Below are 54,468 nucleotides of genomic sequence, written 5' to 3'. Positions count from 1 at the left end.
TTGGTATGCTGCATGTGGAGAACATTTCTTATATTTTAAATTAATGTATTTATATTGCAACGTTTGATTTGTCTAAAATACATTGTAAAGTCTTTTCATTGTAATGTCATTACAATGGGCAAAGGTACGTGATTCCTTTAGTAACTTTCCCTTTGCCCAAATTCTCCCAATTCTCCTACCATAGCTCGACCGTTCTCTTCTTCTCGCCTTAACTGCTCACCTGTATCCTTTCTTTTCTTCTCCTTTTTGCGCTAGCCATTCACCTGTATCAAATTTGCTATTGTTTGTGGTTTAAGATGAAGGTGGTTAGTTGGTCTATGATTTATATTCCCAGATCTTGCAGATATCAGATTTGATTGTTTGAAATTGAGGTCTTACAGATTGCCTATCATATCTGATAGTTCATCACCGATTGAAGTTGAGCTCTTGAATTGTGTTTCCATGTCTTTGTTTTCCTTTTTGTCTTGGTTTGCTACCAATGAAGTTTTGATTGGGGATTGTTGTTATTTTGTCTGTGTTGGGTGTTTTGCTATTAGTGGACTTTGCATTACCTAGGAATGGATTGCTGAAGCTGACAATGGGTGCATGGAGCAAGGAGAGAAAAAAAAAGAAAGAAAAAAAGAAGAAAGAGAAAAAAGAACATGGAGTTCTACATGCCAAATAAGTTAATTTTATTTGTTGAATAAAACAAAAAATAATTAAATATATAATTATAAATCATGCATGAATTTTAAAATAAAGAGCATATGAATTAAATAAAAATGATAATTGATTATATAAATATGTCATTAAATTAATTGATTAATTACTTTAAATTAATTAAATTTATTAATTAACTAATTAATTAGTTTTTTTTTATATTTGAGGAAAGAATATTCGAATCTTATTTTTTAAGTAAAGAGATCATGTACCAATCACTGAGCCAAATACTGAAGTACTAATTAATTAATTAGTTATTTAAATTAACTAATTTATTTATAAAAAAATTAAATTAAATAATTTAATTCTTTTAAATTAACTTATTTACTAAAAATAAAAAATTTCTAATTTCACATATTTTAATATTTAAATAATTATTATTTAAGTATTATGTTATTTTATTATATTGTTATTTATTACTTTAAAAATAAAATTGAAAAGTTAAAAATTTATATTACAAATAATATAAATTTATTCAATTTTATATTTTTATAAATAAAAATAATTTTATAAATTTACGTTACATTTTCAATAAAGTATCTCTAAACCAAACGTTACAATATAGTTTTATCCACAATTACATTACTTACCATTATTACTTTCACATTTTATATCAAATGTTATAAAGTTATTTTTTCAATAATTACATTCCTAATAACCGTAATTACATTTCTAACAAATTATCAAACGCACCCATTATGTCAATTTTGATCCAAGTCAAAGTAATTTATCATGAGTTTTTTTTCCTTTTTATTACATCAAATAGGGAATGAAATGACCCTCAGCTCGGTTTGGTTCTCTCCAACCGAATTACATTTCTTTATTGCCCATCCAATTTTGACTAGTCTGAATTTGTCAAAGTAGCTGGATTTCCCATGAATCATTTATTGTATTGACTTGTCAAAATAAGCTAACCCAAAAAGTGAAAAGGGCAAGGGTTTAATAATGAGAATTACTTAAAAAATGATTTTAATAATTAAAACTAAGATTCCATCTTAAAATAGTCGAACTTGAATTTAATAATAGAAAAAACAGAATAAACGAGGTAAGGGTACCTTCTAAATTTGATTGTATCTGAAATCATATGGAAAAAAGGAAATTTTTTATTTTATTAAAAAATAATTTTTAACTTAACTTTTAACGTGTATAATAATTTCGATGATGCTTATAACTTTGGATTCAAGCTTGAGTGTCTCTGTGATTGTAAATCTAAAGTCAAGATTTTTCTCAACAAGTCTTTCTTGAAAAATGAGTTCAAAAGCATTGCAGCGAAAATAGCTTCACTGAAAAAACGTAAAGCTGAAGTACGATAACAATTAGATGTATTTGCCAATAATAACTCTTTTCTATGGAATATGTAATTGGCTAGTCTTTTGCTTTTCCTTGACTTTTTTTTTTTGAAAGCTCATTTGAGCTAGTACTTTGCTATTGATATATCATATTTTTTTTTCTTTTGCAATAATAATAATGCTATACGCTTGTTGCGTATTTATTCTCATTTCATATTATTGTATGTGGTTAAAAGGGAACTCTCAACTTCACATTAAGGAGATTAACTCTAACCTGATATGCAGAAGATTAATTCAACCTTTAAAATAAGTAAGCGTAATAGCTGCGTCTAATTTGTGAGTGATAAGCTAAGGTTAAGAAATGAGCGATAAAGCTTACGACCAATAGCATAACATCATTATAGCCAAATTATGAGCGATAAAGTTAGCGGTTGAAATATGAATAATAAATTATGGTTACAGAATAAGCGATAAAGCTTGCAACCAATAGCAAAATATCATTGCAACCAAAATATGAGCAGCAAAGCTTGCGACTGAAGTAAGAATGATGAGCTATGGTCAAAGAATAAGCGATAAAACTTGCGACTTACAGCAAAAATATAAGCGATAAAACTAGATGCTGAATATGAAATTTTTTTTTAATGTCACGTTGCAATTTATAAAACAATGAAGAGTTAAAGTCATAAAAATATCATATATGAGCAGGAAATGAGTTGTTCTAGACCCTGTTGTTCTCAATCAATAACTCTCCTGCTTGCATATTCTTGTGAAATATTCCCTTCTGAAAAAGATCTCTTATTTCTCTACCTTCTCCTTAAATTGCATTCACTGTTGGAGTAATCCTTTTATCGAAGCGAATAGCTCCCTCTTATCTGAGAACCGTATTATTGCTTTTTCGTGCCATTTCCACTAAGATAGCAAAAGTTGGAAGAGGTAAATTCTCCAAGTGTAGCCTACACTCGTCGAACATTTTTTTGAATGCAAATTGTTACCAACTCTTTCTCATCGTGAGACTCTTGTATATCCAACACCTTTACTCTAAAGTGTTGGATGTATTCCATGAGGTCTTATCTGGACTTTTGATATTCTCCTCCCAAATCAAGGAGATTAACCTTCTCTTGAGTAGAGAAGAAAAACTTCTCCTCGAACATCCATATCAATTGCGTTTTTTCCATTTCTTTCATTCTCTTTAGTGTTTGTAACTACAGGTGTACTCTCATTAAGGTGTACAGGTTAGGCTTGGAAAGTGGTGACAGTAGAGGATGCGAGTTGAGATATAGTATCCATCATTCGCCTATTATTGCCTTCCAATGTTTGCATCATCTCTTGAAAAGCTTGGATCATTCTCATCAGATCCTGAATGTAAGAAGGAACAGGTGCATCTTGGTTGCTAGTGGAACTCTCCATCTTTTTCGATAACAAGAAATTGTAGCAGTAAAAGTCTTACTTAATGCAATCACTCCTCCCCAGTGGAGTCGGCAAAATGTAAAAGGGGGTTCTTGTGATAGGGAGAGGAAGCGTTGCAAACAAGTAAAAAGATGCGCTAGAGGCGACAGAGAGGAAGATTGGAGCAGTTCTTGAAGTATTGAGTGTTGTGGCAGGTGGAAGACAATAAGAAGAGAATTAGAGAGATAATTTAGAGAGAAAAGCTCTCAAGTTGAAAATGTGTTAGCTCGGAGGGGGAAAGAAGAGCCACCTAAATGAATTGTGAGGCTTTATAGATAGTGCTAAAAGTGGTGGTTACTTAGAATAGACTTTAATGCGCCTAATGAATGGCATTATTATTAAGAACATTAATGTGAGTAACCGTTATTGTAATTGGGTGCAATAAGACTTGTTCTCAAATAAAAAGTAATAGAAAAGAGGTACACGTGAAAAGATATAAAAGAAGAAACTGTACGTGAACAAGTATAAGAGAAGAAGTTGTATGAGAATAGGTATACGAGAATAAAGTAGGAGGGTGAAACACTTGTACTTCAGGAAAAGTTTAAGAGAAAAACCTCTTAACTACCTCCATATTTGAGCCACCAAACCAAACTCTTAGGAACATCCTAAAATAAAAGTAACCCATGAACCCTGCCACTTATTCCGAGTTGTTTTCACTATCATCCAAGTGAAGTGGTTCTTCTATGCGAAGTAGCTGTTCTACTTGTATTAGTTATTCCATATGGAGTAGTGCTCTACTTATTCTAGTTGTTCTGCGTGAAGTAGCGCTTCACTTGTTTTAGTTATTCTGCGTGAAGTAGCTTTTCACTTGTTCAGGTTGTTCTCTGTACAATATTATGTTGTAACATAATTCTTTAGAGAATAAGTATTAACCAAAATCAAGTATTTACACTTTATCACCTGAAAGGGAACATTTAGAACTAGTAATCTTGATGGTTACTGGGTAAGAAGACAAAAGAAACAATTGAGGGAATGAATTATATTTTTCATTCATACATATGTCATATGTACCGTACCCCATTTTATATACACGGGTTGCTAGCTGAAGCATCCTAAAAGGGAAAGAAAACTGTTATCTACCGTTACACATTCTGTCAACAAGAATAAAGAAATCTAACACAGAATGTTAGCTATTTACATATTTATTTACAAATTATTAAGTTACTGTTAGTTTTAAGCTCCTAATGATGTAGAGCTGGTACTTATTTGTCTTTTTAATTACAGCCTCTTAATCTTTATGAGCATCACAGTAGTCTCAACTATAGATCAGCTTTGAAAAATCCCGCCGATGATTGAGATTAACTAGCTGTCTTGAATTAATCTGGATTTTTATGCAGAGACAAGTACTCTCAAATAAACTAGAGGTTCAATTGTTTTTTTCTTGAAAGGTTATTTATTAACATTAAACCAGAGGTTCAATTGAGAAATGCAAATGCTAATGGTAGTTGATTCATAGAGGAGATACTAATGAAGTAGCCTGGAGGCTTTTGGCAACAACATGAACAAAATCATTGTCAGATATACAGATTGCAGGACTGTTTGAAGTCCCGCAAAATCCACAGTTGCCCAATGTACTTCAATTGGCACGCGTACAAGACTTGGATCTTCTAATTTTGTTTGCAATCATGTAAATTAACCTCACAATTCAGATCTTGCCTCTCCGGATATATGTTCTAGAGCTGATAATGCAAACATGTCATCAGTAGTTCCTACAAAAAGCATAACTGCAAGGCATTGGATTTGGCATAATCTTCACTACTATTAAAATTGTGCACTCGATAAATTTTGTGGCATAATTTTCAACCAATCAATTTTAAATCGGTTTTCGCTCAAACAATGTCTTAATTAAGATTTAAGAGCCAAGAAATATTCTCCATTTAGAATAACAAATGGAAGTACCAGTAAATTTTATATATCTATAAAATTAGAACGTGAAAACATATATAGATAAAATTTCCAAGTCTTGAAACTGACAAGAAAATTATGTGCCTCCTTATGTGATTAGATTCATCCACAAATCTACGTGGAAGAGTCAGTTTTTTATGGAGTGCGGATTATCCGCCTGGCAAAAGCTAGGAAAAGGACCAAGTCCAGAGACTCCCAAGTCAAAGTCAAGGCAGGCTTCAATCTGGAGATGCCGACTCCCGTCACCGCTGATTGGCAATGATTTTCAATTGAATTTTGTGAACTAAATTCAATTTTCATCACTTGATCATTTCTCTGTCAAATTAATCAATTACTTTACTAAGTAAGATTAGAAATGATCTTTTCTTGTTTCAAAGTAAACGCAAACGGTATGCCATATTTTTTATCCTCGATTTTCTCCTAGCTAGCCATTGCAAACTCTGCATATGGTATACAGCAATGCAGTCACCAACCGGGCTGAAACAACCCCTGGACCTGGAGATATCCTTTTCAACACGCTAAACGGATAATGGCATCAGCCATGGATTAATTTCATCTGCAGGTGTTTTGAAAACAAATTAATTAAAACACCAACAAAGATAAAAAGAATGTGCCGACTGTGATCGCATATGTTACAACAACTAAGTTCATATAATGTTTAAGTAATAAATAAATCCAAACGTATCATTTTGCGAAAGACCAAGTTCATGGAACAGGAAAAAGTCAAGCTCCTTCAAAATTTATTGAAGGGATCGCATACACATATATATATATATATATATATTTCACGAATAAAATGATTAATGAAAATGTATTAAAGCTTAATTCTATTGTACCCAAAATCAAATAAATCGTTTTAATCCATCAAGATGCAAGGGCAGCTCGTTCATTGAGAAATTGAAGGAGCTTGTTTATTCATTCTACAAACCTTTATCAAAAGATAAAGTATATATGAGACTGAAAAGAATCTACAAAAAATTAATCTATAATTCCAAATTTTAAAACTCAATCTATCCAAAGGCAAGACAATTCTTAACAATGCTTAGCTCAATTAATTCTGATTATATATATAAAATATAGGAGCTATGGCTGTCGTCGTTAGCCATCTTCTTTCCTTTTTGTTTTGCCCAATTCAGAGACTCGGTTTTTGTTAAAAAAAAAAAAAAACCCAAATCCTTAATACCAACATTACAGAGAATATAATTTTATTAAGTTTGGCCAGCTGAGACTTCTTCTTTAGTCCCCTTTTAAAATATGATGGCGTTGGTGGTTTGTTTTTGGTTGTCTGAATTTACTTGGAAGGTTGCCATTTGTTTTCCTCTTATTCATTTTCTTCCTTGTAATGTATTATTTCTTCTTAGCGTACACCTACTCAAAATAAACATACAGCTCAATAAAATCGGGCCCCTTGATTTGCTCCAATGAGTTACTCTCTCTTGATTGTTGCTTTGTCCTTTTCCCAATTCAGTGGATTTGGTGAACTGCTATTTGTCTCCCCTTGTTATCCCCTTCTTGCTTAACTATTTTACTTTTCAAGTACTAAAATAAACACAGAGACCAATTGGTAAATGTTTTCTGCAAAATAAAATGGGCCTAACACAATAACTTGGGGAGGAAAGAATACCGACTCAAACTCAATCGTAACCATAAGCTAGACTAAGGGCAGAATCAGTCCATTTTTGTTAGAGAGTTAAAAGACAAAGAAAAATAAAGATTAATGATTTTTAAATGGGCTATTAAGATAAAAAGATATATACTTTTCAAAAATATATTTAATATATAAACAATTTTAAAAATTTTGAGGAGCCACAACCCCATCAATATACAAGACTCTGCCCTTGAGCTAGACTATTAGAGCCGGAACAAAAATCTTTCGCCTTTTTGATGATTTTTTATAATTTTACTTCACAAGTTTAATAAATTTTTTATATTAAAATTTAAAATTTAGAGATGAAGATTTTTTATAAAGAGCATAATATGGGACATATGGTATAAAATTATAAAAAAATATACCAAATAAGTAATTAAGAAAAGGTAAAAGATTTTTTGGATTTGTGGACATCAAAACGTATCTAATTATATATTACATCGATTTTGGACCAAGTCAATGTCAATATGGGATTTTGTTCTTGTTTCATCGAGCATAGATTTAAATGCCTGCCCTTGAGATAGCTTCAATCCATCTCTTCTCTTTTCTTTGTTGTCCCTCCAATTTTGACTAGTCTGCATTTTATAAATTATATTTCCCATCATCACAGTTGCTTAATTTTTCAACATGTATATAGAAAATGGAAAAAAGTGACCCAATTGTATTTGGCCGATAGATTTTTGTTTCTTCAATTACGGAATCTGAAATTGTCTAAATTTTTGGTTAACGTCTAAATGATTGCATTAAAACTTAGAAGTCCATGAAATAAGCTGATAGTTTATCACCCTTCCTTGGATAAAACAAGGTTGACGAACTATATATGTATTCTGTATTACTCCTACGTCATGGTTAATGCATTGACCAAAAATTTTAGAACAATACCAGTAATATAGAAAGCCAAGTACCACCTGGCAACTGCCATCCAACTCCTATATAAACCATGGATAACAAGACATTTCTCGCAAACAAAAACTCCACCCAAAAGCAAACAAAGAAGCAGCTTCTAATCTATTAAGCTACCATGGCTCACCACTCGTTTTTCTTCTCTCTGATAATATTATCTCTTGTAGCCACGCAAGGGACCCTTGCAGTTGAATACGCTGTCAATGACAACACTGGAAACAGCGGCGGCGGTATTCGTTTCAGAAACGAGATCGGTGTCGATTACAGCCTGCAAACTCTGAGTTCCGCTTCAGATTTTATTTGGAGAATCTTCCAACAAAACAACCCAGCTGAAAGAAAAAATGTGCAAAGAGTCACCTTGTTCATTGAAAATGGGGATGGCGTTGCTTTTGCTATCAATAATGAAATTCATGTGAACGCAAATTATCTAGGAAACTACTCAGGTGATGTGAAAAGGGAATTTACTGGGGTTCTTTATCATGAGATGACTCATATCTGGCAATGGAACGGGAACGGCCAGACTCCCGGAGGATTGATTGAAGGAATAGCTGATTTTGTGAGGCTAAAGGCTAATTATATTCCTAGCCACTGGGTGCAGCCAGGGCAGGGCGATAGGTGGGACCAAGGCTATGATGTTACAGCAAGGTTTTTGGACTATTGTAATAGTCTCAGAAATGGATTTGTTGCAAAGCTTAACAAGAAGATGAGAACTGGTTATAGTGCCAACTATTTCGTTGAGCTCCTGGGAAAGACTGTTGACCAGCTCTGGAGTGATTACAAGGCCAAGTATGGCAATTAAAAGGTCGAGTTGGCTAAGAAGTGAGAGCTGAATAAAATTAATTACAATTGTATTTTCATCCTCATATTATGTACTTATAATTTGTCTAAATAAAATTTGAATCATGATTGATTAGTAAGGAATCACTTAGATTGCTTCAAATGACTTGTTGGGCAGGAATGCACCGTTCTGGGCTTTCTGGCAAGCTTTTTTGCTCTCCCTTAATTCGCTATACTTTTAGATATTCATCATTCTGTTAACAGTAACAGATATAACCTGAAAACGTTAGGATGTTCAAAGTCACTTATTATTATTATAGTTTTTTTTTCCGAAATCAAAGTCAACTCTTTATCACCTGAAAGGGCCTGTTCTTGGGTCCAATATTGACTGGTATTAACTAGCTATCTCGAAATGCTGCTATGTACAGCTATTACGATGAACTCTCAGACAGAGCAGGGGTTCTAAGAAACGCAAATGCTGGAGGCTCATTTATGGAGGAGATGTGAATGAAATGCCAGTAGGCTTTAGCAACAAAGTATGGTAATTTGCCTTCAACAGTATCATTGTCAAAAATACAGATGCAGGGGCTCTTGTCCACTGGCCAACTGGCACAAGCACAAGACTTCGTTCTTTTTGTTTTGTTTGAAATCTTATACCATTCGCAAAAATATGTAAACCTCACAATCCACATCTTGTCTCCATATTATGTTTTAGACTATGGTCAAATTAATGAAGATGTGTACTTTAATAATTTTACCTTGAGTGTGAGTTACCAAATCTTTATTAACCTGAAACACCATTTGGTTCACAGATGAACCCATCAATATTAGAACTGATAGACCCGGTTCATACAAGAAAGCATGACTTTATTAAATTACAACAGCAAGTAATTTCTGGATCATGAAAAGCATTACATCTATTTAGCACAAGAACTGGCCAGATGCAGAACAACAGCGGTTTCACACGAACAAAATTAGAGTAATTGATGGGCTCTGCAGCAAGAGCGGCTTGGTCCAGAACAAAAATCTGAAGATGCTTAATGAGGGAACTAATACCAGGAGCAAACCATTATTTGCAGGTAATTTTACGTCATGATTGGACATGCCTGATGGCTGAAATAACTTCACTAATTGACAGGAATTCTCGCCTTCTCTTGAGAAGAGTCTTAGCTAATTCAAGAGCCCGCCGCTCACAGTCTGCTCGTATGCTAGCTTCTTTAATTGATTCAAAATCCTCGACATGAGCAACACCAACAATTCTCCTGTAAATTAAAAGATAAACTCATCACAGTTACAAATTTTTCAGAGTTTATCAATAAAGAATTAGCATTTGGATAAAGTTCATAATTATGTAAAAAGGTAGGATCCCTCATGTTAATGCAGGAAGGGTAGCTGCTTTTATAACTGGTATTCGACCTATATAGGAAGACTTCTCTTCTCTGATAAATTAAGAGTCAAACATGTACAGTTTGCCTGAATTTGCCAGAAAGAAAAGGCATCCTACAAATATTCCAAGCTCAAGGTTCTGTGCATAGAGATTTCAAAAGTTATATCTCATTAGTAATTCCTAGTAAACTTAAGAATCTGTTTCTTTTGAGCGTTAACAAAATTTTCTTGTCAAGGTTAAGAATCAATTACCTACACAGTAGCAGGATGATAAACAGAACAGAAGTACAATGTCCAAAATATACGGGGAAAATGTCTAGAAGATGGTTTACTCAAAGACTCATATTATAACTGCAATGGGCTGCAAGTGCAAGGTAACCGACCATAATAGACTAACTCCGGCTAAAGGCCAGGAATGAAGAAAATATTGAGGACATGTTATAAAACTTTTATCTCACCTTATCATCTTAGCAGCACCAAATCCAAGTGTGTCATGGAACAATTCTTTCATATATTTTTCTTGTATAAGCTTTTGAAGCTCAGGGTTGTTGTAAATTGCTGGAAGATAAGCCTCCCCGGGGCCATCCTTGTGTTGATCCCAAAGTGCAGTGAATTTTTGGCGGAAAAGATTCCAAGTATCCTCAATTGTCTTCAATATCCACTCTTTGTATATCTGTATGGCAATATGAAATTCAGTAATGCCTATAAAGTGCTTGAAAATTTTTAAAAACAAAAGCAAATTGAAACTTTTCAAATTAAAAAAAAAAAAAGAATAAGCCTATAAATGATAGTTCACAGCCTGTAACTAAAAAGGTTATATGTATGATGTACGCATATGTATATACCTACAATTACATATATTGGCAAGACCCTCAAAACTAGTTTGCGGGAAAATAATGCTAAGTAAAACTTCAAGTTACAAATCATGCTCCCCAATCACAATGAAAGTGCAAGCATACGCAGGTATGCAGATCTGTGTGTCTCTGTATACACATTCCTCTTCCTACATATTGGCAATCAGTTCATTATGAAATCATGATTGCACACGGAGGAAACCTAATGCTTTGAAGGCATAAAATGCCCTCTCTAACACTTCATTTTATTCACCTTCTTCACTTTGACCCACATCTAATTTCCCTAAATTCAGTACCAATATATTTGATGTAAAACATTTTGGTGACACTCCTAACATGCAGCTTGTGTAGACCACATTTCCTTTCAGATAATGAAATAAACAGACTTTATCTTGAGCTATAAATGGAGATACCATAGAGATATATGTAATCATAAAATCCCAAGAGAGATGATGAAGATTCATTGTATAAATTGACTTAAGTGTTTAAACAACAATCAATGTCTTCACCAAGCAGAAAATTTCTAGCAGAAGAAACTTAGCGCTTGTAGCACGTATTCGAACAGTATGTATCAAGGAGAGATTATAACTGATTAAAAAGACAGGTATACTGGAAAACTGTACAAAATAATACGAAAGACAACAAAGGGCATACTTTTCTGTCATTCCCTTGATCAGCATGTCCATCTTGTGCAAAGAAAGCCAGAATTAAGTTCCCAATGAAAGCGCCAATATCATACCCCATTGGTCCATAAAATGCAAACTCTGGATCTATGACCTGAGTTGAATCACGGGTAACCATGACAGAACCTGTATGGAAATCTCCATGAATAAGGGCCTGGGCTCTTTCACAAAACCTACATAAAAAAAGCAAGTCTGATAACTGAATAACTAAAGCATAGAATTGCTGCATATCTTATAATAGCCTTAGAAGGAAAGCAACCATACTTAGATTTCAACTCAGCTACTTCAAGCTTCAATATAACATCATCCCGGACAGCCTCGGCATCATGATCGAGATAAGGAGAAGTCCAACGGTTATATTCAGACACTTTATACGGGTCAGAAAAAACAACTTGCTCAGTGAGTCTGCATAGTTCCACATTCCCACAAAATTCAGCCACTGCACAAAACATTAAATGCAGGTAAATTCATATCTCCAGGCTTTTAAAAACCATCACTACTAGACACAAGCATTTTCTTTAAGGTTAAAAATATATAAAAATAGACAAGTTGAGCTAAAATGAAAAAGCTGAGAACTATCCATTTTTTCTTGTTTGGAGGAAAGCCCAATTCCTAATATCTACTGACATACAGAAGCATTTCTTTCGAGTGCCATGACATTTGGGATGACTACGTTGTCTGCAACAAATAAGGGTACAGGTTTTTATTAAAGGCAGATTCTTACTGCTGCTAAGATTGCATGCATTGATGGAAATTGAGGTCAGAAAGATCTAAAATAAAAATTCGATGACTAGTTGATTACGAAAGGCAAAAGCTACATAGAGATGATTAAAAATATAGTAACACACTTGAAAAGCCTGCCATTTCCGCATTGAATAAAAGTTTACTTAGTGCGCCACAAATATTTAAATAAGGCCTGACTTCCAACCCCCAAATCCACTTCCAAGTATGTAATTGGCATGGTATTAAAACTATGTTGGATATTTTTAATAATAATAAGTGTGACATAAAATTCATTTTGAAAAAAAAAAACAGAAAAGATTGTATTTTAAATAAAAAAAGAATCCAAAGCCTTAATGCTTGAACTAAAATGGATTAAAGTGCAAATTAAATTATGGTCAAGCTTTTCAAATTTGATTGGTCTTGTAATTTAATTAAATTAATAAAATGTAATTAATATATATTATTATTTAATATAATGAATTATATTAATTTAAATTAAATTTTTTTAACTATCAAAAGATTGTTTGTATAGACAAACAATTATGTGTGTACAAATAAACATATAATTCTCTTCAAAGGAGACTTCTCTAATTAAAAAAAATACAAACAATTTCATTCAACCTCTCTTTTCATTCTTAATATTTTTCAAATTATTTTTATACTGTTTTGTTGTTGAAAAAACTTTATACAAGTTAAATAATATTGTCATATGTCTGTTAATGCTCATTGAATTAATTTTGATAATACAAAATATAATCAATCACTAAATTTTATTATATTTTAAAATTTATCACCAATAACTTTTTTCATGTCAACAATGGAAACGAATAAAATTTTAAAGATCTTGTCGTTAATAAATACTTTGAAACAATTTTATAAGTTCTATGTTTTCAATCCTGTAATGCAACAAACCAAACTTATAAATAGAACAAGAAAATGCATTAAGAATCTATTACCAGCACGTTTGTGCTCTGTAGTTGACCGATATAAAAGAGATGTGCAGAAGAGAGTCTTGGCCATATATACTGACACATGTTCCGCCAGGAATGGATATTCGATTCCAGCAATCAACCCTTTTCTGAGAATTATATGGGGAGGCTCTAAATATCGCATTCCAATCAAAGACATGGTACGGTCAAAATGATAAACTTCAGGAACATGTCGAGGGCACAAACCACCATGCTCTTTTAACGCTACAGCTTCGAAATATGCTCTTTCCTTTGTCATTGGCCAAGATTCCGTAAGACTTCGTACGTAAGGTAGCGCCTGCATGTATTCCAACAAATTAAACAGAACAGTTTTCTAAAACTTAAGCATAAATTCGAAAACCCATTTCATATTTCAGTTGTTTAAAGGTAAAACAAGGAAGATAAAGATGGACAAGAGTGAAACCTGCTTAATGACAAAAGAACCAGAAGCGCCAACGACGATGTAGACGAAATTAAGATTGCCATCTCCAACTTCCTTAATTTTTATATCATCGTACTTGTCCCCGATCTTCGATGACAAAAACGGCGTCACTTTTATGTATTCGACGAGAGACTTCTCGTCTAGTGGCCTGAACTCAGGAAATGCCATTTTTTTTTTTATTTCACTTCTTTTTGCTTGTAGCATATCTGGCTGTGCTTCTGAGGGGTTTAAGAAGAAGAAGAAAGAAGAAAGCACAAGAAAGAGAGACGTCACTAACGTTGGACTATTCAAGAGAAAAGGCGGCGAAGGCTTTGTGGGAGCCAATGGGGGTTCGTTGGACGGAGACCCACGTCTGCTTAGCTGGTCTTAAAATGAAATATGAGCAGCCATGTGGTCTTTGTCTGTCTATCTAAACCTGAACTGTTCTGAAAGTCATAGACAAATGTTTCCAATGTTGCGCAAAATATATAACGTAATATAGCTCGGCTTCACTAATCGAGTAAAGTATTTTTATTTACTTTTTTTATTACAGTTGTTATGTTTAAAATTTCCGATTTTGTGGAGTTTAAAAGAATTTATCTTTTTTTTTTGGATCACATAAATACATTTAATTATTTAAATGAATTGGTGCGACGGCAATCGTGCTATAGTCATTCAAATGAGAGAAACGACAAAAAAAAAAGTTTATTCAAATTCCTTAATGGACTCCTCTCAGAGGCTCGATCATCCCTTCAAAGAAGAAAAATAATCTCCATGCAAGACAATGTGATGGCGCAAAAGGTTCAAACAAAAATTCTTCTTTTCTTCTTCTTCTTTTTCAAAACAGATCTTTAATTAAAAAAAAAAGAAAGAAAGAGGCCAACTCTTCTATGATCAAAAAGCAAATATTGATCTGTTTTAAGGTCAGCTATCTCGTAAGAAGTTGACTTATTTTGGATATGAACAAACATTGTTGGTCTTGGGGATCAAACTATTGTGTTTTCAAACTGGTTGCTGCAATATATACTGCTCCGTTACTTTATCCTTTTTTTTTTTTACAGTAATATTATTAGTACTACTTTATTTTTGTTTATAAATAAGAAAAAACATTATTAACTTTGTACCATTAAGGATAAATACATAAATAAATCTTTACTTACATGTGCTTTTATATTCATAACTTTAATGACAGTGTATCTTTCAATTCATTCATCCATTTTTTCTCCTTTTGAAAAATTATCTAAAATTGAATGAGGATTGATTGCAAATTATATTTATCGATTATATAACTAAAGATCACCGAAGAGAATTAATGCGACAGTCACATAGAGATTAAAGAAATTTTATATGTTAAGTATATATATATATTAAAGTGCTTTTAATTAAATATATATATATATATATTAAGTTAAATTTCATGTATAGTATGTTAAATGAAAATATTAAAAAAAGAAAAAGACTAAAGAGCGTTGAATTTTGGGAACCAGCATATATGGTTTTATATTATTATCCGGTAAAATTCATTAAAAAAGGTATGTTATTTGTGCACGACCTTGCCAATATATTCGTCGAGTTTGCCAGAAATTGCCCTTGCAAGGTGCCCTCGTCACTTTTAGTACTTGTTGGGAAATAATTAGGATGCTTAGAAAGAAATCTTTTGAAATCTCATAGGTTTTAAATGGTTCTATCTCTGGTCTAATGACCTTCACTTATTTGATGGTTTATGATTTTCCACTGATTTTCAATTGGAAACTATCCAGGCTGAATTAAAGGACAAAACCCAGTTTGATGTTTTTACTTTACTAATTAACTGATCAATGCAATTAACTGTGTAGATGGTTATTGAGGTCTTCTCATGTGTCTTGATCCTACCAATTAATTTACTTAAGAAAAGCAATGCTGATAAATTTTACCCGTTTAAATTTCCCACTTCTTTGATTCTAATGTTTTCGAGATATTCGGCTTGCCAATTTACCCGAGCCTGGGCTTCCGTCAAGCCCAGCCTGTTTTTCAGTTTAAAGCTTTAACAGATTTGGACACTTAAAAGTATCTCTTGTGGGCTTGAATTTATAGTAGGACCAGTTAAATTTGAAGGGAGGTAATGAAGAAAGTGCTAAAAGCCCGACTAAGGCCCATGTTACTTGAAGAAAATTCTTATTTGTTTTTTAGAATATAAGTTTGGAGGATAATGCGTTTGTGGTGATTTCTATATAAACCTTAAACCAACAATTCACTACCGCAACACCAACAAAAAATCCCATGGCTCACCAAATTTTCTTCCTTGTTTCTCTGTTGGCACTAGCAACCCTGCATGGCATGGATGCTGTCGATTACGCTGTTACCAACCAGGCTGCAACAACTGCCGGAGGCATCATATTCAACAACCAGCTCGGAGTTGAATACACGAGGCAACAAATGCAATCGGCCTCGGAATTCATCTGGAACCTCTTCCAACAAACTGATCCGCAGGATGGAAAGAGGAACAGTATTTCAACCGTAAGCCTTTTCGTCGTCGATACCCTGCCACCGCAAATTCCTGCACGTACAAGCAACGATAAGATTCAAGTAAGCGATAAGCATATCGAAGCTTTTAGCGGTGATAAACTAAAGCCAGAATTCAATGGGGTGCTTTACCACGAGATGACTCACGTATGGCAGTGGAACGGGAATGGGCAACAAGACGAAACTCTTGGGAAATTGATTGAAGGGATTGCAGATTTCGTAAGGCTGAAGGCTGGTTACGTTCCAGCTGGGTGGGCACAGCCAGGACAAGGCGATAAATGGTACGACGGCTACTCCGTTACGGCTAGATTTTTGGAATATTGTGAAGGTCTTAGACCAGGGTTTGTAGCAGAGCTTAACAGGAAGATGAGAGATGGTTACAGTACTGACTTCTTTTCTCAGCTGCTGGGCAAGACGGTTGACCAGTTGTGGGCTGACTACAAGAACCAGCCAAGGAATTAGACACCATATATAGCTACAGCTAGCAGCCTATTATTAACGTAAAATAAGATTGATATATATATATATATATATATATATATATATATATATATATATGTATATGTTAATTTATCATTATATGAATAACTGTTATCTCTCTCGTACTTAATTAGTCAATAACTAAAGTAGTTAGCCACTCTTACTCGCTGGTGCGGGTATCTTGCTGTCACGTTAATGAAAGTTCTTTATTATAAAAAAGTAGTTAGATATCTAAGATCTCATTAATTAATTTTCTCTCAGAAAATTTCTCAATTGATTTAATTAACACAATTATAAAATCTCCATTCTCCCTACCTGAGATTTATATAGAATATGGATATATCAACTTTCTTCTGCCAAATAAGATGGGCCTACTACATTAATTTAAGAGGAGAAGAAAAATCGATTCAAGTCCATATTTAGCTTCTTATTTTATTTATACACTTAATTTCATTAAAAGAAAAACCACGGTTGATCCAAATCAAAGTGATCAATCATGGGAATTTGTTTTTTCATTTTGTTACAGCAAATTGGGATTTAAATGACCCCTAGGCTTGGTTCTCTCCATCTCTCCTAGCTTTATTACTCCTCCAACTTTGACTAGTCTGCATTTGACAAAGAAGCTAGATTTCCTATGAATCGTACTTAATTGAATTAACTTTTAAACATAAGCTAAACCAAAAGATGGAAAAGAAAAGTGTAAACAAATTAGGTTCACACACAACAAAGTGTTTTACTTAAAATGTTTAAACTGACAACAAAAATATGTATTCCTTATGTGATCAGATTCAGCTACAAATCTACATAGAATAGTCTGGCAAAAGCAAGGAACAAGACAAAATCCAAAGACTCCCAAGTCTAAGTCAAGGAAGACTTCCAGATGGAGAAGCCGACGCCCCTTCGTCGCCGCTGATTGCGTTGGTTTTCAATTGAATTTTGTGAACGAGGTCGACTTTTCATCACTTGATCATTCCTCTAGATTGGTCAATTATTTTACTAATTAAAGATTAGAGATTATCTTTTCTTTTTTTGAATAAAAAATAGACATAATATTTAAAAAAATTCAGAAATTATTATAAAATTTAAAATAATTTTTTATTTTTTATTACTTAAAATAAAAAAATCTATAAAAATTAATCTATAATTCCAAAATTTAAAACTCAATCTTTTAAATTCTTAACAATACTTAGCTTAATTAATTATGATTATATAGGAGCTATGTGCGTTAGCCATCTTCTTTTCCTTTTAGTTTTCCTAATTCAAAAGTTTTTTTTTTTAATAATTAGAGGAGGAGATTAGAACTTTACTTTTTAATTAAGGAGATTATGCACCAAGCTAAATGCTCGAGGTAAAGCTAAAACGGTTTACTGTTTATATAAAAAACATGTTAATTCAAAGGCTTGATTTTACTAAAAAAATCAAAACATATTTCAAACAAATCCTTATACCAACATTAAAAGAGAATAATTTTATTAAATTTGGCCAGCTGAGCCTTCTCCCTCTAATACACGCTTTTGAATATGATAGCGCGGGTGGTTGATTTTTTTAGTCCGGATTTATTTGGCAGGTTGCCATTTGTCTTCCTCTTACTCATTTTCTTGCTCATATGATCCCTTCTTAATGTACATCTGCTTAAAATAGACATACAGGTCAATAAAATCGGCCCCTTATTTTCCTCCAATGAGGTACTCTGTCTAGAATGCTATGTTTTTGTCTTGGTCCTTAATTTTTCCCGTCTCCATGAATTTGGTGAGGTGTGCTCTGCCGAACACATTCATTTGGGGAGGAAGGAATGCTGATTCAAACTCAACGCTAAGCTTTGATTAGGAAATTAGGTAGACTGCATGACTATGTCGGTCATGGACCAAGTCAAAGTCCATAACGGATTTTGTTCTTCTTGTTCAGAGATGTAAATGCATGACCTCAGGGTCGGTTCTATTCATCGCTTCTCTTTTCTTTATTGTCCCTCCAATTTTGACCAGTCTGCATTTTGTAGAGTAGACGCAATTTTTGTTTCTTCATTGACTAAAGTTTTGGTTGCGTCTAAAGTGATTGCATTAAAACTTAAAAGTTCATAAGATCAGCCGTTATTTTATCACCATTCCTTGGATAAAACATGGTTGAGTAACTATATATATTCTGTATTACCCTTGCGTCTTACATCATGCTTAATGCATTGATAAAAATTTTAGAGTAAATATCTTAACCTTTTTAAGTTTTAGTTATAATTTTATACAAATTTATTAATTTTTTAAATAGATAATTTATCTTAAAAAAATATATTTTACTAGATACATAAATTTAATCATTAATATTTTTATCAATTTGATGACATGATAATATTTTTTAAATAATTTTACTTTTCATTAAGTTTAATAGTTATTAAATTAAATAAATTATAATTTTTTATTTTTAAAATTTTTTCTCTCTAAAAAAAAAAATAAACTTTACCCTACCTCCTGTCTATTGACCACCTCGTAGCTGACACTAGTTAGGGAGTGCTAGATCTGGCCAATTCAGCCAGATCGTGCTTCCGTGGGGAGCACGATCTGGTGCTCCCCTCCCCATGGGAAAGCCCATTGTGCTTAGGGGAGTGTTCCCCTCCCCAGGAGAGCATCGATCTGGTGCTCCACTCCCCTGGATCGGTGATCCCAAGGGAGCGCTCCCCTCCCCTGGGAGCTCCGATCTAGGGGAAGGAAGCATTAGGGGGAGTGCAATTTGATCAAATCTAGCACTCCTTTGCCATATCCAATTGCGGGGTAGTCGATTGTTGAGAGGTAAGATAGAAAATTTTTTTTTTTCAAAAAAATAGAGAAAAAAATAAAATATTTTAAATATTTTACATTTATTCGTTAATGCTGTTTAAACTTTTAAGGTGAACTGTGTATTTTGAAAATAAATATATTCAAGTGCAATTATGATTAGTTATTAAAAAAAAAAGTGCAATTATGATAAAATTTAAGATTGTGACGGTATTTTTTAAAAAAATTTAAATCAATAATATTAATATAGAAAGCCAGATAGCATATGGCAACTTCCATCCAACTCCTATATAAACCATAGAGAACAAGACATGTCTTGCAAACAAAAGCTCCACCGAAAAGCAAACGAAGAAGCAACTTCTAAGCTATTAAGCCATCATGGCTCACCACTTGTTTTTCTTCTCCCTGCTAATATTATCTCTTGCAGCCATACAAGGTACCCATGCAGTTGAATATGCTGTCAATGACAACACTGGAAACAGCGGCGGCGGTAATCGTTTCAGAAACGAGATCGGTGTCGACTACAGTCAGCAAACTCTGAGTTCCGCTACAGATTTTATCTGGAGAATCTTCCAACAAAACAACCCAGCTGACAGAAAAAATGTGGAAAAAGTCACCTTGTTCATTGAAAATGGGAATGGCGTTGCTTTTGCTGTCAATAATGAAATTCATGTTAATGCAAATTATCTAGGAGACTATTCAGGTGATGTGAAAAGGGAATTTACTGGGGTGCTTTATCATGAAATGACTCATATCTGGCAATGGAACGGGAACAGCCAGGCCCCTGGAGGATTAATTGAAGGAATAGCTGATTTCGTGAGGCTAAAGGCTAATTATATTCCTAGCCACTGGGTGCAGCCAGGGCAGGGCAATATGTGGGACCAAGGCTATGATGTTACAGCAAGGTTTTTGGACTATTGTAATAGTCTCAGAAATGGATTTGTTGCAGAGCTTAACACGAAGATGAGAACTGGCTATAGTGCTGATTATTTCGTTGAGCTGTTGGGGAAGACTGTTGACCAGCTCTGGAGTGATTACAAGGCCAAGTATGGTAATTAGAAGGTCGAGTTGGCTAAGAAGTAAGAGCTGAATAAAATTAATTACAGTTGTAGTTTCATCCTCATATTATGTACTTATAAGTTGTCTAAATAAAATCCGAATCGTGATTGATTACTAAGGCATCACTTGTTGGCCAGGAATGCACAATTCTGGCAAGCTTTCTTGCTCTCCCTTAATTCTCTTGCTTTCAGATCTCCGTCATCGTGTCAACAGAAACAATCCGGAAAAGTTAGGATCGGTGAAAGTCGCTTTTTATTATTATTAGTATTTTTCCCGTAATCAAAGTCAACTCTTTATTACCAGAAAAGGCATGTTCAGAGTTATTAGTCCGGTGTACATCTATCAAGAGGCACTCTCAGACAAACCAGGGGTTCTAAGAAATGCAAATGCTGGAGGCTGATTTATGGAGGAGATGTGAATGAATGAAGTAATTAACCAGCACGCTATCATCGGCTAAAATACAGATGCAGGGGCTCTTCAAGAACCAAATTATTTGCAACTTGTCCACTGACCAACTGGCTCAAGCACAGACTTCGTTCTTTTTGTTTTGTTTGAACTCTGATACCATTCACAAAAAACAAAAATATGTAAACCTCACATTTTTTTTGGGAAAGGTATATGGATTTCATAAAATCAGGAGGTGGTAATCGTCACCCCCAAAGGCCGAAACCTATACAAAAGCCATAATTTTCTGGTTTATCCGCCATATTAAGTGTGCATATTCCCAAAATTACGCTCATCAACAGTACCTAATTACAATAAATTGGACAGCATCTCCCCTATAAGTACATCATCCCGAAAAAAAACAAAACCTCAGCAAAACCTGTCCATGCACAAAATCAACAAAGCCTCACAATTTATATCTTGTCTCCATATAAGAATTCATTTTCATATACAGAGAGAAAAAGGTGTTTTAAGCAAGGAATGTTCAGCTAGCTCCTTAGTGCTAACATACACGTATTTTGATTTTCTTTCTTTTTGTCTTCTTTTTCTGGAATCAACAAAACGCCTATTTTGATTTTATTCTATCTAATTGAAATGCCTCATTAATTCCTTGGTCCTATCTAAGTGTTTCTCCATTTCAATCAACTAAGTAGGTCAAAAATAAATGTTAAAAAATAATTAAAATAATGACAAAAATAAATGAATCAATAATTTAAAAATGTATCGATGATGTCACATCTTGTTAGCAAAAATTGTGAAAAGTTGATAATTTTGATAATTACTAATCAATTTTCGTCGTCAATTCGTATGAAGAAAAAATTGAAAGGTGTTAACTTAATACTTTTTTGGATTATGGTCAAATTAATGAAGATGTGTACTTTAATATTCCTACCTCGAGTGTCAGTTACCAAATCTTTGTTAACCTGAAATACCATCTGTTTCGCAGATGAACCCATCAATATTGTGGTATCAACGTGGATTGGCATTACTCTTCTCGTAACAATCATCCAATGCCTAGACAGGAGTATCAGCACAATGAACCAACAGCCACTACTCACCTAGCTGAATTTCTTGTGTCTACTTACACAAATTTATAATCTTATATAAGAAGAAGTTTTTATGAGACTTTCAGACAGTGTAATGCGAACATACCAATAAAAAAGTACTACAAGTCATAAAAAGTGATAAAATTTTTCACGTAAAACCATAAAAAGAGAATTATTATAAGATTTGATATTAAACGAATTACATCATTGGTAATATATATAGATAGTGAATCGTAATTGACAAAATTTATCAAGTCAAATTTTAATAAAGTTAATACCATCCTTTAGTATTCCAAAACCAGTACCTAGTTCTTAAAATAAGTATATCTGCAGGATATTGAGTTAGCTGGCTCTATTTTTTGATATTATCTTGACCGTAAAAAGCATAGATGAAGAAGAAATGATCACTTGAGCTTGCATTATCATGGAATTTTGCCAATCCGCGGGTTGAAAAGCTTCAGTCAATTACTATTGTAATAAAGTGAATTCGATATCAGAGAATTCCAATCAGAAGAATCCTTTTCAAGCAATCAAGCCAGCAACTCAAACGCCGCCCTTCGTTGCACATGACGAAAGCCCATAAGCTAGCGCATATCTCACATTCCATTAACAATGTACTTACTCATAACCTTATTCGGCATGCCTCTAGTAGTCTCAAATTGAAACTGGTTTAAATGCGCACTTGAAACTCATCAAATATATTGCACAATTCTTCCACAAAAGGAGCCGCCATGATAATGCACTCGTTTCAATGTTGAAATCAATGCAAAGTTCATTCTGTCACCAAGCGCTTACAGAGCTTCAGTCAAGTTAGTTCTCATTACAAATTCAAGTGCGTAGATCATCACTACAGAAACATACTTAATTGGCTAGGTACGCTCCCAAATAAACTTGTTATGTCTCTATATAAACAACAGAGTTACTACCATTTAACCCAGGAAACAGAAGATTTAGAACCATTACCATGGCCACCCTTAAGTTCTTGTTGTTCTCCCTAGTAACCACGGCAATCCTACAAGGAACCTATGCAGTGCTGTTCAAAGTGACCAACAACGCAACGTCAACTCAAGGAGGAGTGCGCTTTACTGATGAAATTGGAGTTCAATATAGCACTCGATCTCTAAAATTTGCCACAGCAATCGTATGGATGCTCTTAGGGCAGCTAAGACCAGCAGAAAGAAAGAAGGTCGAACAAGTTAGTTTGTTCATTGATGTCATGGATGGAGTAGCATACGAAAGTGACGACGAGATCCATGTAAGCGCCAACTATATTGGAAACTACTCACGAGATGTAAAGAGAGAATTTACAGGAATACTAGTTCATGAGGCGGCACATGTTTGGCAGTGGAATGGGAATGGCCAGACTCCTGGAGGATTAATAGAAGGAATTGCAGACTTTATCAGGTTAAAAGCGGGATATGCACCTCCTCACTGGGTAAGAGCTGGACAGGGTGATAAGTGGGACCAAGGGTATGACATAACTGCCTGGTTCCTCAACTACTGTGACAGTCTCAGTCGTGGGTTTGTGGCAAAGCTCGACCGGAAAATGAGAAGCAGCTACAATTCCGACTATTTTGTTGAGCTGCTTGGTAAAAATGTTGATCAACTCTGGACCGACTACAAGGCTAAGTACAATACTTAATTCCCCGATTGATCTGCTCATACAAATAAACTGGAATAATAAAGTTACTATAGTTCACGAATTAAGAAAAGTAGAACCTCTTCCCTACATTTTATTGTATGAGATAACGAGGGTCTACCCGGTGCTCTTAGAAAAGCATGGCTGTGAATGTATCTGTCAAAATAAGTTTGACCTATTGGATCAGTTCATTTTTCATTTAATATAAGATAAATTGAGTTTAAAAATTTAAATTCATATTTAAACTGTATTTAAATAAACCAGCTCACCAAATCAGTGGACTAAGACAAGCCAACCCTATGAGTTAAAAAAATTAATAATTTTAATTAATTTAATTATTAATAATCTTACTTATTTTATATATTTTAATATATTTAATCTTTATTTATCAAATTAATNTAAAAAATTTTATTAATAAAAAATTATTAAGTAAAATTATAAAATAATTTTTTTATTTGAAAAAAAATAAACTGATCCAACTCAACCATGAGCTAACAAAAGTGGATTGAATTGAAGATTTCACAACCTATATAAAAAATAACTAACCCGACCCGACTCATTTTTTCAACTCATAAAAATTGAGAGCGGGCCGAACCGGACTGACCCGTATTGACAGGTTTAGCTATCACTTCAGAGCCCTTCTCACTTGATGTTTGAGCTTAATTGCGAACAATTTTTCTTCTGAATGCTTCGTCTAATTTGTCCTATACGATTTAGTTATGACATCGAGTTTTGCGAGGACTGCCAAAGTGAGAGGGCTACACAGCTAATTTCCATAGAAACATTTTGGAACTTACCAACCGATTGTAGCCTAAATGAAATGATCAATTACAAATTACAGAATATAGAAACAATTCAAACTTAACCTTTTGCTCAGCAAACTAGGATCTTAAACAGTTGAAGTTTTTCACTTGTTCAATTAGTGCCAAGGAACGGGTGAGAGCAAGATAACGTGTCAAAATATTTCTAATGAAGATAGCACAGATCCAGTGTACCACATTGCCAAAGGGTCTAATTCAGAATAACCTAAACACTCAAACAGTACTTGTGCTTTGCAACAATCCCAGTCGGCTCTGCTGTCAAAGAGACGGGAAACTTTAGCTCTATACTCACAATCCAGGAGAGCAAGACTGCAGGTGGTTTCATACGAGAAAGCATGATAACTTTAAATTATAAACAGTAAGTAATTTCTGGATCATGCAAAGCTGGCAGATGCAGAACAACAGCGGTTTTACACGAACAAAATTAGAGTAAATGATGGCCTACCACACACAAATTTGGAATAACTGCAGCAAAGAGCGGCCTGGTCTAAGCACAAAAATCTGAAGATGCTTAATGAGGGAACTAATACCAGGAGCAAACCACAATTTTCAGGTAATTTCCATCATAATTGGGCATGCGTGATGGCTGAGATAACTTCACCAATTGACAGGAATTCTTGCCTCTTCTTGAGAAGGGTCTTAGCTAATTCAAGAGCCTGCCGCTCACAATCTGCTCTTATGCTAGCTTCTCTAATTGATTCAAAATCCTCGACATGTGCAACACCAACAATTCTCCTGCATATTAAAAGATAAATTCATCAAAATTACAAATTTTCAGAGTTTTATCAATAAAGAATCAATATTTGGATAAAGTTCATAATTATTAAAAAAAGCAGGATCCTGCATGTTAATACAGGAAGAGTAGCTGCTTTTATAACTGGTATTCGACCTATGCAGGAACACTCCTCTTATCTGATAAATTAAGAGTCAAACATGTACAGTTGCCTGAATTTACTAGAAAAAAAAGTCATCCTACAAATATTCCAAGCTCAAGGTTCTGTGCATAGAGATTTCAAAAGTTATTTTCTCATTAGTAATTCCTCATAAACTTATGAATCTGTTTCTTTTGAGTGTTAAGAAAATTTTGTTGCCAAGGTTAAGAATCAATTGCCTACACAGTAGCAGGATAATAAAACAGAACAAGAGAACAATGTCCAAAATTTATGGGAAAAAGTCTAGAAGATGGTTCATTCAAAGACATATTAAAACTGCAATGGGCTGCAAGTGCAAGGTAACAGACCATAATAGACAAACTCTGGCAATTATAAAGGCCAAGAACAGGGGAAATATAGAGGACCTTGGTAGAAAACCTTTATCTCACCTTATCATCTTAGCAGCACCAAATCCAAGTGTGTCATGGAACAATTCTTTCATATATTTTTCTTGTATAAGCTTCTGGAGCTCAGGGTTGTTATAAATTGCTGGAAGATAAGCCTCCCCGGAGCCATCCTTGTGTTGATCCCAAAGAGCAGTGAATTTTTGGTGGAAAAGATTCCAAGTATCCTCAATTGTCTTCAATATCCACTCTTTGTATATCTGCATGGCAATATGAAATTCACTCATGCCCATATAGTGCTTGAAATTTTTTTAAAAGCAAAAGCAAATTAAACCTTTTCAAATAAAAAATAAAGAAAAAGCCCATAAATGATACTTTACAGCCTGTAACTAAAAAGGTGATAAGTATAATATGTATATACCTACAAATACATATATAGGCAAAACCCTCAAAACCAGTTTGAATAAAGTTAACACTATGGAAAACTTCAATTTACAAATCGTGCTCCCCAACCACAATGACAGTGCAAGCATAGGCACGTATGCAGATCTCTGTGTCTCTGTATCCACATTCCTCTTCCTACATATTTGCAATCAATTCATTAGGAAATCACGATTGCAAGTAATGGAGGAAACCCAATGCTTTGAAGGCCCAAATGCCCTCTCTAGCACTTACTTTATTCAGCTTCTTCACTTTGACCCACATCTAATTTTCCTAAACTCAGTACTAATATATTTGATGTCAAACGTTTTGGTGAAACTCCTAAAAGTTTGTGTAGACCACATATCCTTGCAGAAAAGGTAACAAATAGACTTTATCTTGAGCTACAAATGGAGATACCATAGATAATATATTTAAATATAAAATCACAAGAGAGGGAGAGATGATAAAGATTCATTGAATAAATTGACTTAAGTGGCTAAACAATAATCAATGTATTCACCAAGCACAAAATTTATAGCAGAAGAACCTTAGTGCTTCTAGCACGTATTGAAACAGTACATATCAAGATGAGATCATAAATGAAGATGACTGATTAAAAAGACAGGTATACTAGAAAACTTTATAAAACAATAACAGAGACAAAAAAGGGCATACTTTTCTGTCATTGACTTGATCAGCATGTCCATCTTGTGCAAAGAAAGCCAGAATCAAGTTCCCAATAAAAGCACCAATATCAAATCCCATTGGTCCATAAAATGCAAACTCAGGATCTATGACCTGAGTTGAATCACGGGTAACCATGATAGAACCAGTGTGGAGATCTCCATGAATAAGGGCCTGGGCTCTTTCACAGAACCTACATAAAAGAGGCAAGTGTGATAACTGAATGAATAAAGCATAGAACTGTTATATATGCATAGTAGCCTTAGAAGAAAAGCAACCATACTTAGATTTCAATTCAGCTACTTCAAGCTTCAATATATCATCCTCCCGGACAGCCAAGGCATCATGATCGAGATAAGGAGAAGTCCAACGGTTATATTCAGATACTTTATACGGGTCAGAAAAAACAACCTGCTCAGTGAGCCTGCATAGTTCCACATTCCCACAAAATTCAGCCACTGCACAAAACATAAATGCAGGTAAATTAGCAGCATATCTCCAAGCTTTTCAAAACTATCACTACTAGACAAAAACATTTTCTTTAAGCTAAAAAATATATAAAAATAGATTAATTGAGCTAAATGACAAAGCTGATAATTATCCATTTTGGTTGTTTAGCAGAAAGCCCAATTCTTCATAACTACTGACATATAGAAGCGTTTCTTTCTAATGCCACGACATTTGGGATGACTAAAGTGTCTGACATAAACAAGGGTACAGGTTTTTATTAAAAGCATATTCTTACTGCTGCTAAGATCGCTCACAGGATTGATTAAATTTGAGGTCAGAAAGATCTAAAGATTCAACGACTAGTTGATTACTAAAGGCAAAAGCTACATAGAGATGATTAGGAATAGCAAAACACACTTAAAATGCCTGTCATTTCCTAAATGAATTAAAATTACAGATATAGATGTTATGGAGTAATCACTTGTCAGATAGAAGGAATTATTATAGCACCACCAGCAAACATGACACTGCTCTAGTGATATAGGATTGGGGAATACCAAACACTTCCCAACTGAATCGCCACCCTAAACAGGACACCGTAGATAGTTTGATTTCTTCCACCAAACCATGATGTATTTGCAAGGGGAGAAAAATACAGTGCTTAGATACAACATAACCTTTTTTTTTTTTATTTCTGAATCAAGGTTGCGACCAAGTTTTCACAATAAAGCTTAATGAGTGCACCACACAAATTTAAATCAGGCCTGACTTCCAACCCCCAAATGTACTTTCAGGTACTGCATCGGCACTGTACCAAAACCAAACTAAAAAGAAAAAGAAAAAGCATAAGAATCCATTACCAGCACGCTTGTGCTCTGTGGTTGACCGATATATAAGAGATGTGCAGAAAAGAGTCTTGGCCATGTATTCTGACATATGTTCCGCCAGGAATGGATATTCAATTCCAGCAATCAACCCTTTTCGGAGAATTATATGGGGAGGCTCTATATAACGCATTCCAATCAAAGACATGGTACGGTCAAAATGATAAACTTCAGGAACATGTTGAGGGCACAATCCACCATGCTCTTTTAAAGCTATTGCTTCGAAATATGCTCTTTCCTTTGTCATCGGCCAAGATTCCCCAATACACCGTATGTAAGGAAGAGCCTGTATTCCAACAGATTAAACAGAATAGTTTTCCAAAAACCTAAGCATATATTCGAAAACCCATTTCATATTTCAATTGTTTAAAGGTAAAAAAAAAAAAAAGATTGAAAAGAGTGAAACCTGCTTGATGACAAAAGAACCAGAAGCGCCAACGATGATGTAGACGAAATTAAGATTGCCATCTCCAACTTCCTTAATCTTTAAATCATCGTACTTGTCCCCGATCTTCGATGACAAAGACGGCGTCGCTTTTATGTATTCGACGAGAGACTTCTCGTTTAGTGGCCTGAACTCAGAAAATGCCATTTTATTTTCACTTAATTGTTCCCGGAGCTGTTTGTTCTAGCGGTGCTTTGGAGGGGTTTAAGAAAAATAATAAAGAACAACAGAGAAGTCTGACTAACGGTGGACTAGGAAAAAAAGGGGGACGAAGTCTTAGTGGGAACCAATGTGGGTTTAGTGGACCCAAACCCACGTGGGCTTTGTCTGACCGCAAGATGAAACATTAGCGTATCCTAGCAGCGGACACAACAGAAGCAACTTGTCACTAGGAGACTAGGGAAGATAGATAGGGCTTTGTAATTGTGTTTAATATGTTACAAATGAACATGGACATATTCAGAGTCACATGCAAGTATTGACAGTTCAATTTTTCTAGTATTATTTTCTTTCATCCAAAAATTCTTTTTCTATTTTCCCTGTGGTTAATCAATTATTCTAAAGTTGAAGTAATATAAAATCGAACCGTGTATGAGCATCCACGTGGTCTTTGCCTCTCTACCTGTACCTATATTATTATATAAATCAGTGACTTCTCTCAATCATCCCTGGAAAATAAAAAATCACGAGAGAGAGTACGACAGTGAAAAAAAGTACAATTTTCTTTTGTCACATAGAGATTAGAGAAATTTCATATGATAAATATGCATGTGAAGTTTGATAAGTATAGTTAAAAAATTTGGTGTTATATTTTTTTATTCGGTAAAATTCATTAAAAAAGATAAAGTATATAATGGAATACTGCTCCACTAGAAAGGTGAACAGAGAATGTGAGGTCTGGTGTGGGGTAGTCCCGTCCCGCTTTCTCAATCTTTACTCCGTTTTGAGAGACATGGAAAAGTTGCCGGCGCTTCTTCCACCATTCCTTATCTTCTTCCTGTCCTTTTCCCTTTCCCTTTCTGACGGAGATTTCACCGGAAATTCTTCCTATCCCGTCCAATCTTCCCCCGCCGATTCTCTCTGCGCCCAGCTTATCGAGCCCAACGGTTATTCCTGCACCGAACACACTGTATTCTCTCTGTCTCTCAAATATATTCTTGCTACGGTTCGTTTGGTAGTTAAGAAACGGGGAAAAATAAAGAAGGAGAAAAAGAGAGGACTGTTATGTTGTGGAGCGATCATCGAAGCAAATATACAATTTTTTTTGTTTGTTTTTGGGAGAAATTGCGAGCAATGGAATTTACTTTTTCATTTTTCCTGATGTTCCTGGTACCAATAAGGACTAATATATCTCTAGAATTCCGTTAAGGTTTCTTAGATATTATTGGCGCGCTGCGCGAAGAAACATTGTCAGCCTAGTTTAATTTTCCAAAATTTGAGACATTTTTCTGCTGCTTTTTTTCCCTTTCCTTTTTCTAGAAACTTAATCAAATCTCTTTGTCGTGGTTAAATTTGTGGTATGACTATGAAGCAAATTTTCCTAAAGTTCGCTTACTTTGGTTCTTTAGGGTTTTCTAGTTAAATTTTGTAAGTTGAAATGTTGTTTTCTTGTTTCGTAACTGAAAGTATAATTTCCTTTTTATTTTGTATTACTATTTTCTTAAAAAGGTTCAAACTAAGGATGGCTACATATTAGCTCTTCATCGCGTGTCGTCTCGTTCTGGGGATCTTAGAGTTCAGCAAAGTCATCCTGTTTTGCTTCAACATGGATTATTCATGGTAACTTCTCCGTTCACTTGAAACAATCAAAACAAGATGGAGCATAGGTCATACATTGTCTGTTACTTCTATTCAGCTGTTATATTAGGCAGATTAGCCTCCATGACATGACTTAATAAATATCGAATTTGCTGCTGAACCAGGGATGGTTGGTTATTTTCCATAACCTTGCCTATTTTAGTATATTTTTCTAGAAATTGCCTTGCAAGGGTGCCCTAGTCACTTTTAGTACTTATTGGGAAAAAATTATGATGCTTAGAAAGGAATCTGTTGAGATCTCATAGATTTTCAATGGTTATATCTCTGGTCCAATGACCTTGACTTATTTGATGGTTTATGATTTCCTATTGATTCTCAGTTGGAAATTGTCCGGGCTGAATTCAAGGGCACAACCTGGTTTGATGTTTTTACTTTATAAATTGATCAATGCAATTAATTGTGTAGTTGGTTGTTAAGGTCTTCTCATGTGTCTTGATCCTACCAAGTTCTAGTTATTGATATGCTTATCTGAAATTTCTCTGTTCTTTTTGCTTATGAGTGCGTGATGAAAGATGCCATCTTTTCTGTTTTTCTGACACAGAAACCTAGATCTAGTGATTGTTGCAATAATTAACAAAAAAATCAAACTTTTTGCTGTCTGATTGTAAGATAATATGTTATATTTATGTATACATAAGCACTATATTTTTGTATGCGCATGTATTTTTTTTTTACAAATCGAGTGAATCTGGTCACTCATAGCTTCTTATCTTGATTTACTCTAATTCAAACAGGCAGGTGATGCATGGTTTTTGGATTCTACTGATCGGTCATTGGGCTTCATCCTAGCAGACCAGGGTTTTGATGTATGGGTTGGAAATGTGCGTGGAACACGATGGAGTCGTGGACACGTATCTTTATCTGAGACAGAGAAGGTAGACAAAGTCTATACCTTTTGCCTCTTTCTGTTTGCTGGAATTCATCTTGCAATGTGTATAGCTTAGTTGGCTGTACTCAGCATGGAAAACTTCAACTACCTTAGAAGTTGGCTGCACAAATATTGAATTCATCTTGCAATGTGTATACCTTAGTTGGCCTTGTGTGTCTTATGAGCTTGACACACATATGTACCTGCTACTGGTCTTCAATGTCTGTACTGCTTTGTTTAGTATATCCTGTTGATAGCAAGTTTTTCCACTTCTTTTGAAATAAATAAAGCTCAAAGTATTAAAAAAAAAAAAGAAGACCTTCAAAGCAGGGTTATTAACATTTAGTTTCCTTACTTAGAGTACAATCTGCTAGTCATAACACTATCTTTGCCACTCTTATCTTTTGTTTCTTTACTGATATAAGGGTTCCCTGGTGCATCTGTATCCTAGTAGTCTGTCTCAAGGTTGAGTATCTCAAACCTCTTCATTTGTTGTGACAGACATAAAGGAATGTTTATCTTCATGGTTTGTATTCTCACCTTCTACTTTGGAACGTGGCTTTAGTAATTGTTGCCTTTTCTTGCAGGAATTTTGGGAGTGGAGTTGGCAGGAATTAGCTCTGTATGATCTTGCAGAAATGTTGCACTACATAAATTCAGTTACAAGCTTAAAAATCTTTATTGTTGGACATTCACAGGTTACTTATCCTATACCTAGAGCCTGTGTACATGGTTTTGCTCATTGCCTCTTTAGGTTACTTATCCTATACCTTTTACTCACAGGGAACCATCATGTCTTTGGCTGCTCTCACTCAGCCAGACATAGTGGAAATGGTTGAAGCTGCTGCTCTTTTGTCTCCAATATCTTACTTGGAACATGTCAGTGCTCCACTTGTACTTAGAATGGTTGCAATGCATCTTGATCAGGTATACCTTGTTCATTATTGTTGTTTTACCTAGTAAAATTGATTCTGGCCATTATGATGTTCTTAGACATTCTTTTCTGACAGATGGTTCTTGCTTTGGGGATACATCAATTGAACTTCAGAAGGTTTAGTAACACCTATGTCTCTCTTGTTTTTCCTTTTTATCACAATATCTTATCAACTGTTATGAAGGTGTGGGTTGGCCTTGTACATTTGTGTTGATTTAGGGGTTGAATTGCATTACATGTTACTATTTTAACTTCAGTGATGTGTTGGTGAACCTTGTGGAGTCATTATGTGATGGGCACGTGGATTGCACTGATTTTCTAACTTCTATAACAGGTTTTCTTCTTCTCTTATGTATTTACACATGCACACATACAGATATATTCACAATATGCAGACATACACTCAGAAATTTGCATTCTTTTCATTTTTCAAGATGCTATTTCCTTTTTGTTGGAATTTTTTTTTCATGCCATAGTGCCGCATAAGTGCTCTATCTCAAAATTTTTTAGAATCAGTAAATAGTTCCCATTTGATGCTGGCCTTGAAAGTATGCTTAACAGTGGGTCATACGCTCTGCTTCTGGCACTCAGTTCACATTTTTAATGTAGGATATTGCACTAGATAGAGCTGAACACTAAATTGCCCATAGCTGGGTGTTAAAGTTTTTTAAAACCATATTGAATATAACCTTCTCCTTTCCAAGTTTAGTAAAAATATAAAATGAGGACTGTATACTTTTGCCTGCCTCTGGAGTCTGGAATAAATGTTTTACTTGTTTTTGCTAGGGTTTCATAAATTTTAAGCTTTGAGGGTGTCTTTAAGTTTTGACCTTATAAAAGTTTAATAAGAACTCTGAAACTATAAAATCAGTAACCAAGATGTTCAAAATGTGTAATACCTTACTATTAATGAAAGGTATTTGACAAGAGAACATTGCAGGTCAGAATTGCTGCTTTAATAAAACTCGCATGGACTTCTATTTGGAATATGAACCTCACCCATCATCTGTGAAGAACTTGCGCCATCTTTTCCAGAGTATGCTTTAATATACTTTCTCTCAGTTGCCTTTCTTTTGTTTCACTTTTGTGTCATGTTTAATTAACCTGAATTCACTTACCTCTTTGTAGAATTCTACATTCTAGACTATTACTTTTAGCTTTAGAAATAAATATATTATTTTGAAGCTGCAAACCATTTATTGTTTTCTTCCATTCCTTTTAGACAGATTATATTGGAATAGATGTTTGTTGAATTTGATATCATTTGCTAAACCATTCATGGTCTTTCTTTATGTTTGGCAGTGATCCGCCAGGGTACTTTTTCCCAGTATGATTATGGAATCTGGAAAAACATACTGATGTATGGAAGGTTGAAACCCCCAGCATTTGATCTTAACAGCATACCCAAGTCATTGCCATTATGGATGAGTTATGGGGGGAATGATGCCTTAGCAGATATAATGGATGTGCAGCGCACTCTTGAGGAATTACTGTCCAAACCAGAGTTGCTTTATCTTGAGAACTACGGTCACATAGACTTCCTTTTGAGCATAAAAGCAAATAGAGATGTTTATGACAATATGATCGGGTTTTTAAGGTCATTGGAAAAGTCAAGTAGTTCTTAAAGTGACTGCTTTCTGTGTTCTTTCATATAAGATATAGTCTTCAAGTGTAATTAACCAATTATTTGTCTGCATATATTGTAAAGTTTGCCCCTATTCCCTTGCTTTTAATTAAGTTAATTTGCCATATAGCTATCAAACAAACTGGATTCTTTGGTCCTAAGTGCCATAAAAGGAAAATGGTTAAATTAAGTCAATTGTGCAGAGCTTACAGTGGGAATTGGTTTTTACCTTAATTTAACCAATTTCCTATGATGGAAGTTAAGGCAAGTCGTTTTGACAGGGGCGGCAAGCTTGGTTGAAGACATTCGCACTCTTGGAGCCTTTAATGATACTTAAATGATGCAGCAAGTGAAGAAACCTGGACAGAAGATGGAAATGGAGGACTTGAAAGTGTTCTGGTAAGGCAATTTTGTGCAAGAAGAGCATCGGGCAGCCTCCGAACAGCAAGAGCTCATGTGCTTCCACTCCCAAGGTTGTTAGAATAGATTGTTAGCATTGTAACTTGGTTGTATAGGGTTTTCCGTTTCTAAGCATTTCGTGAAAAGTTGATTCCATGAAATGATATGTATGGTGATTTGATGTATAAAGAGAAGCAGATTGCATTTGCTTCTTATTATTTTTAATTTTACAAGTTATGGTGTGTCAATTGGCTGCCTCCGGAGCCAGGAAGACAAATAGAGAGAGGACAACTTTATTATAGTTCAGATATCAAATGTGTAACTAAGCTAATACCGAAATGGAGGGGCCTCGGCCACTCAACGCAATAACGATCATCGTGAGGTTGCATTTTCTACAGCCAATATATGTGACTTTCTTATTACCAGTACTTGAGTACCTGTGACAGATTTTAAATGGGGTAAAAAGAAGGAATATAGCCATATTTTTTTATAATACAAATACAATTGCATTAATCTTCGTTTCCACCGTATTTTCCTTGCTGCGATACGCTGAACAGAACAGAGGGTTAGTACCGCTTATTATTTTTTCTGAGCCATCAATATTCAAATCCGTTGTCGTCCAGCGGTTAGGATATCTGGCTTTCACCCAGGAGACCCGGGTTCGATTCCCGGCAACGGAAAATTTTTTTTTTGACTTCCCTTTTAATACCTCTGCTTACTTTTTTTTATAAACCCCATGGAAGGCAGTTTACTTTTATTAATTTTTACCAATACGAATTAAGTGACGTCGATTCAAAAAACTTTTACTATATTTTTAACATATATTTTGTCTAAATTAAGACGGCAGGTATGCCTTATAAAACATATTACTCAATATAACTAAAACCAAATACCTCACACTGTTTTAAGAGTATTGTTACTCTTTCGAGTTTCAGACTTGAGCGTGTTGGTTTTATTAAGCTAAAGGACACGACTCCTAGATAAAATGAAGGCGTCCACTTTGCAGCCATGTACGTGCATTTTATTACTTCCTATCTTTTCTTTTTTAATTTCTTTAGTTGGAGATATTTTTAACCCTTCAGTAGTCCTTCACTGCATATTCCACCGTCAAAACTTAGGCAGCAATCGACTTCATCTGGAACCAGACAAATTTTGAGTAGTTTTGTGCATTTTGCGTAGAGCACATGCATAAAAGCTTGTACTGAATGATATTTTTCATCAAAATTACAGATACATCAGCAAAGGAAAGCTGCCTTAACACATGGAAAAGCCAATATATGGTGTTTGAGACGAATCGGTAACATATCCTGAGGTTGTTTGTATGATTCCCTTTTGTCCCCTGCTTCTTATGGGTTGATGTGAGTCTTCGTGCTGAGCCCAAAAGACAAGAGGTGGGAGGATCTTTGTTGTACGAATGCAAGTGGCGGTGCATCGGGTCGCTGGTTGGAAGTGTACTCGAGGGATGCTATGTCAACAGTTGGTATAAGGCATGGATGCAGGCTGGGGGAGAAGTTCCTATGCCTAAGGAACTGGCAGCTATTCCCCTGTAGGGTGGGTGAAGTTTTTTGTGATTGGTTTTGGCTGTCTGGTGCGATGGTGAGCAGTGTCTTATGATGTTCAGAGCTTGAAGCTAAAGATGGCGCGAGCTTTGTCAAGGGTCATTAACTGGTGGCGTGTTCTGTATGTGGTGAAGCTATCAGCTTCCTTTTTGTGAATTTTAATTTCAAAGTTAAGGTACTGTGACCATGGTGACAATTATTTCTGCTGAGTGTTCATGATCACGGGGACAGGTGGCGCTTTTGCTGTTTTCTGGTTTGTTCTGGGCTGCTATGGTCGAATTATGATCGTGTTTGGCTGGTGTGCCATTGTTTCCTTGTATACTGAAAGGCCTGAAACATCTCGGGCAACACCATTTGGTTGCTATGGGGTAAAACAAGTAAACTTAGTACTGTTAGTTTGATCTCAAAGCAATTAAGTGACTGATACGGATGTATACTAGCCTTATTGGGAAGTTCCTTTTCTAGTGTTGGGCGGGTTTTCTACCACAACTTGGCGGTTTTTGTAAGTCTCTTCAAGGAATGAAATTTCTACTTGACTTTCAAAACAAAGAAAGAAAAAATGGAAAAGCTGATACGCCACCCTAACTGAATTAAATGTTTCAATCAATAGTATTCCAAATTTCAAATTAGCAATTTGTAACTTCTTTCTTTAGTTCAGTAATGTTTGGCGAACCGATACTATGGTTTTCATAAATGATTGATGCAGTGGTACTACGAAGGAAAAGGAATTGCACGATGACAGACAATAATGCGATGGTGATATACATGTGCCTTGTCTGACTATTCTAACATGTGTTGTACTTCAATTTGATTATTCGCATGCCCTCCATTAGGTGGAGTACTATTTGAGCTTATCTTTTCTTTTTGGTAGATATTAATTTTCCATCTTTCTTTGACAAAGTGATACTGATTCAATTGAATTTTTTTACTTCTACGTACTTATTACAATTAATTTAATATTTGAATGTTCCTTAATTTTTCTGGTGAACTAAATATATATGTTAGTACTTAATTAATTAAGCCTTGCGATATCGATCAGTTTGTATAATTAAAATGCATGCAAAACAATAACTGAACGCATAATGCTTTTGTCATGTCTCTGAAATGATATCGATTATTGAGGGAATAGAATCTTAATCTTTTCTTTGAGTTTGGCAAAGAGGTAATCAACAAAGACCAAAAGCACCAGAAGATCAAGCTTATAGACATGAGCAAATCATGCCAAATTACCAATCAAATGTCTCAATAAAAGAGGTATGGTTGTTGTCAATGATGGAGTCAAGATTTTATATTTAGAGGGTGAAAACAAAATGTTCAATGTTGAAATTATAAATTTTTTTTAAAACATAAAAACAAAATTTAAAAATTTAAAAATAAAAACGAGGAAAAATTATAAGATTTTAAAACTTTTGAAAGGAGAGAGGCAGGGCTCCTACTAGCCCCCTTTCCCTCCGCTTCTAGTTATTGTCCTCTTTGAGCCTTTTTTTTTTCTTTTGAAAAAAATCAGAAAGCGATTCCATTTTTTTTTCGCTACAAGTCGGATTGTGCACTGCGGTCAAACACTGTCCCAACTTCATCAAATATTTCAAGTTGTTAGAACCACGCAAAGGCAAGTCTCAAATTTACAAGACTTTGGCAAATACTGACGCACATCGAACCATCCTAAGGATGTGAGTAGGGAAAGCAAATGGCAACTTTAGAACATCATGTATATTGGGACTTAAGCAGCCCTTAGTTGTTGTTGTTGCACAATCAACACAGAATAATTGCCACCAAAATCTGCAGATGAAAGCAGGTCTCCAATGATTCCAATCTCTTGAAATTCACTCCATTCCTCGAGACCTAAAGTTCGGGGATCTTCCGTGTTGTATCGTCTCCCAACAATGATAAGCTGATAGTTACCCGCAATCGATCGAAGAAACGATGAAGTTTCAGGCCCATCATTTACTTGCTCATCTACGTATCTTATATATCCACTTTCCTTAACACGCCTCAACATCTCATCATCAAGAAGTCTATCAGAATCAACTAGGACGGCGCCTAAACCATCGGTAGCTTTGAGATGAATAATAGTAAGGTTAACCCTTTGATCTTGGGAAATGCGTTTGGCTAACGCTAGCGCCTCCCTATCATCTTTACCCCCTAAGAAAATCACAGCGATGCTGTATGATGATGATTCTGAAGATAATATGTCTCTCGAATTGGAGCGTTTTAGATGGCGACGGCCTTCAACAAGGATCCCTACCGAGCAAGGCGCCCTTTCTAGGATGCTACCATTCAGGCTCCTGATGGCTTGGTCTTCAGATTCAATGCGTCCGTCAATATACCATCTGCGGTGAAATGGAAGCAGTATAAAGGATGTGAGCTTGTCTAGGGCGAGATTGCATATATCCTCATACATTAAATTTGGGGGAGAGACTGCGGTGAAAACATTCACTGATACAGCTTCCCAATTGTCTCGTTCAAACTGATTAAAAGCTAGGACAACGTTCTCAGAGTAAGATTTGTTAGACAGGGTTTTCTTGTGCTTTTGATGTGCAATGAAAAGTGGTGTGGCACGTCCACGGAGCTTAACGAGGTAAAGGACGTCAAGAGCAATAGGGTTTTCTCTGCTTGGACAGGAGGCATTCAAAATGTTAATGATAGAATTGACATTACCCGGTACGTGAATACAGCCAATCATTCGCAGCTCCTCATTGAGCTTGGAATGGATGATGCTCCTTTTCTGGTAGCCTACATACTTCCTTGAAGGATCATAGAGTCTTTTCACAAGCAGTGGCACAATGCTTGCTAACAAAACGATGATAATAGACATGAAAGCGAATACATCCTGAGATATAACCATGTTGTCATTCAAGAAGCTATACGAAGCCATCTCAACAATACCTTTGGACATCATTATACAAGCAAGTGCCAGAGAATCACTCATGGGCATCTTGCATAAAAAGGGCAGCGCTAGAGAGACCCCAAATTTGACAATAAGTGCTACAGCAGCAGCAATTGCTTGGTGTTGTGCATATTCCTTGCTCTCTTTGAGGTAAGACAAATCAATCCTCATGCCACATGTTGATGCAAACAAAGGCAAAAACAACCCTGAAACAACAGGGTCCAACTTTTCGACCAGAGCAGATCCCAATGGGGGTCCATCTGGGACAGCCAATCCCAGAATAAACGGGCCAAAGAGAAGGAATATATTAAAGATTCCGGTAATCCTAGGTGACGACATGAACCCCAAAATAACGGCATAAAGGAACACATCTTTTATCTGGCCACCCTCAGGCGTGCGTTTCACCATCCATTTCATCCCCGGTCGCAACACAAATGCCACTACTATAAAAAAGGCTATAGCAGTCCAAAATCCTTGAGAACCAGTGTTGCTGATTTTTCTTGCGCTACCTTCACCCATTGGCTGAGATTCATAAGAACTAATGACGCCATGTCACTGACAAGTGCTGCTGAGAGTCCTAGCCTGCCAAGTTCTGAATTCAGGATTTTCAGTTCACTGAGAAGGCAATGTATGACCGGAAATGAAGTTCCGGAATATGTTACTGCAAGAAAGAAACTGTTGTTTTTAAACAATTCGTCGTCTGGGCTGAGGGCCTTAACCGTTATCAAAGAAAATGTCAGAGGCACCACCACTGTTAGTAAACCAATGCAGACAGCCTTCCTTCCAGCTTTGTATGTCATGCTCAGGTCCATCTTCACCCCACTTAAAAACAAAAAGAATATATAGCCCAAGGATGCCACCGTACCGAGAACCTGAACACTATCCTCTGACATTGTAACCAATGAATTATGACCCTTGAAAACCATAGGACCGAGTAATATCCCTGCCTGCATTAAGAAATAGTTGACAACCCTCTGTTAGAATTGCCTAGTCGTGAATCAACTATTAAAAATATAAAAAAAAAAAAGAGAGAAAAAGGGAAGAAATATGAGAGCATGCACATACAAGAATTTGGGAGATGAAAATTGGCAATCCCAGGTGTTTAAGCAGATAATGAATAATTTGAGTGAGAGCAAAAATGACAATCATCTGGAAATGAAGTCTTGGCGCAGCAAAGTCTGTGAATTTTTCATTTTGTTCGTTGCTCAAGATGTATGCAGCCAAGCCTGGAGAGCTGACTTTGGGAGGAAATTTAAGATAGACCTGCTCCACTATGCCTTGACCTTCCATTCCGGTGGTGGACGAGCTTAAATTACTAAACGCCATCGCGTCCTGGCTACAAAGATATTGAAGGGAATTGGAGATTGAATTGAATGAGAAAGGAATGGTAATCATTGCTTATAAAACAAGGTTTTCGTAAGCTATATCAATGTTTTTGTTTCTTCAGTTTTATTATTCTTGGTTTGAAATCAGGTAGACCGCCGTATTGTCTAACAAGTTTTTGTTGTTTCAAACTTCCTATGATCAACTAATTGCAATTGATTTTATTACGTGGGCCATAAAATCTTCAGTATTAAGTAGTTAATTCCAAAGGGAAAGTCCTTTCTTCCAACTCATTTGCTCCTTTCTCTTACGAAACAAAATTTAATCAAAACAAAGTAATAATGAATGAGTAAATATACTTTATAGAGTTAGTATTATTATTGTAAATGTTAAATTCAGATAAATCTCATATGACTTATACTAACATTATTTAGTTTATTAACTGAAATAACATAAATTGAACTTAAAAATTCAGTTTTAATATTTATAAGAACAACTTAACAAATGGTTTGTTGCAGTAAGTTGTTAAACTCTTTAGACAAAGGGAAACTTATCTTTTAAAATTTTCTTTCACTCCTGAGATAAAGCAAATCTGTTTTATTATGCTCCTGAAAGTTTTTTATTTTTTATTTTAATTTGTATCTTGACGGATTAAAAGACAAATTTAGCTAAGAGTTTGCTACTAGCTTTTATTTGAGTATTACTATTTGTGAGCATATATCTCTAAGGGAAGGTAGTTAGCGATAATAGATAGATTTTGATCTAATCATTGATGAATCTCTGCTGACGTTTTGTTACAATATTGCTTCATATAAATGACTGGCAAAGGGTAGCAGATGACTATGGCGAGTTTTAGTGCCCCATACAATTAAATTTGAAATTTCTCAATAGCCAATAGCAAATTTATTTAGCACAAATATGAAAAGTAAAGAGTGCCAACTGAAAATTAAAATCATACTCACTTGCTTTTGCTAGGTATGCGATTGCTGAGAATATGATTGTTGGAAAAATAACCATGCAACGTTTTGTATAACATGAGAAAGTGATATTGCAGGAAATATGATTGCTGAAAAATTTATATCGTAGTGTTTGGTTTTGAAGCATTTTATTAAAAATGTAATATAAATTTGCAGATCTTTATCTATCAAAATATAAAGTTGAATAAACTTATATTTTTTTTTAATGTAACTTTTTAACTTTTCACTTTATCTCTCAAAATAATAAATAATAGCATGACAAAAATAATGTAATATTTGAATACTAATTATTTAAATATTTAAATGTGAAATTACAAAATAACTTATTTTTAATAAATTAATTAAATTTTAAAGAATTAATTTAGTTAATTTAAATTATTTTATAAATGAATGAATTAAATATCTAATTAATTAATTTAAAGTAATTAATCCATTAATATTAATCACACATTTATATAACCATTTATCATTTCTAATAAATTCATATGCTCTTTATTTTAAAATTTACTAAGATGGTGCCCGTAGCTATGCTACGAAAAATATCAAAAAAAATATTGATTATGTTAAAGTTGATTTCAATTTGGTACCTTTAAAAGAGTTTGTAGGGAAAGCAATATTGTATTAATCAACTGCATGAATGTCTGATTTTTATTGATAGAGGAAAAAATAAACTGATATTAATTAAAAATAATTATTTGTTCTGATTTCAATTACCGAAAATTTGCACCTACATATATGATTATAAAACAGTAGAATATTAAAAAATGAGAGAGTATATAACATGTACTATTGACAGATTAAGATAAACAGTTGTACAATATAAGGCAACCGTATAATATAAAGTTCCTATCAATATAAAATAGTTACTAATTTATAATAATATATCTTTTATATATAAAATGAATGACTAAAAGATGTTTAAATACTATGGATTCAGGTTCATGCAGAATAAGAGGATATAAACAAAAAATAATATTAAATTGTAATTGATAAATATTAAATGAATCTATATTCTAAATATTAAAAATTAAAAATTATTGTTTTCAAGTATTTTTTTTACTAAAATAAATAAAAATAAAAAAATCCTTCAAATGTAAAAAAACAACACAACTTTAACATAAGGTGTAAAAAAAATTAATTCAATTGAGAATGACAACCAATTGACCCAATTAGTTATCTTATTTAAAATAGAATTTATCCAAAAAAGATAATAATCTTATCAAAGATTATTAGATATATAATAAACTATTTAAAAATGAGAAAGTATATAACCTATACTATTAATAGATTAAAATAAACAGTTGTAGAATATAAGATAACAGTATAATGTAAAGATCCTATCAATATAAAATAGTTAGTAATTGTTAGTATTAATATTTTTTATATATAAAATGAATGATTAAAAGTTATCAAATTCAATTGTTTTATTTATTCAATAATGACTGTGTGCTATGTATATTGAGAAATGAGTAGATCTTTTTAACCTTTTTATTTTGTTCAATGAATTAGATGGATGTTTATTAGAATTTAAACATTCATATATAAAAAATATATATATATACTATAGATTCAGGTTGATACAGAATAAGAGAACATAGACGAAAAATAATATTAAATTGTAATTGATAAATATTAAATTAATATATCTTATAAACATTAAAAGTTAAAAATTATTATTTCAAATATTTTTACTAAAATAAATAAAAGAAAAAAGAAAAAAAACCCTTTAAATGTCAAAAACAATGTAGTTTTGACATAAGGTGTAAAAAAATTAATTTAATTAAGAATGACAAATGTCAATCAATTGACCCAATCAATTATCTTACTTATATATAATGAATTGGATGGATATTTATTAAAATTTAAACATTTATGTATAAAAGATATATCTATATACTATGGATTCAGGTTCATATAGAATAAGAAAATATAGATAAAAAATAATATTAAATTATAATTGATAAATATTAAATGAATCTATCTTCTAAGTATTAAAAGTTAGAAATTATTGTTTTCAAAATTTTTTTATCNAAACGAAAGGTCAAAAAAATAAAAAGGAGTTCTAATTAAATGACACTTATCATTCAATTGAAGACTCAATTGAAAAAAATTAAAAAAAAATTAAAACATCCTACTTTTATATATATTATAGATATATAATTTATCAATCATACATTTAATTATTTTTATTTTATTTAACAAATAAAATTAATTTTTTTGGCACAAAACTCCACTTTCCTTTTTCTGTTTGTCTACTTCTTCTTTTTTTCTTTCCTTCTTTTTTTTCTTCTCTCAACTCCCTCCTTGCACCCATCATTGATTGAACTATAGGTTTATTTTTATTTTATTTTTTTCATCTTTTTTCTCTTGTTCCTCCTTGCACCCATCGTTGAATTCAGATCCATCGTTAAGAACAATACATAAAGCACATACATGGTCAAAACAAGTATATAGAACATTCCACAAAACAAAATCCATGAGATTCCCAAAACAAAACCAGTATATAGTGCATGCATCGTTTATTGTTTTAGACTTTTAGTATTTTAATTTCTTCTATCTGTGTACTTCTTGAGCGTTTTCGCTGATCTTGCTTTCGTTGATCTTGTTTGCAGGCAATTTGAAGCTTTATTCTGTTTCTTTTTCCTGACTCAATTCTAAATTGAAACCCTAGTTTGATTGATCTTAATATTGGGTTTTTCCTTTTGGTAGATTTTCTTGATCTTTGTGGAATGTCTAGTAATATTAGGAAAACTGTGTTAGATTTTTATCTCACTTTTTTGGTTTTTAATACTTGAAATCCTAGTGACAGAGAAAAAAGAATTGTTGAAAATCTTCAGTTAACCTGTAAGCATATAGAACATTCAAAAACTATGAGATTCCCAATAAGAAAAAGAAGAAGAGGGTCAAGGCAATTAGATGGACAATTAGAGAAAGAAAAAATATGTAATTTTCCCTTTGTGAGGGAAAGGAATAACATTCCATTCTCTTATTGTAATGCAATTACCTTCTCTCATTGTAATCACGTTACAATGATATAACTTTATCATTTACTTTATACAAACCAAACATTAAAATGTGATTACACCTGTTTAAATTATAAGGAATAACCCTCACTTACATTAAATCAAATGCTTTTCAGCTTTTCTTTTTTAATTTCTTTAGTTGCGAGATATTTCTAACCCTTCAGTAGTCCTTCACTGCATATTCTGCCAGCAATCGACTTCATCTGGGACCAGAAAAATATTGAGTAGTTTTGTGCACTTCGAGTAGAGCACATGGATAAAAGCTTGTACTGCCTGATATTTTTAATCAAAATTACAGATATATCAGCAAAGAAAAGCTGCCTTAACACATGGAAAAGCCAATATATGGTATTTGAGACGAATCGGTAACATCAATGGAAAAGCTGATACGACACCTAATTGAATTAAATGTTTCAATCATAGTATTCCAAATTTCAAATTAGCAATTTGTAACTTGTTTTTCATTCTAACATGCGTTACACTTCAATTTGATTGTTTGCATGTCCTCCGTTAGGTGGAGTACCATTTGAGCTTATCTTTTCTTTCTGGTAGATATTGATTTTCCATCTTTCTTTGACAAAGTGATACTAATTCAATTGAAATTTTTTGCTTCTATGAACTTATTACAATTAATTTAATATTTGAATGTTCCTTAACTTTTCTAATGAATTGAATATATTAGTACTTAATTAATTACGCCCTACAGTTTCAATAAGTTTATACAAAACACATGCAATGTAATGACTTAATGCACAATATTTTTGTCACGTCTCTGAAATGATTTTGACCATTGAGGGAATAGAATCTTCATCTTTTCTTCGAGTTTGTTAAAGAGGTAATCAACATAAACTAAAAGCACGTGAAAATCAAGCTTATAAACATGAGCAAATCATGCCAAATTACCAATGAAATATGTCGCAATAAAAGAGGTTTGGTTGTTGTCCTCTTTGAGCTTTTTTTTTTTTTGTAAAGAAATCAGAAAGCGTGTCCATTTTTTTTTTTCTCTACAAGTCGGATTGCACAATTGGTCAAACACTGTACCAACTTCATCAAATATTTCAAGTTGTTAGAACCACCCAAAGGCAAGTCTCAAATTTACAAGTCTTTGGCTAACACTAACCCACATCGAACAGCCTAAGGATATGAGTAGGGAAAGCAAATGGCAACTTTAGAACATCATTTATATTGGGACTTAAGCAGTTGTTGTTGTTGTTGCACAATCAACACAGAATAATTGCCACCAAAATCTGCAGATGAAAGCAGGTCTCCAATGATTCCAATCTCTTGAAATTCACTCCATTCCTCGAGGCCTAAAGTTCGGGGATCTTCCGTGTCGTATCGTCTCCCAACAATGATAAGCTGGTAGTTATCCGCAATGGATCGAAGAAACGATGAAGTTTCGGGCCCATCATTTACTTGCTCATCTACGTATCTTATATATCCACTTTCCTTAACACCCCTCAACATCTCATCATCAAGAAGTCTATCAGAATCACTTAGGACAGCGCCTAAACCATTGGTGGCTTTGAGATGAATAACAGTAAGGTTAACCCTTTGACCTTGGGAAATGCGTTTGGCTAACGCTAGCGCCTCCCTATCATCTTTACCCCCTAAGAAAATCACAGCGATGCTGTATGATGATGATTCTGAAGATAATATGTCTCTCGAATTGGAGCGTTTTAGATGGCGACGGCCTTCGACAAGGATCCCTACTGAGCAAGGCGCCCTTTCTAGGATGCTACAATTCAGGCTCCTGATGGCTTGGCCTTCAGATTCAATGCTTCCGTCAATATACCATCTGCGGTGAAATGGAAGCAGTATAAAGGATGTGAGCTTGTCTAAGGCGAGATTGCATATATCCTCATACATTAAATTTGGCGGAGAGACTGCGGTGAAAACATTCACTGATACAGCTTCCCAATTGTCTCGTTCAAACTGATTAAAAGCTAGGACAACGTTCTCAGAGTAAGATTTGTTAGACAGGGTTTTCGTGTGCTTTTGATGTGCAATGAAAAGTGGTGTGGCACGTCCACTGAGCTTAACAAGGTGAAGGACGTCAAGAGCAATGGGGTTTTCTCTGTTTGGACAGGAGGCATTCAAAATGTTAATGATAGAATTGACATTACCCGGTACGTGAATGCAGCCAATCATCCGCAGCTCCTCATTGAGCTTGGAATGGATGATGCTCCTTTTCTGGTAGCCTATATACTTCCTCGAAGGATCATAGAGTCTTTTCACAAGCAGTGGCACAATGCTTGCTAACAAAACGATGATAATAGACATGAAAGCGAATACATCCTGAGATATAACCATGTTGTCATTCAAGAAGCTATACGAAGCCATCTCAACAATACCTTTGGACATCATTATACAAGCAAGTGCCAAAGAATCCCTCATGGGCATCTTGCATAATAAGGGCAGCGCTAGAGAGACCCCAAATTTGACAATAAGTGCTACAACAGCAGCAATTGCTTGGTGTTGTGCATATTCCTTACTCTCTTTGAGGTAAGACAAATCAATCCTCATGCCACATGTTGATGCAAACAAAGGCAAAAACAACCCTGAAACAACAGGGTCCAACTTTTCGACCAGAGCAGATCCCAAAGGGGGTCCATCTGGGACAGCCAATCCCAGGATAAATGGACCAAAGAGAAGGAATATATTAAAGATTCCAGTAATCCTAGGTGACGACATGAACCCCAAAATGACGGCATAAAGGAATACATCTTTTATCTGGCCACCCTCAGGCGTGCGTTTCACCATCCATTTCATCCCCGGTCGCAACACAAATGCCACTACTAAAAAAAAGGCTATAGCCAGTCCAAAATCCTTGAGAACCAGTGTTGCTGATTTTTCTTGCGCTACCTTCACCCATTGGCTGAGATTCATAAGAACTAATGACGCCATGTCACTGACAAGTGCTGCTGAGAGTCCTAGCCTGCCAAGTTCTGAATTCAGGATTTTCAGCTCACTGAGAAGGCAATGTATGACCGGAAATGAAGTTCCGGAATAAGTTACTGCAAGAAAGAAACTGTTGTTTTTAAACAATTCGTCTGTGCTGAGGGCCTTAACCGTTATCAAAGAAAATGTCAGAGGCACCACCACTGTTAGTAAACCAATGCAGACGGCCTTCCTTCCAGCTTTGTATGTCATGCTCAGGTCCATCTTCACCCCACTTAAAAACAAAAAGAATATATATCCCAAGGATGCCACCGTACCGAGAACCTGAACACTATCCTCTGACATTGTAACCAATGAATTATGACCCTTGAAAACCATAGGACCGAGTAATATCCCTGCCTGCATTAAGAAAAAGTTGACAACCCGCTGTTAGAATTTCCCAGTCGTGAATTAACTATTAAAATATAAAAAAAAAAAAGAAAAGAAAAAAGGGGAAGAAATATGAGAGAATGCACATACAAGAATTTGGGAGATGAAAATTGGCAATCCCAGGTGTTTAAGCAGATAATGAATAATTTGAGTGAGAGCAAAAATGACAATCATCTGCAAATGAAGTCTTGGCGCAGCAAAGTCTGTGAATTTTTCATTTTGTTCGTTGCTCAAGATGTATGCAGCCAAGCCTGGAGAGCTGACTTTGGGAGGAAATTTAAGACAGATCTCCTCCACGATGCCTTGACCTTCCATTCCGGTGGTGGACGAGCTTAAATTACTAAATGCCATCGCGTCCTGGCTACAAAGATATTAAAGGAAATGGGAGATTGAATTGAAGGAGAAAGGAATGGGAATCATTGCTTATAAAACAAAGTTTTTGTGAGCTATATCAAATTTTTTGTTTCTTCAGTTTTATTATTCTTGGTTTAAAATCAAGTAGACCACTGTCTCGTCTAACAAGTTTTTGTTGTTTCAAACTTCCTATGACTAACTAATTGAGATTAATTTCATTACGTGGGCCATAAAATCTTCACTATTAAGTAGTTAATTCTGAATGAAAAATTCTTTTTTCCAACTCATTTGCTCCTTCATCTGAGGTAACAAAATTTAATCAAATCGAAATAACAATTAACGAATAAATATAAAATTACTTTATACGAGTTATTATTATTATAATTATTATAAATAGTAAATTCAGATGAATCTCATATGACTTATAATAACAATATTTAGTTTATTAATTGAAATAACTTAAATTAAACTTTAAAATTTTAGTTTTAATATTTATAATAACGATGTACCAAATGGTTTGTTGGAACAAGCTGTCAAATTCTTTATACAAAGACAAACCTTTTTTTTTAACTCTTGATATAAAACAAATCTATTTTAATTGTTCGTTGAGAGTTTTTTGTTTTTTATTTTACTTTGTATCCTGATGGATCAGAAGACAAATTTAGTTAAAACTTTGTTATTAGTTTTTATTTGAATATTACTATTTGTGAGCATATATCTCTAAGGAGAGGTATTAGACGATAATAAATAGATTTTGATCTAATCATTGGATAATCTCTATCGATGTTTTGTTACAATATTGCTTTATATAGATGACTGGCACAGGGTAGCAGATGAATATGCCGAGTTTTGGGCACCAACTGAAAATTAAAACCATACTCACTTGCCTTTGAAGAATGTAAGAAGAGCAAAGTAATTCTTCATTGATCCAACACTTATGTAAGGTTTACCTCGTATGGGTTCTTGTTATATTGATAACTTCTTCCGAATCTCTTTCGTCTTAGGTAAATGAGAAATATGCCAATTAGGTTAAAAAATATTAATATGGACTGTCATTCTATCAGCAAATGAAAAGAATTATTACTTTCACAGTAAATAAGTACAATCCTTGTAGTACTTGTTGTACTTGTTCGATGAAATTAAAGCTAAGCAAACCGAGTCAATGTCTTTTAATTTGTACTAGTGTATATATGAAGAGAGGCACAAACTAAAGTAGTGTGTCCTAAAAAAATATTATGGTATGCAGGGTAAAGTAGCATAAAGTGTATACTCCAGAGAACAAACCCTAACGAAGTTAGGTTTTTGTGCAAATTTGCCAGCCCAAGTGTTATCAGATACTGTACTCCGTACTACATATAACCACTTAATTAGGCTGAAGAAAACTAAATGAGGGCCAGGATAAACTAATTAATTAAGCAGTTGCGAATTCAGATAGCTAGCTCATGATTAATTAAGGGGATACATTAGGTCGTTAGGATAGCAAATTACAGCAAGGGTGCCCAATATTTCATCTTGCAAATGAACGAACAAAAAGAAAAGGTACAACACGTACATAAGATCCTAATAAATGCTTTCCTAACTTACTAAAAACAAATTAATATCATCTAGAGTCCTCCAATCCTTTCATGACATGATTTCACCGTTTGTGTGACTCCACCAACCCTAACTTCCCATTGCCTGCCCTCGCAGTCCGTTCTGCTCAAGTGGACCAGTTGACAAACTTCCCGGCACCTGCATCAGTGTCAGTGTGGTACAATTGTCTTAATCTACGTTTCCACTGGATTTTCCTAGTTGCTATCACGTGAACACAACAGAGGTTCGTCCCCACTATTCCTGGCCTTGGGCCGTCAAGGCTGGAAGAAGAAAACAAAAAATCTTAACGATGAGGAAGTTACTAATCTTATTATGGCATTAAATCCGTTGTCGTCCAGCGGCTAGGATGTCTGGCTTTCACCCAGGAGACCCGGGTTCGATTCCCGGCAACGGAATTATTCTTTTTCCCTCCCCTTTGACCTAGGTTTCAATTTATACCTAAAATCATTATAAAGCAAAAGAATCCGTGTTCTTTGTCCCTCCGCTTTCACACCTTCGACCTACGTTTCAATTTACCCAAACTCATTATAAAGCAAAAGAAGCCTTCTTTCAAAATTAGTAAGCATGCGAGGTAGTTTAGATTAAAAAAAAAAATTTACTAACATAGATTTATATTTGATGTATTGACTATATATTATCAGTTCACCAAAATGTTTCACCTTTTTAATAAAGTAAAATAAACAATTATTAAGATTTAAAATTAAATATTAAAAAATTTATAATAATTAATTAAACAATAAATAACATATTTTCGCTTTTCTATCTTTCAAAGTTCTTTTTCTTGCTTTCCTTTTTTTTATCTCTCTCCAACTCCACTATCAATTCACCAAAATGTTCCTTAAAAAAGTGGAAAAAAAATTATTTTTTGTTTAATTAGTTATTATAAATTTTTTAATATTTGATTTTAAGTCACTAAAATTTTTTATTTTACCTCATTAATGAGATGACACATTTTGATGAAGTAACAATGTATAAAAACTATAGACTAATAGTACATCAAATAAAAACTATTTTAACATATATATATATATAATTATATTCTTACCTAAATTAAGACCGTAGTTATGCATTGTAAATTCCATATTACTCAATATACCTAAAACTGAATACCTCACACTGTTTTAGGGAGTTTGAGAGTGGAGCGTGTTGGTTTTTTTAGCTAAAGGACAAGACTCCTAGATAAAATGAAGGTGTTGGTTTTTTTATCTATATCAAATTTTTTGTTTCTTCAGTTTTATTATTCTTGGTTTGAAATCAGGTAGCCCACTATCTTGTCTAACAAGTTTTTGTTGTTTCAAACTTCTTATGATTAACTAATAGGGATTAATTTTATTATGTGGGCCATAAAATCTTCACTATTGTAGTTAATTTCGAACGAAAAGTTCTTTTTTTTTTTTCAACTCATTTGCTCCTTCTTGCAACAAAATTTAATAAAAATGAAGCAACAATTAACGCGTAAATATAAAATTACTTTATATGAGTTAGTATTATTATCATAAATGTTGAATTCAACTGAATCTCATATTACTTATAATAACAGTGTTTAATTTATCAACTAAAATGGTTTAAATTCAACTAAAAATTTTCAATTTTAATATTTATAAAAACGACTTACCACAATCTTTTACATTTTGTCAATTGTGGTTTTTGTCATGTAACCTGTGACTGTCCTTTCTTGCTCCGATTTGCAATGATATTTTTTAGTGCTTTCCAAAAAGGAAAAAAAGACGACTTACCAAATGGTTTGCTGGAGTAAGTTGTCAAATTCTTTAGACAAAGGCAAACTTATCTTTTTTTAACTCTTGAGATAAAGCAATTCTGTTTTGATTGTGTTGCTAAGAGTTATTTGTTTTTTATATTAATTTGTATCTTTACGGATGAGAAGACAAATTTAACTAAGAATTCGGTACTAACTTTTATTTGAGTATTACTATTTGTGAGCATATATCTCTAAGGGGAGGTATTAGGCGATAAGAGATAGATTTTAATGTAATAATTGATGAATCTCTATTGATGTTTCGTTACAATATTGCTTTATAGCAGATGAATATGCTGAGTTTTAGTGCCCATACAATTAAATTGGAAATTTCTCAATAGCCAATAGCAAATCTATTTAGCACAAATATGGAAAGTGAAGAGTGCCAACTTAAATTAAAACCATACTCACCTGGAAGAATGAAAGAACAAGTAATTCCTCAATGATCCAACACTTACGTAAGGTTTACCCCGTCTGGGTTCTTGTTAAATTGATAACTTCCTTCGAATCTCGTTCGTCTTAGGTAAAGGAGAAATTTGTCAACCAGGTTAAAAAATATTAACATGGACTGTCATTCTAACAGCAAATGAAAGAATTGTTCCTCTGACAGTGAATAAGCACAATCCTTGTTGTACTCGTCCGATAAAATTCAAGCTAAGCAAACCGAGCCAATGTCCTATAATTTTGTACTAATATACCCAGAGAGGAACAAATTAAACTAGTGTGACCTAAAAAAGATTATGGTGTATAGGGTTAGTAACATAAAGTAAATACTCAAGACAGCAAACCCAAACAAAATTAGGTTGTTGTACAAATTTGCCAACCCAAGTGCTACTCACCATCCAGTGCAGAGACTGTACTCCATTCTACATATAAACACTTAGTTAGGCTGAAGAAAGCCAATTGAGGACCAGGATAAACTAATTAAGCAGTTGCGAATTCAGCTAGCTAGCACATGATCATGATTAATTAAGGAGATACATTAGGTCATTAGGATAGCAAATTACAGCAAGTGTGCCCAATATTTCGTCTTGCAAGTGAACGAACAAAAAGAAAAGGTAGAAAAACACGTACATAATAAGATCCTAATAAATGCTTTTCTAATTCATTAAAACCAAATTAACATCATCTTGAGACATGCAATCCTTTCATGACACGTGTCCAGCGCTATCATAACTCCACCAATCCTAACTTCCCATTGCTTGGCTTCGCTGTCCGTTCTCTTGAAGTAGACCCATTGACAAAGTTCTTAGCAGCTGCTTCAGTGTCGGTGTGAATTGTCGTGCTTCTCCGTTTCACCTCATCAATGAAGGCTTGTATGTTCCTATCAGAGGAACCGCCATCCGCCACCGCTGCCTCCGCTGCTGCCTTCCACTTCAAGGCGTTCTCCTTCATCTCTGCTGCCTTTGTCCCCTGCGTCACTTCCAGCAAGCATTTCTCCACCTCTTCCCTTGGAATTATCCTGTTTGCTGCCTCTCCACGGCACATTCTCACACCAGTCTTGAACACATCAACCAAGTAAACAGCATCGGTCACCTGATCGCCCCATTGAGGAAACGCAATAATCGGCATACCAGATGAGAGTGCCTCCATCGTTGAGTTCCAGCCGCAATGCGACACAAAGCAGGAAACCGAGGGGTGAGTTAGCACCTTCTCTTGTGGACTCCATTGCACAATCTTGCCCTTATCACCTACTTTCTCCAAGAAGCCTTCAGGCAAAGTGTGGGTTGGAAGGCCAAGGCTTTTAGCCGGCGGTTTCATGACCCACAAGAATGAGAGACCAGTGTTTAACAGCGCATGAGCTATTTCATCCACTTGTTCCTGTTTCAAGTAAGCAATAGAGCCAAACGAGATGTATATCACTGATAAGGCTCGTTTTGAGTCCAGCCACTCGATGCAGTCATCGGCTTTCATGATGTCACAGCGAACTGTGCTGTTTGATACTTTATGGTTCTTGAACAGCGGACCAACAGGCTGTATAGGGCAAAACTTAGACATGTATTCAATGATTTCAGGCTCGAGTTCCTGGAAAGTGTCCATCATTACACAAAAAGGCTTATTAAGGTTCTTAAACTGACCAAGAATGGCCCTCCTCAAGAAAGGGTAAGGAGTTGAAGGATGCAAGAAACTAGGAACTTCATCGTACTTGAGAAGTGGCATGGCGGGCAACTGAACGTCAATTTCAGGATCACTTTCACTAGGAAACGGCACTAACCCATGATGGTAATGGTAGTATGCCGCAAAACACGCACAAGATTGCACCCAAAGCATTGCAGAAGGAATGCCGAGGCTTTCAGCAACATCAGATGCCCAAGGAATGAAGGGGTTGTTGATGAAGCAAGACACAGGGCGGTTTTGCTCTGCGTATTTCTTGATCATGCGAGGAATCTCATCTCTGGCCACTAGCTCCAGTTGAGTCATGTATTGGTCAAGGTCTGCGCGTCTTGGATCATCCTCGTCCCAGCCATCCTTGAAGAATTCAAACCGGATAAAGCCATCACCAACTGGGGTTGGCTCGTCCGTGATCATGTTGTTGGCTTTCGTCATCTGTTTTCCAAAGCTTTCGGGTGTAGAGAACGTGACAAGCAAGCCCTTTGAAGCAAGGCGCTTGCCAAGTCTAAGAAGAGGATTGACATGGCCTTGGCCTGGAAAAGAAACAAGAAAGACATGAACAAGAGGCTCAGATCTCATTGTCTCTCTAGTGGGTTTTGCTTACAGGAGAAGAAGGTAGAGGAGTAAGATTAACTCGAAGTAAAGAGAGACAGTACCCGAGTTGAGTACCAAGGAGAAAAAAGTGGCAGTACATGTATCATGTTTATGCAAACGGGGAAATATTTAAGTGTTGGTTAGCACAACTTGCTCAGTCAAAAACTGACAATTTGGTTTAGAGTCGTACAGAAATCAAATACTGAGATAAAGAAATTGAGCTTGAATTCCAAGATCATTAACTGACGAGAATGGTTGTGTCACATTCGATGTAATAAAATTATCAGGCTCATGCAATTAATTGCAATTTAGCCATTAAAACTGTCATATTTTACAGATATTCGGTTAACAATTAACAATGGGAAGCCCTTCTGTTTTTTTTACGAGGAACGCCATCCGCTATCCATTTTAGGTATATTGGCTCATGACGAACGCAATGACTTGAGACTCCCACACTCGAGAAAGCAACTGAGAACGAAACAGATCGATTGCAGTCAGATTCAAAGGTCCATTTCGTGTAAGCATTAAAAAAATTAGGAGAAACAATATTAATAAGGAAATTAGGACCACTGGCGTATATCCTTTGTATTCTTCCTTCCTTCCATGATTTACATGGAACAATGTTAATCACAATAAAAGAAAAATAACTTTTCCCAGTAACAAGGACCTCTAGTAGCCAATAAGATAGGCCACAAAAACC

General features: G+C 34.6%; 9 protein-coding genes, 1 long non-coding RNA gene, 2 other non-coding genes and 1 pseudogene across 12 annotated transcripts; 8 read left to right on the top strand and 5 right to left on the bottom strand.

Moving 5' to 3' along the window:
• On the top strand, positions 7,973-8,795 carry LOC18608023. The gene has a single exon (XM_007042487.2). It carries the CDS (start codon positions 8,009-8,011, stop codon positions 8,687-8,689), a length of 681 nt encoding a protein of 226 aa, XP_007042549.1. The 5' UTR covers positions 7,973-8,008; the 3' UTR covers positions 8,690-8,795.
• Positions 9,518-13,895, bottom strand: LOC18608022 (methylthioribose kinase). Its single transcript, XM_018115665.1, has 6 exons — positions 13,706-13,895; positions 13,270-13,579; positions 11,855-12,029; positions 11,562-11,763; positions 10,512-10,726; positions 9,518-9,929 (listed from the first exon to the last, which is right to left on the bottom strand). Exons 1-6 carry the CDS (start codon positions 13,889-13,891, stop codon positions 9,758-9,760), a joined length of 1,260 nt encoding a protein of 419 aa, XP_017971154.1. The 5' UTR covers positions 13,892-13,895; the 3' UTR covers positions 9,518-9,757.
• On the top strand, positions 15,895-16,706 carry LOC18608021. The gene has a single exon (XM_018115666.1). It carries the CDS (start codon positions 15,962-15,964, stop codon positions 16,664-16,666), a length of 705 nt encoding a protein of 234 aa, XP_017971155.1. The 5' UTR covers positions 15,895-15,961; the 3' UTR covers positions 16,667-16,706.
• LOC18608020 lies at positions 19,752-20,627 on the top strand. Its single transcript, XM_007042484.2, has one exon. It carries the CDS (start codon positions 19,825-19,827, stop codon positions 20,503-20,505), a length of 681 nt encoding a protein of 226 aa, XP_007042546.2. The 5' UTR covers positions 19,752-19,824; the 3' UTR covers positions 20,506-20,627.
• LOC18608019 lies at positions 22,951-23,767 on the top strand. The gene has a single exon (XM_018115667.1). The coding sequence runs from the start codon at positions 22,960-22,962 to the stop codon at positions 23,635-23,637; it is 678 nt and encodes a 225-aa protein (XP_017971156.1). The 5' UTR covers positions 22,951-22,959; the 3' UTR covers positions 23,638-23,767.
• Positions 24,517-28,904, bottom strand: LOC18608018 (methylthioribose kinase). Its single transcript, XM_007042482.2, has 6 exons — positions 28,579-28,904; positions 28,149-28,458; positions 27,122-27,296; positions 26,830-27,031; positions 25,777-25,991; positions 24,517-25,190 (listed from the first exon to the last, which is right to left on the bottom strand). Exons 1-6 carry the CDS (start codon positions 28,762-28,764, stop codon positions 25,019-25,021), a joined length of 1,260 nt encoding a protein of 419 aa, XP_007042544.2. The 5' UTR covers positions 28,765-28,904; the 3' UTR covers positions 24,517-25,018.
• On the top strand, positions 29,456-34,485 carry LOC18608017 (triacylglycerol lipase 1). Its single transcript, XM_018116250.1, has 9 exons — positions 29,456-29,746; positions 30,286-30,396; positions 31,170-31,310; positions 31,891-32,001; positions 32,087-32,230; positions 32,314-32,354; positions 32,495-32,571; positions 33,178-33,273; positions 33,540-34,485. The coding sequence occupies exons 1-9, from the start codon at positions 29,471-29,473 to the stop codon at positions 33,860-33,862; spliced, it is 1,320 nt and encodes a 439-aa protein (XP_017971739.1). The 5' UTR covers positions 29,456-29,470; the 3' UTR covers positions 33,863-34,485.
• TRNAE-UUC lies at positions 34,869-34,940 on the top strand. Its single transcript has one exon. It is a non-coding gene; the product is annotated as a tRNA-Glu (tRNA).
• Positions 35,234-36,513, top strand: LOC108660778. Its single transcript, XR_001926461.1, has 2 exons — positions 35,234-35,270; positions 35,491-36,513. It is a non-coding gene; the product is annotated as an uncharacterized LOC108660778 (long non-coding RNA).
• Positions 37,380-40,032, bottom strand: LOC18608016 (annotated as a pseudogene).
• LOC18608015 (cation/H(+) antiporter 4) lies at positions 45,087-47,710 on the bottom strand. The gene is made up of 2 exons (XM_018115221.1): positions 47,450-47,710; positions 45,087-47,329 (listed from the first exon to the last, which is right to left on the bottom strand). The coding sequence occupies exons 1-2, from the start codon at positions 47,708-47,710 to the stop codon at positions 45,206-45,208; spliced, it is 2,385 nt and encodes a 794-aa protein (XP_017970710.1). The 3' UTR covers positions 45,087-45,205.
• On the top strand, positions 49,630-49,701 carry TRNAE-UUC. Its single transcript has one exon. It is a non-coding gene; the product is annotated as a tRNA-Glu (tRNA).
• Positions 51,979-54,070, bottom strand: LOC18608014 (limonoid UDP-glucosyltransferase). The gene has a single exon (XM_018116491.1). The coding sequence runs from the start codon at positions 53,751-53,753 to the stop codon at positions 52,233-52,235; it is 1,521 nt and encodes a 506-aa protein (XP_017971980.1). The 5' UTR covers positions 53,754-54,070; the 3' UTR covers positions 51,979-52,232.

The sequence above is a fragment of the Theobroma cacao genome, chromosome 2, assembly GCF_000208745.1.
Source record: "Theobroma cacao cultivar B97-61/B2 chromosome 2, Criollo_cocoa_genome_V2, whole genome shotgun sequence".
NCBI classification, from domain to species: Eukaryota; Viridiplantae; Streptophyta; class Magnoliopsida; order Malvales; family Malvaceae; genus Theobroma; species Theobroma cacao.
The sequence above is the reverse complement of the archived record's forward strand: the minus strand, read 5'-3'. Positions and strand labels throughout refer to the sequence as shown.

Coding starts and splice junctions, on each gene's coding strand:
- LOC18608023 (XM_007042487.2), top strand. CDS start 8,009: ATGGCTCACCACTCGTTTTTCTTCTCTCTGATAATATTATCTCTTGTA.
- LOC18608022 (XM_018115665.1), bottom strand. CDS start 13,891: ATGGCATTTCCTGAGTTCAGGCCACTAGACGAGAAGTCTCTCGTCGAA. Junction 13,580..13,705: donor GTTCTTTTGTCATTAAGCAG/GTTTCACTCTTG, acceptor GAATACATGCAG/GCGCTACCTTACGTACGAAG. Junction 9,930..10,511: donor GGTGCTGCTAAGATGATAAG/GTGAGATAAAAG, acceptor TTTAATTTACAG/GAGAATTGTTGGTGTTGCTC.
- LOC18608021 (XM_018115666.1), top strand. CDS start 15,962: ATGGCTCACCAAATTTTCTTCCTTGTTTCTCTGTTGGCACTAGCAACC.
- LOC18608020 (XM_007042484.2), top strand. CDS start 19,825: ATGGCTCACCACTTGTTTTTCTTCTCCCTGCTAATATTATCTCTTGCA.
- LOC18608019 (XM_018115667.1), top strand. CDS start 22,960: ATGGCCACCCTTAAGTTCTTGTTGTTCTCCCTAGTAACCACGGCAATC.
- LOC18608018 (XM_007042482.2), bottom strand. CDS start 28,764: ATGGCATTTTCTGAGTTCAGGCCACTAAACGAGAAGTCTCTCGTCGAA. Junction 27,297..28,148: donor CACAGAGCACAAGCGTGCTG/GTAATGGATTCT, acceptor TGTTTTGTGCAG/TGGCTGAATTTTGTGGGAAT. Junction 25,992..26,829: donor ATCAAGTCAATGACAGAAAA/GTATGCCCTTTT, acceptor ATTGCCATGCAG/ATATACAAAGAGTGGATATT.
- LOC18608017 (XM_018116250.1), top strand. CDS start 29,471: ATGGAATACTGCTCCACTAGAAAGGTGAACAGAGAATGTGAGGTCTGG. Junction 29,747..30,285: donor ATTCCTGCACCGAACACACT/GTATTCTCTCTG, acceptor TTTCTTAAAAAG/GTTCAAACTAAGGATGGCTA. Junction 32,572..33,177: donor TTTTCTAACTTCTATAACAG/GTTTTCTTCTTC, acceptor AGAACATTGCAG/GTCAGAATTGCTGCTTTAAT.
- LOC18608015 (XM_018115221.1), bottom strand. CDS start 47,710: ATGGCATTTAGTAATTTAAGCTCGTCCACCACCGGAATGGAAGGTCAA. Junction 47,330..47,449: donor TTTTCATCTCCCAAATTCTT/GTATGTGCATTC, acceptor TTCTTAATGCAG/GCAGGGATATTACTCGGTCC.
- LOC18608014 (XM_018116491.1), bottom strand. CDS start 53,753: ATGAGATCTGAGCCTCTTGTTCATGTCTTTCTTGTTTCTTTTCCAGGC.